At 36.6% G+C, this 72,089-nt stretch overlaps 2 protein-coding genes and 1 non-coding gene across 3 annotated transcripts; 1 reads left to right on the plus strand and 2 right to left on the minus strand.

The window, feature by feature from the left end:
* Window positions 1-2,366: 2,366 nt before the first annotated feature.
* LOC110380673 (NADPH oxidase 5) lies at window positions 2,367-46,661 on the minus strand. Its single transcript, XM_064041225.1, has 20 exons — window positions 46,182-46,661; window positions 18,148-18,242; window positions 17,791-17,902; window positions 17,462-17,559; window positions 13,606-13,726; window positions 12,959-13,109; window positions 12,239-12,449; window positions 11,610-11,836; window positions 11,025-11,213; window positions 9,857-10,050; window positions 9,316-9,452; window positions 8,789-8,973; window positions 8,338-8,458; window positions 7,515-7,666; window positions 6,747-6,867; window positions 6,385-6,599; window positions 5,909-6,042; window positions 5,039-5,248; window positions 4,539-4,739; window positions 2,367-4,204 (listed from the first exon to the last, which is right to left on the minus strand). Exons 1-20 carry the CDS (start codon window positions 46,515-46,517, stop codon window positions 4,007-4,009), a joined length of 3,408 nt encoding a protein of 1,135 aa, XP_063897295.1. The 5' UTR covers window positions 46,518-46,661; the 3' UTR covers window positions 2,367-4,006.
* On the plus strand, window positions 10,499-10,571 carry Trnaf-gaa (transfer RNA phenylalanine (anticodon GAA)). Its single transcript has one exon. It is a non-coding gene; the product is annotated as a tRNA-Phe (tRNA).
* A 14,120-nt stretch (window positions 46,662-60,781) lies between the features above and the next one.
* Window positions 60,782-68,695, minus strand: LOC110380672 (uncharacterized protein). The gene is made up of 7 exons (XM_021340734.3): window positions 68,543-68,695; window positions 66,647-66,931; window positions 65,691-65,890; window positions 64,133-64,252; window positions 62,986-63,101; window positions 61,583-61,772; window positions 60,782-61,398 (listed from the first exon to the last, which is right to left on the minus strand). The coding sequence occupies exons 2-7, from the start codon at window positions 66,924-66,926 to the stop codon at window positions 61,195-61,197; spliced, it is 1,110 nt and encodes a 369-aa protein (XP_021196409.1). The 5' UTR covers window positions 66,927-66,931; window positions 68,543-68,695; the 3' UTR covers window positions 60,782-61,194.
* Between the last annotated feature and the right edge of the window lie 3,394 nt (window positions 68,696-72,089).

Here is a 72,089-nt window from a genome sequence, read left to right on the forward strand (position 1 = left end):
ATCATTTTTTGTCTGCGACAACCGTGAATTATATTAATAAGTAATATTTTTTTAAGTATATTGCTCTCATACATTAGCGTAATTATTTTTCAGTCTGCTGTTCATTTTTTGCTATTGCTTATCATATAATTTGTTAGTTTGATCGGATCTTATTGTACTAGTAGATACATTTTACATTTATTAATATAGTTTCATTATCTTGGACGCATTTAGCCAGAGTAATGAGTTACAACATAGTAGACAAAGATGTGCAATCGATGCTGTTACCCTTAAATCTGATGCAGTATATAGCTTTCTGTCCAAAATATTGCATTAAAAACAATTTCATAAGCAAAAACAGTTTATTTTCCAATTTCATCTCATTCTGTGGATTGTTGATATTCTTATCGTCTTTTCTATACCGTAATACTTTAATAGCCCAATCTTTAGGTAATTCTTTTACTGTGTTTATGTATATAACTGCTTATTTCGATTTCGTCTACTATTGCTGTGGTTACGTTATGAACTTCATAGTTGGGATCATGCGAACCAAGAATTCAGTCAATTTCGTTCTAACTTTTCAAAATATTCACCGGTTTCTCAACAATGAGACTTATTCTAGAAACTTTACGGTCTGGAATTGGATAATCGTTATCCTCACTGTTGTTGGGCAGACAACTATTTTTGCTTATTTTAACATAAGTGTAGGTTTGTCTCACTACTTCATTTATATCAGTTTTATTATAACCGTTTTTGATTTCAACATAATATATGCTACCAGACTATTAGGCATTTTAGAAAATAAATTATTGTTATGGAGTAACAACATTTTGGATTTGCGAGAAATCGGAGAAATATACGATGAAAATTACTGTAGAAATACGTATCAAGCTTTCGTTGATATATTGAAATGTTATGATCTACACAAAGTATGTTTTCAAGAATATGTAAGTTTCTTCTTTTATTTAAATATAAATGTACCTACATAATTACGTATTGAAACTTAAATTGTATAAAACAATATTACCTACTATAGTAAACCAATTTTTCCTTGGCAGGTATGTTTTTACATAACAGAAACATTTCTACATTCTTTGATTTGCATACAAGTTTCTATCGAAATGTGCAAGATGGCCGCGAGTTCGGGGAACATAGTAAGTTGTCAGTAGTTCTTCACTTGGCGCCCTTATAGTATTCTGGCGCCGTTATATTTTTTTGGCGCCCGTCAATTTTTCCGGCGCCCTGTTATTTTTCTAGCGCCCTCACATTTTTTTAGCGGATTTATATGTTTCTGGCTCCCTTATATTTTTCTAGCGCCGTCATGTTTTTCTAGCGGCCTTATATTTTTCTGGCGCCCTAGAATTTTAAGTGTTTTTGCTGTCCTTTAAAAATGTTATTTAACTTACTTAATAATATTGTAACTTTAGTTATTTACTATTTTAACATTGCAGAGTACCATAGGTACAGCTATATTATCGACAATGTCTGTATTGCTCTGGATACTAAAGGATTTGTTCTGGCAACTATTGTTCTGCCGGCAGTGTGAAAAATTTTACTCCAGCATGGAAAATGTTCCCGATTATTGCACACTTATCTTGAAGACATCTTGCTCCGGTAAATATTAATTAACAAAATTGGCTTCTTAATATTTTTTGAACCCAGTAGGTATCAAAGTCTAGATCGGCCATTATTGGTAAAATGAATAAAGCACATTCCATTGGGAATCAAAACCAAAAATCGTTTATTCAAACTTGGCTGCAAAACAGCACTTTTTGACCGTCAGAAATTTACAAAAGACAGCCCTGTAAACGGCCTCTTCACCACTTCCAAGGTTTGCTTGCTCTGAAGAAGAAGTAGCGCAATAAATTCCCCCAGCTAAAATTCTCGGACTGCGGATAAATTAAGAAGTATCATGAAACGACTAAGTTTTCTGTTTCAAAACCGAATATCTATTAGTCGCATATTATTAGGTATGTGTCTTTAACAGTAGGGGTGATATCCTATTTTTTCACTTTGGCAGAATCTGTGAAGCGTCTCTGTAAGAACGTGCGTCGCGTACACCGCGCACGGTTCAGTAAGCTGCGAGTGTGCTCACTGTTTGACGCAGGCGCAGCGCTGCAGCTCAGTCTGATGGTGTTACTTGCTGACTATACTATAGTGTTACTACAATTCGCTTTTCTGTGAACTTTTGTTTGATACAATAAAATATTAGTATGAAAGGCTTTGCCCTTTACTGTGTAAAAATATTATCATCGTCATCCTCCTGCCCATATGTCTATTCCCTTATGAAGTTTGCAGCATGTCTTCTCCTTGCATTATGCCATAGGGAACGGGTGGAGGGGAGAACATTAACCAATGTTTACATAGCTCAAACAAAATCATGGACTTCATAATTTTATTGGAATTAACATTTAAAAAATTCAAAACAAGGACTCAAAGTGGTAACTATCGTCTATTCTTATCTAATTATATTTATGTATCCATCATATTTACTTGATATAAATCCTAAAGTACTTATTGTCTTGGAATTAAAGTGGCACGGTTGTGGTAACGGCATGTTGAACAAGCACAATAATTAAATCTAGAAAGGTCCAAAATAATTGAAAATCTTTAAATTATTAAATGAACTGGTCCCTAAAGTATGAAATTATTATGCTGTAGGTAACAATAAGTAAATAAAAGATTTGCAATTACATAAAAATATGGCATATTATTAACTAAATTCTAACTCTGACTCGTCATTGGTTGGAATGGTAACAAGAAGGTCACAGATATGAAAAGGTAAATGGTAACAAATAAAATTATCAATGAGTCAATATAAAATTATCAAAAACAGCATACACAAATAAATTAAATATTTAAAACTTAACACTAAACCTAAGAAATAGCATTACATAAATATCGTACAATTTACACTTGATAATATTGATAATACACATTACTTATGTTAGAGGCAAGAAAAATAAGAGTGTTTTATAAATGGCCGCTTTTTCCTCTAATTACTACAAACTGCATAATATACTATGTCATAATATACAATATCTTTATAAGCCTATAATAATTAAACGAGCAATTAGTTTTAAAGTACAGCTATATTATCGACGATCTTGTGTAAGCTGAAATGACGCCCCACCTACGCATTTACACCTGAAAGAACGAAAAACTATAAATGAAATGAGCCCAAAATCCGGTGGTGGGATGTGCCATTTCAGCTTAGTTGAGCTCTGTAGTATTTAAAAAGTCGTGGTGGCCTAGTGGGCAAAGAACCAACCTCTCGAGTATGAGGGCGCGGGTTCGATTCCAGGTCAGGCAGGTACCAATGCAACTTTTCTAAGTTTGTATGTACTTTCTAAGTATATCTTAGACACCAATGACTGTGTTTCGGATGGCACGTTAAACAGTAGGTCCCGGCTGTCAATGAACATCCTTGGCAGTCGTTACGGGTAGTCAGAAGCCAGTAAGTCTGACACCAGTCTAACCAAGGGGTATCGGGTTGCCCGGGTAACTGGGTTGAGGAGGTCAGATAGGCAGTCGCTTCTTGTAAAGCACTGGTACTCAGCTGAATCCGGTTAGACTGGAAGCCGACCCCAACATAGTTGGGAAAAGGCTCGGAGGATGATGAGCTCTGTAGTATTTCACGTATTACAAACCCCTTCAACGATTTTGATAAAATAGTCATTCTTTTAAATATTTTTTAATTCAACTAAATCTTTTCCCAAAATTATTTTTACACAAAACAGAATCACAATTATGACTTAACTGTTTCGTTTAGACCCGGTTCGCCGGCCATCCGTGCTTAAATTCGGCATCACATTTGTTTTTTTTTTTAATTTGAGTGGTATTTTCCCTCTTCTCCAGTACTAGAACACCTCCTTCCTGAAGCCACACACGGTCACCTTGCCCTTGTTCTGCTCTTGTAGTTGCTTGAACACTGTGTCCCTTGGTCAAACTGGGTGTTAGCAATCTAGGACCACACTCTACCTATAATCTACTATATTTTTGTGCTCTTTTTCTCTCGTCTCCGGTACTAGAACACCTCCTTCCTGAAGCCGAAGCCGAACTGGTCGCACTTGAGGCGCAGCACTCGCGCGAGCTGCGGCGGCCCGCAGTAGAACACCGTCACCTTGCCCTTGTTCTGCTCTTGTAGCTGCTTGAACACTTTGTCCCAGTTGGGGCGGCCGGCGTTCGTGCGGGTCTTTAGGCCGGTTATTAGGTCGCGTTTTTCCTGGGAATTGAAGTATATCAATGAGTAAATCTGTATAGCGTCCATTGGGAAATTCTTTTCGTACCCAGATGTCAGCCGAATGTATCATTCCAGCAGTGAACGTATTTGAGGGAACCAATCGGTTCAATAGTTTTGGAGTCTTTGCGCTAAACACACAGACAAAGAAAAACCTTAATTATGAAAGTACAGACCCGATTTCAAAAATTTATTCACTGTTGGAAAGCTACACTCTTCCCAAGCTTATACATAAGCTATATTTATCCCGTCGTGGGCAGTAGTTCCCGCGGGTGGAACTACGGAGACACAGCTAGTATTATACCTATGAAGTTCGTACCTTCTCATGCAGCAAGTCCAGCGCCAGCTGCAGCCCCACCGCCTTCATGTCGCACTTCTGCAGCGCGCTGGTGATGTACATGTGCATCGTGAGGAACCGCTCGCTGTCTCCTCGCTCCGCCTGCTCCATCTCCAACTGCGAGAGCAGAGACACGAACCACTCGAACGAACGCTGCTCGCGGTTTATCCAGAAGAAGTCCACCTGGGAAGGATAATTTAGATTAGAAACATAATCTTGCAAGATATCAAGGTACAGCAATGAACCTTTTGGAAATGACAGACACATAAGATGACAGACGTGGAGGCCTGTGGAGGCGTGGAGGAAAAATATGTCAAGTGCCTTCCAAAATAGGGGATATACACCAACAGCAATACGAAATTGTTGCGATTGACGAAGATAAATAAATAGTCCTTCTATAGAACGCTGACACTTAGCGACATCCAGTGAAATAACAGTAAGACTCTTACTGTCTAAAATCCACTACATTCCTAAGTCCTCACCTTTTTCAAGTTCATGCCATGTCTGGGCATGTCAGCAGGCCAGTCATGTCCGCACTTGGGACAGGTGTGCCGGGCAGCGCTGTGTCTCCTCGCCAGCGCCTGCAGGATGGACGCGAAGGGAGTCACGCCGATGCCGGCCGCCACCAGGGCAGCGTGCTGGGCGAGGAAGATATGGGATGATGCTGCGCCGTACGGACCGTCTAGGTAGATCTGGAAGAGATAATATTGGCTTTATGAATATAAGCAAGACTCTCGTGAACAGCCACCAAAGAAACGCGAAGAATTTGAGTCCTATATTTATATGTCGGCGTCAGGATCCGACATCGTTAAATAAAACAAAGAGGTCTTCACACAATCACTTGGTTTATTCCAATTAACACAATATTAGTCACTACAATTATTTATCACGAATTTGTGGGAGGTGTGAACTTGGCAACGGTCGGCGAACGAATGGCCCGAGTCATTTTTTTGGTATGGCATCTCGCAGTTCAGCCTAGGAGGCCGTGTACTGCTTAACCGGACTTTTAACGCCCGAGTCATGCGCGCGCGCCGCTTTATATAAGGTCCACCGTTGACAGATCGACGGTTGACACATCGACGGTGGCGCCGTCATATATTTAAATAAACGCTCTTCATCCTATTAAAAAGTAACTTTTGCTGGGCCCAACAGGATCAGAGCTATGCACTACATTACCGAATAAAATCTTCGAATACTGAAGAAAAAACTTGTGCATGGTTTCAGTAGGTACAATCATCTATAGGCCCTCTTTAATCATCAACAGCAACTTTAGATTTGCTCCATGACTTGAATTTGATTGAAATCTCATAACTGGTTGAAAATACATAGCATAAAGAAATACAGACTCTTACCTCCAAAGGTTTCCCAATAGGATAGTTGAGTTCGAAGTCGTCAGTGGCTTCGGATCCGTCGTTATCGTCAACTGACGTCGGCTGACACTCCACGTCGCGGTCCGGAGATAAGCTCTTTGATAGGCGACGACGTGCTGAGAAATATTATAAAGCTGAAGAGTCTTTGAACACGACAATCTCAGAAATCCACCATTTATAGAGGTAGACTCTAGGTTCCTTTTTATGCAGAGGTTAGTTTCCTAGGGTCGCGGTTAAAGCGCCTGTAAATCTACAATAGCAGCATCTTGTGTAAATGTTTAAAGAGATCATTGAGAAGCAGAAAAGGAGTCTCAAGTTTGAAAGTGGATTACTACCCATAGTGGGAGTAAGCTAAAAGGCCGTCGTTATGGCTGATATTTTAAGCGATAACCACTAGATCACTGTAGCACTACTTTTTTCTACTCAAATCAGTATCACCATCAAACAAAAAAGCTCACCAATTGTCAAAATACTATCATTGCTCCTCCTCCTCTCTTCAAAGCTGGGCGTCTTGAAAGCGATGATAGTCGGCTTAGTCCTCATGTATCTGAAGCTGTGCACCAAGGACTTGTTCTGCGGGATCTTGCTGGCCAGCCCGAAGGATTTGCGAGCTGATACTAATGCTTCCTCGTTCAGCTTGCTCTCTGATTCGGAGCGCATGAAGTCGCGAAGACTGGGGAGGTAGTTAAAGAGATTAAATTTATTTTGATAACTTGAATTAATGTACACAGCTAAGTAAGGCAACCTATGTATTTAGGGTACAAAAATATAGTAAACAGTGAAAAAGGGTAATCTGTATAACAAATAAAGCAATACTAACGCCATAAGCCGCTGTCGTTTCTTGACATTCTTCTGTACGTCGGGCATCGAGCGCGACTTCTCCAGCGTGCGAGGTGGAGCCAGCAGTGAGGGCGCGTATCTTATCTTTGTTGGGGATGGAGCTGAAAGAAATAGTGATAAATCTAAATTTGTGGATAATAATTATGATAATTCATTTAGAACTTTAAAAGCTCTTATGAAACTGAAAAGAAATTACATGAATTTACTCTAAAAGTTGGTTTCTGTGGAGTTTCTTTTACAGTCGTAAAAATGTTTATAATCCTCTAATACATACGGAAATCGAATAAAAAGATTATGTAGACGGAACAGACAGTAAATAACAATAAATAAAATGCAAGGACATGTATTGGGACGATGGCTACTGTTGAGGATTACGAGGTCTTGCAGGAATAAAAGAACTGTAGAAATAAACAACGGAGAAATATAATTTTGGTGCACACAGTACAATGCATGACAAGCAAGTGTCGACACACGTTGCATTAATACGCCTGCTTAAAAATTACGAACTTCATTAGGCCGTCGGAAACGTGTTGCTATGAAGCAACGGCTAGGCGCTTCAACAGCTACATGATAGGTCGTCATAAATAAACATTTGTATAAATTAATAATGTATAGCTTCAATAAACCATGTAAAGAGTTGGGAGAAAATTAATCAGTGATAATTATAATCTGAAGAAAGAAAGAAATAGGGACGCGGACGAAGTTGCTGCAAAAATCTAAAAAAGCAAATAAATAGTGTAAATCCTACCTTCATTAAGCTTAACATCGCCATTCTCATCCCCGACAAAGGCGTCGTTAGTGAAGCACTTGGGAGAGAAGTCCACTGAGCGCTTGTTGGTGCTCGCGATGGATCCCTTGCGGCTCTTCTTACTCTGACTTGATATGGAGCGAGCGAGCTTTCTGGAAATACAGAAGAATGCATTTTAAATACACGAATAGTCATAGATCAGGTGAATTTATTTGGGTTGCAAAGCGAATCAGAATATTCAATCCTAAGCCTATGTTTCCCTCATTTTTAGGGTTCCGTACCCAAAGGGTAAAACGGGACCCTATTGTTTTCGCTCCTCTGTCCGTCCGTCCGTCACCAGACTGTATCTCTTGAACCGTGATAGTTAGAGAGTTGAAAAATTTTACCAGATGATGTATTTCTGTTGCCGCTATAACAACAAATACTGAAAACTAGAATAAAATAAATATTTCGGGGGGCTCCCATACTCATTTTTGCTCGATATCTATAAATATATGTATGTATATAAAATAATAGTTTGGATGGTACGGAACCCTACGTGCGCGAGTCCGACTCGCACTTGACCGATTTTTTCAATTCAACTTTGAATTGAACCATGTTTTATGTTAGGTTCTGGGTTTAAACTCGGCTGGCAGGGTCTATGTATTAGGTATATAGCTAAAATACGTATTACATAAGCATGTTCAAGCATTCCTACGATGCAATTTCAGATATAAATGGAGAATCTTGATAACTTGAGAATAATAGAACAACGAAATTATAATACAAGAAACAGTTGAAAATAAGGATGCAAGTAAACTTATAAGGATGCAAGTAAACTTACTCATGCCCATTCTCTATAGCAGGTACTTCTCCTGCATGCAGTCTCGCCTGTTCGCGCTCGAAGTAGGAATACAGGCGGTTGGTCCACTGACCTACACCGCGAATGTGCAGCCAGAGGTAATCTGGAATGGAGAAGGACAATGGAATTGCTAATAAATAAGCCTGTGGTTTCATATTGCTATAGTCAGAAGTCAGAAAGATCGACAACCAGTCTTACCATGGGGTACCTTAATTACTACTCGTCAAAATGTACGAAGCCAAAGTCATATATAATAATATGGTATCGCCGTCGAGTCATGTGAAACTCTGGTACTCAGGTACTCAGCATACATATCTTTAGACTGAAAGACCCAACCTCACGACCGTAGTAAACAGTAACTATGTATTTAGTAATCTGTGCCGTTGCCCAACATACATATTTTATGTGGAAAAAAGCTAGGTAGATGACAAACCCTCCTGCTCAGGAGCGCTACTGATGGTGAAGGGGTGCCACTCGTACGTCGCGATGTTGGGGATGTTGACGAACACGTAGTCTCCCGCGTGGAAGTGGAACAGCGGGGGACGCTTCACCACCAGGTGCGTCACGCGGGATGGGAGTAAGATGCCTGACGATATGTAGGTCTTGCCGCGTTCCGTTCTGAGAAAAAAACAAAAATATATATATTTCTGCTAGACAAAATAATTGTCTTGTACGTGAAAGAAGAAACTGTGCCTAGAGTCTTTAACGATGAAAACGTGTACTTGTTGCTTTAAAATTAAAGGGAAAAATTCGTATCTAAGTCAGTTGCATGCACATAAGGTAAACGGTCTATGTATATCTATTTCTACATAACTTAGCTTTCATCTGAAAATCCTTAAATGGCCAACTCAAGCAGAAAATATGATAATCTTAGCAAAAGACTTGACTGAAGGTCATAAAAACAGTTGCACATAAAAAAAACTGGTGTTTAGCAGTAGTCGGTTAGACTCAAAAACTGACCTCATCCATGCGAGTCTCATAATCCTCTCGGAGAGGTAGACAGTGCCGGGCAGCACGAACCACTTCCAGAAGTTGGGCGCGTGCAGCAGCAGCAGGATCCAGAATGGCACGTATAGGAGGTGCGTCCAGTAGAATACCTGGAACATTGAATTAGGAATGTTTTATAAAGAGTAGTGATGTGCAAAAAACATCATTGGCGTCATTTGCCAAGGTAGATTGTCGTTCATTTATTTTATTGATTCTGATTAATGGGTTAGCTTGGATCATGGAAGGGGCTAGTGATGAGGGAAGGAATGAACGAACATCTTTCATCTTTTCTGGATATATAATGTAGAACTTAAATAACCGTAGTAGCAAAATGGAACCAGGCAACGCCTGTCTACCTTAGCACTCCTCCTTTATAAATAACAGTTAGGTACATTCGGGAGGACACCCTAAAATGCTACCCTTAGCTGCTACCTAGAAAGCAGCAGAATTCCAGAAAACTACTACAAGACCATGCGACTCATGATGAAGAGGAAAGGCCTTATAAATGACTAACCTCAAAGCTCCCCCCTCGTCTGATGAAAGGCTGGCTGCACACGAACATGACGAGCAGTATGACGGCTAAGGCGACGCCGGTGGGGTTGGCACAGCCCGCCACCAGCCCGAACAGACCTGGTTTCTGCGTCAGCAGCCAGTCCGACAGCGTGTAGTTGTTCTTGTTCAGGACTGGGTCGTGGATTACTATTAGACCTGGAATCAGGAACATTAAACATAATTATTTTTTTATTGATATGCATGTAATTTGACATAGCCGTTGGCACTGCAGCACTAATATTTGACCCTGGGGCAAAAACTCATACTATTTAGCTATAGATCATATTAAAAATTACATAATTTAGGTATATTTATCTTAGTCAGATGTTAATCGGTAAGTTTTATATAGCACGGGTATCATTACTAGAGGGAATTTATTATTTTACAAAACAACTTTGTTTGAGAATTCGTGGTTTTGTTTGAGTTTGAAGCTGTCGATCTATGGATAGGTAACCATCTTGGCATAACGAATTCGTCCGCGTTTTGTAGACATATATCACTTGTAAAACATACAACATAGTGGAGATAAGGCAAGGCAGATGATAATACACTCGGTCATTTTATTACAAGATAACAGACCGATAATTTCGCTGCCTCCCACACAGCCGAAATAGCTCAGTTGGGAGAGCGTTAGACTGAAGATCTAAAGGTCCCCGGTTCAATCCCGGGTTTCGGCAGAACACTCTTTTTGGATTTTTAAACTATTTTTATAACACAGTAGCGACCCGCTAACAATATTTCCATGTATGTTATTATACATATAAACCTTCCTCTTTAATCACTCTATCTATTTAAAAAAACGCATGAAAATCGGTTGCGGATATAGGGTTATAAAAAGCGACTTTGTTTTACATTGTACCTAGGGGTACCTAGTTCAAAGAATTATGTACGAAATTATTTACCCAACGAGTTACTTGTATAATTCAATCATTCAATCTCCTATGTGTAGATAGATGGATTCTTTATAAGGGGCTATTTTTACAGAGGTACTTTTTTAACAGCCTAGCCTATACAATAAACACACTTACTTTTTTTTAAGAAGACAAATCATTTAAGGCTGTGTATATAGTCTACATATTTGATTAAAAATAAATGTGTCAAACATTAGAAAAAAAACAAAGCAAACTTACTAAAGTTACACAGATGCATGAGCGTATGCACGGCGCTATACAGCACAATGAGCACTCCAGTCAGCTTGTGCAGGTAGATGTGCTGGTCTAGCGGCAGCACGGAGCTGCACCCTCGCACGCGGAGCTCCGTGATGCACTGCCGCAGCATCAGGACCAGCACCCAGGCGCACGTGAAGTTTAGGCATTGACCTGGAAGAAGAGATGATGTTAAAGGGGCAATGGATGTAAATAAGGCAAGGAATTTTTGTTAACAATCCAAAGAAAGAAAATATTTTTTTATTGGCACAGTGCAAAAGTGAATTAAAATAATAGAAAGGATAATAAAATAACAACTAATACTCATAATTACGCTGGTTTTCAGCTGCAACCCACGAATGCCATACACTCAAAATTCTGTTACCATCTTACAAATTACTACTCTACAAATTAACGTCTTTTACAAAGTAGTTAATATTTACTAAGGATATCATCCATTTTGGTCCCAAAATTAAAAGCGTCAACAACAAAAAAAAAACTATATTCTGATAGAACACATCCCCTACGTCCAAAAATAAATAAAAAAAAAAACAAAAGAATCAAACTCACCACAAGCCCTAGCGAAGATGACGAACCCATTAGCGTTCCTATACTCCACACACCTCGCGAGGAACAGCCCCACATTGACAACAGTGAAGAGTGCCAGGTACGTGAGGAACACGTAGTTGTTCCGCAGGTACGGGAGAGACAGCTGGTAGGGCTTCAGCTTGCGGAGACGCTGGTGGAAGGAGAGCGGACGAGGGTCTTGCTTCGGAGGGACCAGCCAGCGGTCTATGCTGTGGAGTGATTTTAATTGTGCTGATTTTTTTAACATTGATTTCTATGATTATGTAAAATTATGTAAAAAAGATAGGTCAGTAGATGTGAAATAAGAAATTACATAAAACATCATTGCTAGATCCTTCATGCCATGTCGTCTGCTAGCTGTTTTCTAAGGTTTTACACACTTATCATTAATTACAACGCTGCGAAACTTGACCTTTGGGCATTAGCATGACATTGACTGACACAACCCTATTGAAAATGTTTTTAGGTACCTATACCTACCTACGTAAAATTGTGTAACTTCCCATATAGATAGATGCTGCAACAATCTCTTATGGTTGCCTTACATAAATCCCCCTGGACTTGTTTTCCCATCTTCGAACCCTATTTACGCAAAAAAAAATCCTGCTTACCTTATCGACAAATTCTCCAGTAACCCCTCATGATTCTCCAGCTGCTTCTTCAGCGCCTCATAAGTGATGGCTCCTCGTTTCTCCGTGTCAGCGTCCTCGAACATGGCAGTGGTGAGGTCGAGGAGTTGGGAGTCGCTGAACTGCATGCCGTTCTCCTCCATGCAGGCGCGCATCACGTGCTGGAGTTCACGGTGCTGGATGAGGCCATCACCTGAAACATTGAAGTTTTTTTGAATTAACATTCATTTGTAAATAAATGGGGTACCTGCTGTTGCGTGTACAGTGAGAAAATGTCTAGGTTTTCTCTAAAAGTCTTGTCTTATTAATAAACCCATGTAATTTTAACATTTGTATACTAATTTTATGACTGAATACTGAACTTGTTAATATTTTGTAATTAATTTATGTGAATAAATCCATTGACTTTGAATTCCTATTGATTATGATATTATATTCATCTTTGTGAATTTAATTAGCTACATAAATGAAGTATTTAATAATTTACTTTCATTACAGTTTAACCCTGCAGTAACTGTTGTCAAATGCATTAAGCACCGGCCTCGAGTGAGAAAAATCTTGAGGACACCTGGATTTAAATCGACAATCGCCAAAGCGCAATGTGCAAACGCGGTGACAAACGCTTATTTCTTTTCTTTATCAGAAAAAGCCTTTACCCAGCAATGAGAGAACCAAAAGGCTAATGCCAAAAGTAAAACCTACCATCCAAATCATAAACCTTGAACAGGAACCGTATCTTGTCCTCCGGCGTCTGTCCTGCGAAGCGATGCACGGCGGCGATGAACTCGTGCAGCGAGATGGCGCCCGAGTCATCCTCGTCGAAGATTTGGAACACGCGCTCCGTGAAGAACGGCTGGAAACCAGAAGTAATGTTGTTTGTAACTGGTAATACGAAGGTAGTCATAAAAAATAAATAGGCCAGTGCCTTTGAAAATGGCAAAAAACAACTTTCAATTAAACTGCAGCCGCAACGTACCGTGATAAAATATATAGCCTAGTTTACTCGGGAATAGCGTAGCATTCCTTTCGGGAAAAAAATATTTTAATCGGTTCAGTAGTTTTGGAGACTTTAGGGTACAAACAGAGAAACGAATAATCCTCGTTATAAGACACACCTACTTAACCATTGTTGGTTGATGCCGATCGATAGTTATCACTGCATCACAAAGCGAGTTAATATAATATATTATAGTATGGTGAGGTTTACTAATCTCGGTCCGGCACAGATATTTAGGTCAATTGAAAAAACCGCCTAAATGAGAACTTCCCTTTCCTAAAGTCGGTTAAAAATCGGTAAATAAACTGGTACGTCAGTTACACCACAACATATAGTAGGTATGTATACTCACGTTCTTAGAGACGACAATCTTCTGGAACTGTTCCCTGGTGATCTCCTTCTCATTGCCGACCGTCTGACGGAACAACTCCTCGAGTCGGTCCACGCTGTGCTTGTCGAAGCCTACTCGCGGTCTGAAAATATAATAAATATTTAAAATAAATCATCATCATCATCTCAGCCATAGGATGTCCACTGCTGAACATAGGTCTCCCCCTTTGATCTCCACAGATACCTATTGGAGGCGACCTGCATCCAGCGTCTTTACTTAAAATACATAAACATCTTTAACCGTCAAATCCGTAGCGGACCCCGATTGGGGTCTGAACATCAATGTCACCGTAAGCTCGGTTTAGACCCCAATCGGGGTCCGCGAACGAGTCATACACTTTCCTAATTATTTACGCTCATATTTATTTTCTTTCCAATCAGACCGTATTTGTGAGTACTAAATAAAATAACTAAATAAAAAATAATTTTGACACATTCAAACCTTTCATATTTAGCATCCTTTTAGTAATATACCTTTTGAAAATCCAATCGTAATTGGGTGGATGACTAGGTCAAAAATAAATTACGTTGTCATATTCATTTAGTGAAGCATCTAAAAATAATGTCACTTCCATTTATCGTTTTGATGGAATAATTGATTAAATTTTTTTATTGATAATATAAGCTAAATAAGAATCCAGTTTGATGTGAAAAATCTGTGACGTCATAAGTTGCGCTTTCATACATATTGCAAAGAAAGTGACAGTTTTTGACAGTTAAATAAAAGTAATGAATTTGACTCGTTGGAAACTACCGTATTACCGGGAATTCTGATCGAACTCGCCATGTTTGTTTACATTTGTTGTTTTTTTTAAATTTGAAGACGCATAGACAAGATGGCGACGGTGATAGAAGTTTTGCATCGAATGATCCGATTCGTTAAAATAAAGAATCGATTTAATAATTTTATATTATTTGATATTATAATATTACTAAATTGCACTTTTGTATACTCTAATCTAAAAATAAATTAGGAAAAGTAAAATGACTTAATTTATTTTGAAAAAATGCTAGAAAATCAGTGGTAGAAAATACGTTGTAGCCGGATTTTTTTTTTTTCGGTTTTTCGGATTTCTGAAGACCGCAAATTTTGAAGACTTATTTATTTCTTCGGGTGTTTTATGTGCAGAATTCCTGTAGACCTGCCAAACTTAATCGCGGTTCGTTCCTTCCGACTTTTTAACTGAGCGGCAAAGCTATTTGACGAGAGCTGTAGTTAGGTGTAGCTATCGCAAAATTTTATGACGATTTTATTGGTTGAAAGGGCAAATAGGTAGTCAGAACTGCTACTCGCTGTTCATCGAAAGCTGGTCCAAGATGGAAGAAAGATGGCCGCCGCCGACTTGTTTTGCTTTTACAAATCAGTCAATATGGCTATCCAATAAATTGCATTGACTAGTAGAACAAGAAAGATTATTTTTGACCAACAAGCTATAAAGAAGCGCGGGGTCGCTACTCCCCGTCATCCGCCTCAGATCCTCAGAAGTCCTGCGGGATCATTAGGATCAAAAATAGCCTAGAGGAATGAAGCAATTTTTTTTTCGCCACCAAAGGACAATGAGCGTTTTGATCTACCGCTCCTCTAGCATTAAGTAATACATCAATAGAAAGCTTGTGTTATATAGAGTATTTTCTTGTACGGCGGCGATTGTCATTTGTTAGTATTTAGGGAGGTGAAATAATATGTCTAAAATCTACTGTAGCTTCTTAAGTATCTACTAACAATTAGAGGTATTTAAGTACGAAATGTTCTATTTAAAAAGGCCTTTCCAGTGATATATAATTAATTACTGGAGAAGGAATCTAAGGACTTGAACATGTTCAACATGTTCTAACATCTAAAGTACTAAGAATTGGTAAGTAGTATGTAAGTACAAAATGTAAAGCATAAAAAGACCTTTCAAATGATGTATGACTCATTACTAGAGGGGGAGTAGACCAACATTCAAACATCTCGCCCAATGTCCTTTACGCCGCGCAATGGTGGCCGAATCATTGTTGTGACTCACGCACACAAAAACCACGGTCTGCTCCGATAAAACTTTCCATGGTGAATGAACTCCGAAAGACCGTTGATGCTATCCCCGCACCCCGCGCGCCATTCCCGCGCGCCATCTGAATTTTATTCGAAATTTAAAATTCAAAGGACTTATGGGACACCCAGTATAAAAATTTAATGCTAAAAACTTTCATAAAACTTTTATATTTTTTCTTCACAACAAAATCAAATTGAACCTATAATTTAAAATTAAGAAATAAAATTGAATAAAAGTTACTATTTAAAAATATATATAAAATTGGTATTCGATTATTTATAATAAACGTCCGATTTAGGTATCGAATGCACACCGCTGATTGAAAAAAAAAAATGTACTCTATTCCAAACTCTACTTGTCTGTGACTTTGATCTTGTAAATTGTTCATTTTTATTGTGTATTTTATGTGCTGATTTTTCAGTTATGAATCATAAATAAGTGCACGAAATGTGTTGCAACGGATTGAAAATGTTATAAATATGACGTTTGTGTTGTGTTTGTGATTATTTACGAAAGTGATGCGATTATTTATTGGTAAGTTTTCACCAAATTTGAAATGCCTAACTTTCCGATAGACTTAGAAACATCGTAATTATTATCTATTTCTGATTTAATTGACCCCATTTGAACTTTGCACGGTGTTGTCAAATAAGTGAGTTCTAAAGTTATAGTTAAAATACTTCTGATCAGGCATTACAGACTCAGAATTCATGTGTTGAAAGTTAGTACAAATTTTTGACTTCCATGTCGCGATTCAAAATATCCCGCCGAATCAACGGTAAAGTCATATGTCAAAACCTTGTCGAGCAGGGCCCCGATTCTCCTAAGTTAATAATGTCAAAATCGAATCGCAATATGATCGTAATAGCAGTTTTAACCATATCGGGCATTCTGCTACTAATAAAAGACCAATCGTATTCGATTGACATTTGATTGGTGTGCGATTGGTCTGCTATTTTGATGATTTTGGTCTATACGGTAGTTTGCTGTACAATCATTTTGCAATCGTAAATCATTTGCAGACAAAATGATTAATTATTGAATGACAGAAAAGGATAAAAACTTTTATTTCAAAGAAAAAATAGCGGAATGCCACATACGCTTCAATAGTAATCGAGTCGGGATTGGATCTCAGTCGAATCGAGTCGAACGTCAATCGAAGGTAGCTTAAGTAAAATTAGGAGAATCGGGCCCCAGAGGGGTTAACAGATAATTTTTATGTAGGTACAAACTTCTTGGTCGTTTCTCATTTCTTTCTTTTTAATGTCAAATAAAACTTGCCAGGACGGGTTTCTCTTTTGTTTTTCTGTCAAAATATTCTTATCGCCTGCGACGCGATAGTAAAATTATAAAAAACTGTGAAGTGTTGTCCGCTAGTGCCCACTGCCCGTATCACCCAGACCCAAGGAAAGGCTTTACCGAAGAAAGTGCGGAGGAAGTGTCCCGCTGGCCGGCAGATCCTTCCCCGTCCTCTTCCCAGGTAAGTTTGTCTTTTTCACTCGTTTAGAAAGATTACAACAACTTCTTCAGCCAGAACTATTCACTATAAGCTGTGGATTGCCCGGGTAACTGAGTAGAGGAGGTCAGATAGACAGTCGCTCCATTATAAACTGTGGTACTCAGCTGCATCCGATAAGATTGGAAGTCGACCCCAACATACCTAGTTGATAAAAGGCTCGGCAGATGATGTTGCATCGCTAGCCAATAACTTAAGAAAACTAAACATATTCATATCTACGCCATTAAGTCTTAACTAACAATAAAGAAAGTAAAATAGAATACCTGCTACTGGTAACTGTAGACAAGAACTCCATGATTTCGTCAGCAGTCGCATACCCATCACCATCCGTGTCCACTACTTTGAATAACTTGTTCGTCACCTAAAATGTTATTTTTACAAACCACTTTATCACAATACTTCACGAATAATAACAGAGAAATATCGAGGGTGGATCATAGTAATTAATAAATTCTCAAAAATAAAGACGTGGGTAGCTTTAAAACATAGATTTTTTAAACAGCGCCATCTCGTGATGAGTTACGTAAACATATTAAGTGGACGGTCGCTAGTGGCTAAGAGGTGGCCCTGCAATCAACTTTGTAATACTTACAACTTTATTTTTCAAGATGATTTGAAATGTGTCCAATGTTATTACTCCATTGCCACATAATACATAAGCTACGCTTTCCACTTGCTCCACGAAGTCTATCTGCTTGTCATCTCTGAAAATACATTACAATATAACGGTTAATTTCTAGTGCTATTCGACGCTAGATGGCGCTGAGCACTAAACATCGTATGAAAATAATATTTATTTTTATTTAATCATTTTTTTATCTTAGATTTACAATACTGATGACTTTTTAATATGAATGGCAACTTTTTCACTATATATTAAAGATTTTTTTTTTGCTTACATAACATATTTTTTGTTGTTTTCTTTAAAAACATTTGACAATAAACTTACGTGAGCCTTTCCTTCAAGTATTCGAGCCAGTCATCTTGCACTAAGTGATTCGTTGCATCCGCGTCGAACAGTCGAAATATTCGCTCCAACAGATCCTGAAACAAATTAACAATATTTATTGTATATTAAATTATTATCCCACCCAAAACAATAATGTGAAAGACTGCCAAGTTCGATAATATGGAAATGCTTCGCCTATAAAATAAGTGAGATCTGAATAAGTACCAAGTTCCATAGTTACATATACCTCAGATCAAAATAGTTACTTTTTAATGATGCTACTTGGCAAGTTTTCACACACCTTGTTATAAACCTACTAAACGCAATGAATCAAGTATTTAATTTTCTATTAAAACTTGCCAAGTAACATCATTAAAAAGTAACTATTTTGAACTGAGGTATATGTAACTATGGAACTTGGTACTTATTCAGATCTCACTTATTTTATAGGCGAAGCATTTCCATATTATCGAACTTGGCAGTCTTTCACATTATTGTTTTGGGTGGGATTTCATTTATTTTTGTAAGGTTGATTATTGTATTTTTTTCTTATGATTAAATTAGTTAAGGAAATGTCTCATTTATACTATCTTTCAGATTTATGCTTCTTACAAAGAAATGAACTAGATTATTTATGCTTAAAGAAATGAACTAGATTAACTAAATGGACTAGATTTACCAACTGACTGACATGACATGTTATCATATATTATGTTCGTGGATCAAAGTTACACATTCGTTATTTTCGAAACTGATGCACACTTGGTCGTTTTCAGATCAGATTTTTACTTTACTTTGACTTAATACAAACCTTTGTAACGAATTTCAGATCGGTACGACCATTCGAAGATATATTATATAAATATAGATAAATTTATTTCGTTTTAGTTCCTTAGGGGTATAAATTTACACCGGGTATAAAACTCATTATAAAACTCATCATTATTTTGAAACCGACTCACACTTGGCCATTTTCAGATTTTTCCCTTTACCTTGACATAAAGACCTACCTCCATGCCAAATTTCAAGTCAATACGACCACTGGAAGTGGTCTAGGTTTTTGATGAGTGAGTCAGTCAGTCAGTCAGTCAGTGAGTGTATAGTAAAAATAGCGATTTTCTGACGTCAATATCTCAAGACCTACAATAGGTATATTAATGAAATTTTGTATTTTAGATAAGTGAGGGGGTCTCAACAGATACTAGAAATTTGGTATGCGTAAATAAAATAGATTTTGAGTTATAGGGGGGTCGAATTTGGCCCGAAATGGTTCGTGTAATATAACCCACGGCCGGTGTGTCGCTTTTTTTGCTCGAACTTGGCGGACACACTGCCGTGTGTCTAGATAGTACGTTTCCGCACTTTTTGTTTTCAGCACCGAAAAAGCTGAAGTGGAATAGGTATGATCCGAATTGAGATCCCCTTTTCTTTTTCTGGTCGGTTGTAAAATTTAATCATTTTTTGTAATCTTTACCTAGTCGCATTTAAATGAGTACACCATACCTAGACCAAATCTACCTATACATCTTATCATCATATAGTTAAAATAATCATGTAAACCATATTTTTCTTTCTTCTATTAATAAATAAAACAGGTGTCCAGTCCTTCATCATCGCGTCAACGGCTTATTCGATTTGCTTCCAATTAAGATGATTGCAATCGATTTGAATCGATTCGATGTGACGTGCCCGTGTCGAGCGCTCGATAAGTTCAGCGATCAAATTATATGAATCGAGTTGTGAGTTTAAATCATAATTAGTGTCAGTTAGTGCGTACGGCTTTCTTGCTTCGAGTTATGGAATTATTTGGGCTTTAAAGCAATTTGTATTTTCTAGGATTGTTAACATAGGAACGTTACTTGTGACATAGCAATCAGGTTGATCTTGCATTGAATTATCTAGACATTTTTGTGGATTTTATGAAGAGCATGCAATAAGAGATTTGTAGAAAGTTTCACAGATTACCAGAAAGATTACACAAATACCAAAGTATATGAGTCAGCCCGAGTTTGGAAATTGGTTACCTATTGATAAATGCCATCCCATCAGGCTATAAGAGTGAGGTAGGTACCTACTAGAGAGTGCATTTGTGTCCGCACAATAAGAAAATTGGCCGATCTCCTTAGAGAGAACAGTCACCGTGGCCGACTAGACTAGACTTCCAAGATGATAAGAACGACTAACGTGCTTTGTAACGATACCGTTTCTGTATCCCATTTGCATTGATACCAACAGTTAATCAACAGTCTTGCTGCACCAAATGCCTACCTACGTAAGCCCAACATACACACAAACTTGTCTGCCCAACCCTACATGAAATGCCGTGGGTGTAATATCAGGCATATTTAAGCCTATTAAACTATCTAATGCGACGATTATGCCGTCTCCAACAAGATAAGCTCGTCTATGGTCACGGAGCGAGGGGGCGTCACTAAGACGTCAGTTTGACAGTGAGACGGCGGTCAGAGTTGACAGTGAAGCGGTAATTAACGTCTTTAACGGTTTATTAAGTTGTTTGTTGTGTGTTTTTAAAATTGGTTATAGGTCAATGCAAAAAAAAGTATTGCAAAAAAGATGCATGCAATTTTTTTTTCAAAGTTTCATTCTGGCGTTGTGAAACTATGTAGGTGTAACTATGGTCCAAGTTATAGGAAATCATGCCAGATTGTAGGTACCTACCAGATTGTACTTAGTATCCAAAATCTAGCACATAATAATAATATAAGAATGACTGCCAATTAATCTAAAAAGAAGATTAAGCGCGGATTTTAAACTTTAACTTTTGTTTTATTGTAATTCTGATAAATCATCATTGACAGAGTGTTCTCATAATCTTGTAATAACGTTTCCACATGAGAATGAGACGATAAATAAACTAATACATATGTACACACCCAACATTTACTGCTTAGAAGTCACGACTTTGAAGTATTACAAGTTCGACACCACTTTACCTGCAGCCTTTTCTTGTAAAATTATCAAAAGCTCTTTTAGAGTAGTGGTGGCCTAGTGGGTAGAGAACCAACGGCTGTCACGTAACATCCTTGGCAGTCGTTACAGGTAATCAGAAGCCAGTAAGTCTGACAACAGTCTAAGTCTCGGGTAACTGGGTTGAGGAGGTCAGATAGGCAGTCGCTCCTTGTAAAACAAAGCTCGGGAGATGATAATGATCAAGAGCTCTTTTAGAGGAACTCGTGGCCACGAATCGATCGATCATAACATCAAAAAAAGCTTGGCGCGGTTGGTCTGTGGATAGGTGACCAATTTAACATGACGATTTCTTCCATGATTAATTTGTGTGTTCCGACTGTCATTTGAACATCTTTGACAGGCTTTACAAATAGTCAGAAGCTACAAAGTCTGAACATCAAATGAAACTAGAGAAGCGAAGTAATTTGACGAGAACTATCTATGGATACCCTTAAGCGTGGAGCGTGATGTATCAAGGCGTTATGATCACACGTCGCTTATCAGTCGACCATTAATCTCCGCCAATATATCACATGATATATCTCCCGTATGTGACCTAGTCACGAACGTGACAGAGTTAATGACGGTTTGCTTCAGAGGTTACAGGATGTTTAGTTTGATCTATAAACTTCAATGTTAGATTTCTGCGTCGGAAAATATCGGGTAGTTTCCAAAGAACTGTTGAAGGGTCTTTTGGAACCGATTTTTCTTTCGAGTTTTCGTATTAAGTCTGGAAACGCAGTAGGCAAGTGGCGTTACAATCCCACGCTTGTTAAGTAATTTTAAACTATTATAAGCTCCTGACAATTTGTACAGTTACAAGATAAAATAAATTCTCTTGTACACCTTTTGTTAATCAAGAGTGTCAAAGTTTCAAATCTGCTTTTGAAGTGGAATTTTGAAAAAACTTTCTGACCAACAATTGGAAAAGCCGGCTTAACGTGCTCTCCTACAATCCGGACCCCTTTGTAAAAGTTAATAAAGGTTATAGAGGTAGTATCTAATAATATGGGTAGTAATGGATACTTAACAATGACCAACATAACGGATCAAGGCGAGCCAACAATAGTAATTAAACTGTTTACCCTTCAACAACAGCGTGATATCGTAAATATGTGTTTACGCTAAGTTGCCCCAATTACGTGTCGTTACATTATAGAAATTGATGCTATTAACATAATCGCTTTTAGCTGTTACACTTACGAAAGCTGCCTCGGGCTTTGTGACACACGGGCTTGTAGAATACACAGCGAAGGTGGCTGTGGAGCTTTTTGATACGGAATGGTTTGAACAGCGTAACGTTATTTCTGTTAATAGGAACAGATAAAATAGTACCTAATGCAGCATTATCAATAATCGTTATTAAACTGTAAACAATAGATAGATGACATCTATAAACAATTCAGATCTTAAATACGCTATCTAAAACTGAAAGAAATTTCTCAAATTGGTCCTGTTGTTTCTCAGATTCTTGAAAACAAACTATTCCGCCATAAAAATATTAAGTAGTGTAGATAGGTGACCTAATCCGCGGTCTTATCGCCAAGAGCGATTTCTTCCAAACAACTTTTTGATCTACATCTGTTGGATCTTCTTGTATTGTTTTAGAAGGCTAACGATAACTCTCCGAGCAAGTTGTACACTCTTCCTGCTCGTATGTAGTGCCTCATGTTAGTACGTATATTGTAATTGCACAACTAGTGTTTAGGGCGTGAGAATTGAACCAGTACATCATCGACTCGCGACGTCACAACATCACGCCACACCATCACATATATCAAGTTTTGACAAATGTGTTAAAGATATGAACATACCGGTACAAATCTGCTCTGAAGATGGCTTACTAGAGACTGAAAAAGGCAATCAGTAGTTCCTTAGATGCTCGGGTGAAAACGCAGTTCTTAGATTGAAAAAAATCTGCCTACTTAGTCTTTTCCCATTTATGTTGCAGCCGGCTTCCAATCTACCCTGGTTCAGCCGAGAAACAATGTTTTATGGAAGCTATTATAAAGGTTATTGTTGCATAAATAGAGGTTAAGAAAATGTTATAAGTATGTCTAATCTGCAAGACTCATTAAATAATAAAGGCGGTTTAATTATAATAAGTGCATGAGATTATGAACTTCATTTGCTTAAGGCCAATGACACGATCTGTTGCCATTATTAGGTATGCTGCCATTATTAATAATGTCAACCACAAAGGGTCGAGTTAGTGCAATAAGTGACAAGTAGAGCAAAGAATTTTTAAAAAGGGTGCTAAAAATCTTGGTACTTGTTGAAATGAAGATGTTATACAATGTAATAATACCTATGTATATCTATCTGTACCTATGTAATTTGCTTTTTAGTAAATTTTGTTAAAGCACACTGCAAATTTTAAGTCGGCCGATAGTTTGATTGGGTTCATACCTAATAGCTTTCAAAATAAACAGTCAGTAAGCCATCGGGCCAACTCTCGGCAGTCAGTTTAGTCCGAAATATCTTCGAATAATTTACCAAAAATGGCTCTGACGTAAATAAATTAATCAACATTGCCTCAACCTTTGACAAGTAATAAGGCTAAGCAATAATTATTAATTATTATTCATATAGAAACACTACATAAGTTATAAGCACACGTCTACCGGATATGTTGATATAGTAAATGTATGTAATCTGACATTTAGTTTCCGTTGTATGTATCTTATGTATGCATGTATGTGTATATGTATCTTGTAATGGAAAGCGTAATATCCGCAGATTACTTGACTTATTTGGTGTTTTTAATGTTTATTGAATTATTATTATTACTTGAGTTAATTAGAATTTATGGTCATGGGTTATATTTATTTGGTTTCTGCAATAGTCGCATTTGAGTATATAGAGTTTCTTATTTATGAAGGAGAGGTAAAGATTGAGGTATATGGATAATATATCCTTCACAACAAAATAAGTTTATAAGAAATATAGACTTTTATCGCTTCTCCATAATACCTTCATAAACTTTCCTCTTGAAGCATTAAATAAAGCGTTAGCGAAAACCGTATGAAAATCTGTGCAGTAAGTAGATTTTTATTTTATCGACATACAGATGGACAGACTTCGTGTAATAATATAATGACGAAACCTGTAATATTCTTCAATAGACATTTCAAACTAGTGTTTTCGCTGCAAGAATTAACTACTCTTCTTTTACTAAATAGTTCACATGTTATACTTAACAACTTTATCATCAAGATCGCGTCTCAAGGCGTGAATGAGTGCCGACACTGTCGACCTCACTGCGTATCACTTGCGACACACCGTGATATACAAACAGACAGTCGTGACATAGAGATTATATTGTGTGAGTCGCGCTTAGACATGTCATATAGACCATTTATATTGTTGCCAATTGTTTTGATTGAGCTTGTGATCGGCTTTTGTTTCATGGTCCAAACGTAAGAAGTCTTCTTTTACGTTCTGATAGTTGGCAAAATATATGTCTAGCTACCCTAGGCGTTTCCTGCGCTTATACTCCTGTTCTGTAACAACATTTTTCAGCCCTAGATGAAATATAGCCTTTAGGGAAACTGTTCCCAAAATTGAATGTTCTTGGAAATGAGTTCAGTAGGTAATTCCGGAGCCTTTAGTATTAACATCCTAGAGGCTGTTATTTCGAATTTACGAAAAATTCATCTGAGTTATATTACGAACATATAACTCAAAGGAATTTGGCACAAATTACATACATTCATATCGCAAGTTCGCATCAAGCTACATATGTATAAGCTTGCATTTAGGGTGCGTCGCACATGCAAGTATAACAACTCAAAGACGCCATTAATAATGCAAATGATCAAATAAATCACTCAACCAAATTATCTATAATGCCCAATACTATAATAAATTATTCTACTTGTAACTGACAGTTTATTGAATCGAACACAATCTCCAGTGCTATATGTAACGCCCAATCGCTCAGCATGATTACACCCAGAGACAAGACAATACCTATGAAATTATTCAATCATAGACAATAAGATTTTTGAGACAGATTGCAACAGGTTTGGGACGTGAAAGGTGATTTCATTTGAGATGAGGTCTTGAATTGATACAGAGTAGTACAGTTTTGAATTGCTTCATGGAAAGAGTCTTATTTCTGCTCAAAGTGAAGTAACTTCGTTTACCAGTAATAAGCTGGTTTTGAGCTGCTCTTACTAAAGTCCTTCAAAACCCGGATTCGGTAATCGAAGAAGGAAGAGCGTTCACCGCAGTATTTTTTGGGTCCACTAGGCACTATAAAAAGTTCTAAACCTTCGACTGACACTGCCTTAGGTAGTCAAATTGTGAAGATATTCTTATGTCATTTTGGTAGTTTTGTCTATAAACTACTACCTTCTAAATGGTTTGATAGGGAAAAAATAATAGTGACGTGTTTAACAAGAACTGTTTTGGAGTTTCAAATACTGGTTGTAGATGGTGGGTAACTTACAAATCTATCGGTAGATTCACCATGACTATTTCTCAGCAATATTCCTTTCCACATCTTCACACCATCACGCATCTATGATCTACAACCGTAACTGCTAATATTTTAGTCAGTCTCCGTCCGTCCCATACGTTACTGCTGTACCCCGCACGGCAAGTGTCGCGGGTATAGAAATGTGCGCTTAACGCTTCCATCACGACCGGGCTGGAGGTAGACTGTAGCCATATGTGTTTGGGAATGTTGCTTTATATTCGTAGGGGGACCATGCAGTGGGAATTTGAAGATAACTTTGGCTTTTTCAAGAGTTCATAAAACCGAAGAAGTTTGAAGCATCTTACTACTAAAGCCAATATTAATCCAGATGTTTAGAGAACGGAACAAAGTGTTTTCTATAATCTGGTATTAAAATAATTTTCCACAAATGGGAACAAACGCAAACTCCAGAATGATGCTGCTTGTAAAAGACATAAACGAAAATCTCTATAGTACACAACGTCTACTTCTTCCACTGTAGCTTTCCAATAGAGATTGTCAGAGACTAATAAAAGCAAAAAATCATAGTGACCCCACAACATCACACTATAGATCATAGATCGATACTAGATCATTAGGGCGGCGTGATCGATACGCGGCGCGCGCTGCTCACGCGCATACATTATTCATAACTCCGCGACTTATACGACTCGTGCGCGTTGGAGAGAGACAAAAAATAATTCAATTGAGTAGTGTAACGTTGATCGACTGACGTCTGTCTGGAAATAGTGGTTCAACAAAAACTGATCGTTAAAATCGTTCGCTAATTAATAAAGAAGTTTAATGCGTTGCTATGACAACCATTGTGTTTATGAAGGTTTATTGCAATGTTTGATGCCTTAGAAGTCGCAGTAGCCAAGTCTTGTGCACAAAATGCACAAGGCTATTACACACTATGGACTAATGTTGAAGGAAATCATCCCAAGAATACATGTATCAAAGTCTAAATAAAAATGTTCCTGATTTTTTGGTTTTCTTACTGAAGATTTCTAAGATCTATATGCGAAATTGCTTTTTAGACACAGATTTCTTACGTGAACCCAATACGAGTAAAGTCATATTCTTTAAAGTTATAATCTTATTGAGAAATCAGAAAAATCTTGATGCTAAGGAATATTTACTGTGACCCTGGTACACAACAGGATCCAGAAGGAACATGCAATAGGTTTTAGTAGAAATCTTACATTATTTTCTTCCACCCAGCCGCACAATGAATGTCTCCCCCGCTCTCTTTGAAGCCTAAGTTGCATTCCAAATAAGGTGTTGTGTGTTGCTCTACGTATAACTACGAAATTATCTGAACCTATATAATCTAATATCTAAAGACAAATAGTTTCCTAGTCTCAAGTGTCAATAAAGATTTTTATAGACTCAATGTCTAGGTACAACACGACAAGAACTAGGTCATTGAGAAGCGTGTCCATTGGCTTATGTCTTAGTACTATCCACCAATAGTAAACCTATGATGTGTTGTCAGTTCTAAGGTCTTAGGTAATCGCCTACATTCTAGGTATTTGCTGACGTGATGCTAATTAGGTGTTGGCAAATTGAGTTTCATCAGATGAGTGATTTGTGTTTAGGTGATTACAGACTGGTGTTATTTTTTTTAAGCTTGTTAGCAGCTGTTTATTTTTGTAGAGCAGCTTTTTAAAAAGTAGTTTTGGAGGATTTGGCATAATCGATTTTTTCTTTTAAATCTCAGTTATCAAATATTTTGAAGTAGTTTTGGAAAATTTAGATGATGTTTTATTTAGTTTTAAACAATAAAACAAGAAGTTACCTAATAAGGGAAAATAATTGTTATCTAATTTTACGCTTCGACGCAGTCCAGGTCATCAGCTTGTTCTCCAATTAATTTCTTCTTTTGATAAGTAGATAGATACTGTTAATTGCTACCTGCATTTTTAAGCAATAAATAAGTTAGGCTAAGATCATCTGTAGGACCACTTAATTTTAGTGAACCATATAAGTACCATATCCTGTTAGTATGCTCACCCAACATCATACCTTTAACCAGCAAGTTTGAATTTATTATTTCCCTTTATTAAAGCCCGAAGCCTACTTAATCTATTTGGCTGTATAAGGCAACGAGAGCATGTTAGCTGCCAGCTCACTGCGACACACGTGTGTTTAAGCGACAGCACAGTGGTGAGCGCGTGACGTTAATTATGTGAGTGAACAAGTCCTACCTACGTATGTGGATGTTGCGGTTGATCGCATCGGGCTGGTGGCGACCGAAAACTGGAGCTAGTACGAATTCTTACTAGTAGCGAATGCCTTTGGTATGTTTGTTAAAACGGCTGAACCGGTTGAGATGAAATTTGGCATACAGTGAGGCTTTATCCCATTGCTTTATCCAAATGCAGGATGTTGTAACGCTCTCATGAAACTGGCAAAACTCGAAAGAATCTAGTATTTTTATAATTATGTTCCAAGACCTATGTAGTAACACTTAAAGACCCACATGAATTCAATAAATGGTACAAAATAGCGATGAGCACGCATCCTGCGGCAATCGGTAAATACATGAAGTGCCAATCGGTACAATTACTGACACTACAAATTATCTCTACGTGACACCAGTTCGATAATAACGGGTTATTAGTACGTATTTGCAATTTTGAAAATTCTCAGTGGTTCAATGAAACATCATCCCATGTTTTAGTTATAACTCATAGTTTAAGATTTGTTCCGGCGGAGGGTAAGCCTGGTGTTCTGTAATACAGGATCAACCTACCACAGACACCAGTCTCTATATCCAATGAAACGTGTACTATGATATTCTTGTACTTGATGATGAGAAAATAAAAATAAATGATTGATTGATTGATTGATTGATTACTTGTTATAGGTATTAGTTTTAACTAAAAGAAAAGAATATGTGAGTATGTAAGGTTTTCACATGTGTTTTTTTTAAGCTATTGCATAGCTTCTATCGCAGGCCTTGAGCGCGGGGACCAAATCCAGAAATTCCGTAACGAAAAAACCTCACGCTCCCCACTCCGACGGGCACGGAGGTGTGGCTTGAAGGCCGTGCATCGTCTAACGTCGTGTCAGTTCGGCAGTCTTCGACACGGCGCTGTGTGTCGTGCGATTAGACGTATTGTACGACTTTACGGAACTCGCCCGAATCGAGACGAGCTGCTCCGAAATCGGACGAATACAATACAGAATGCTATGCAATAGCTTTACCGCGGCAGTCCCCGAGTCCCACACGTATTTTTTTTTGTGACAGTACCTACATATCTGGTTTTTGGGAGATGATATTTTTTTTATAAATCATGCCCTAAGCCCTATTTTATTTATCAACCTGAAAGAAAAGGACCTGAATCCCTCTGAATTTGACTTGATTTTGTCAACTGCACCTTGTAAATATTTATTTTTCTTAGATAAAACACAATTCTCATATCTTCTCCACGTCTCTCGTACTTTCATTACAAACCATCAACTTGAAAGCACATCTTCTTTACCCATACATTTACATAAACACAGCACACCCCGTTACAACACACGACAGCCTCTCACGCACCGACTGCTCAACAAAAACTCTAAATAGTTGTTCCCGTGAATATCGCAATCAGATGCGTCTATATGCAGCGTGTTGTCTGCAATTAGTGCTAATACGGACAGGTGTAATAGGAGACCTGTCTATGTAAATACTGAGGAATTAACATACAGGATACACTTACGTAGAACCTACTTGTAGGAATAAAGTAGTATTCCTCTTTGAGCTGTTATTATTTCGTGTTACAGCTGGGGTGAACCAAAAGGTTCTGGGCAGCCTATGTTACTCTTTCATGGTGTTTTCGAACTTACGTGTACGATAGGTAATGGAAAATATCGCGAGGTTACTTGTACTAAGGACTAAAGTCGCCGACAATATAAACGTCAGATTTCTTAAAACAACCGCAACTGTCAATTTTTAAATTAAATAGATAGTTGTTACGAAAAGCAGACGTTTATGTCGTCGATGAAATTGGGGCCTACAAGCTTAGCGCTTTATTAAAACTTGCTCAGAGCTTTCTCGTAGTTAAAGAAATCGGTATAATTCGGTAACATTTTTACGACCATCATTATAGTTGATGAAGTAACTTCGTCTGACGTCTGTCAAATCAATTTGATCTTGACCACATGTGCGTGTCAATTAAAACTAGAAAATCTACACAGAATACATTTTTATTACATTGATTGGCCGTGTTGGGTAATACTAGACTGTACTGTTAAAAACTTTATTACTAGCTGTTCCCCGTGGTTTCACTAAATACTTTCCGCACGCAGATAAAAAGTAACATGTTTTTTCTCAGGCTCTAGAATATATGTGTTATTTTGGCGTGAAATCCAGAAAGACCGACAGATTCATTTTTGCATTAACATATCTAATAGTAAAGAATTTTTTCTGTTTTCTTTAAGTAGGTACTGTTACAGAAGCTAATAAACCTCCAACAGTCTTACTACCTACTTTACCACTCGGTAAAAAGAACTAAAGATGAATGACTCTAATATGAAACAACTTCGTTGATAGATATGATTTACGGTTAAAACGTTACCGTTATCGTATCATAAGTTAGTGTATCGGTAATTCGGTACATGTGTTCCGCAATGAAGATATTCATTAGTCCTTGTTGAGCGAGCCGGGGACGTGACGATGCTGCTAATGTCTGAGAGATACAAGATAGCTTAGGGCTGGTAAGAGAGAGGAAAATGAAGAAAATTAACAACTAGGTAATTTAGTAAAAAGGCTTCTTCTTATAAAGAGAGAAAAGAGACTAGCAAAAATGTAAAACCTAGGTGCGACATTCATTATAATTATCTGTCTAGCCTTTTCTCAACTATTTTGAGGATGGTGTCCAGACTTACCGACATCAATAGGACAGAAAACTAAAAAGGCCGGCCTAGGTAAAGATGAATAAGCTAAGTCACGCTTAACTAGAAGCTTTATATACAAGTCTGGTAAGTTACAACCCTAAAAACTTCTTAGGTTAACCTTATAAAGCTTAATCAAGTAGTGACCATTTCCTTAGGTACGAAGGTTTAGGCTTTGAAATTAGACTCAATTTTCATATCCTACAATCATAGATCATCTGCGACAGCCCTACACGACACAGACGCGCGACGCTTCGCGTTTCGCGCACACCTCGGCGACTTTTTTGCCGCACGCCTCACATTCCCCCTGTCTAACCGGAAACCATAATTAGTGCCTTTTTAGACGAGCGACAAAAAGTCGCCCGCGTTTTGTATATGGTCGCGTAATTGGCATCCATTTTAGATGAAAAAGTGGTCGGTGTGCGCGGTATGTGAGGGGGACACTTAGCCAACAGTGGGTGGCGCATTGTGCAAATGTGCATGTTCTACATGTGTTGTGGGTGTTTGTGCATTTGCATTTGTTTTTTGCTGCTGCTTAATATGATGTTTGGTCTTGTCGTAAAGGCTGCTGCTATACAGAAAGCTATATTTTGTATTTGTATGTTGGTACGGCAATAAGCTAGATCTATAGGCATTAAATCGTTCCTTACTTTATGAAAGGTCGCTCAATTCTGTCGATGAACGAAAGCTTTGCTACTAGCTAGCATGAAAAAATTATCACTTTCCCATTCTTTCAAGATGATAATCTAAAAAAATGTACACGCACAACATCAAAAAAACTTTACTTCCATACTTTCAATAATCCATCAATGTTAACAAAAAACTCGAACACAACCGGTAGCCGAATAAGATTCCGAATTGACACACAACCGCACTCCGCGGTCGAACCCATCATATCGATCCAGACAACCAATCGATCATATCGGAGCACCGAGTGATATAATTATCTCGAGCGAGTCACGAACTTATGATCGATTGCCACTCGATACTTTAATGTTTTGAACTCTAATCGATTCGATCGTTATCGAATAATTGAGTATTTATTTATTTATCTGTTGCTAAATATCGTGTGGGGAAATATTAATGATGGTTCGTAAGTTGTTTGTAGGGCTCGGAGACCTTTGCCATGGTCAAAATAATAAAGTCAATCCGACTAAATTTCGGGTAGGTGTGGCAGTCAATCTCATCTCCAAGTGGCCAGTTTTTGATTCCCTTATTAAGAGATTTATCTACTCGTTTAATAGATAGGTATGCCACCGACAAACGTAATCGAAAACGGGCTATACCTAAGCTAAGCAAGATGACTCGTTTTAACTCCAAAGAAAATATTAAATTAATTGTTTGAAGTATTTTTAGTGTACCTACGTCAAATAATCTTACGCAGCCCTGTATAAAATCCCCTTTTTATCCCAGTTTAAATCCAAACGTTTAAAATATTTATAAGATAGCCAGTTAGTGGCCATGATAACCATATCCCGCTGTGGAGCCATTAGCCGACGCAAAGATGGCCGCTAATCGATCCAGATATACCTAATCGATTACAACGAATTACTAATCGCTTCCCGCTCCAACACTAAAGGCTAGTCCTAGGTTTAATAAGGGGGAGATAATCTGTGAGTCGATAAAAAATATGGAAGAAGGTAAATGTTTGCAGACGAAGGATCTAAGAAGACATTGTACTGAAGAGCTTTTAGGTGACTTTTCATTTCCTCATAATAACTATTATTGAGTTACATACATCCAAATCAGCCTGTCCTCGTACGCTCGCGATTAACTAAAATGTATTACTAGTTGCAATTGTATGAGATTTTCAACGGTAGAAAAAGGTTTTAGTTGGTCCATCCATACTTTCGCAAAACCAGTAATTATAGAAATTGTAAAAATACTTACACACTGCTCAACAGAGTTTCTTATCTCTTTCAGTTTTCGATGTCGGTTAAGAAGCATGTATTTTTTTCCTCCCATCCTAGCCACCCGTACTTTCTAGAAGCCATGTCATTTCAAATTAATCAGCCTCCTAAAGCCCACATAGGCGACACCCACGACAAGTGATAGACAAATATTTGATCGTGTCGTCCCTCAGAACATAATGAGTGCTGTTCCACTTGGCACCGCTATTAACTAACACCAGCAGTCACAATGACAGATGGTCACCTGTTACCTTACACAGGTTACTTTGCTGACAGGTTACTGTTAAAGTATGAGATTAATCTAAGTCAAAGTCAAAGCTCTTTAATCTGTTGATGTAAAAATTACTTTGGGAAGGGGGAAAGTAGAAGAGTTTTCCCAAGTAGCCCTTAAAAAGTAAAATATAGGTCGTTAAATGGTAAATCTTAATGGTAATGGTAAATGGTAAGTCGTAAATCAATTTTTTTTTTTTAAGTTTTTTTTTACTTTTGTTTAAATTTTTTATATTCTATCTTTGTCCACGTATATACCGCACACGACAAAAATACTCATGTAACCGCAACTCGGGCTCCCAAGATACAGGCCTAGCCTAGTTTGGGGACCGCCGATCCAAGAAAGCAATGTCTGCTACTATAATATAGTTACACCTAACAAATGTACCTTACCTAATTTTAAGGCAAACAAATTGTATGTAACTGTGGATAAATAATTTTTTTATTATTATTATTTGTATGTCTCTTTCCGACCACGGGACTATAAAGTCCCGGATTTTTGGGAGGCGAACGTGGGGCCGAAGCCAACACGCCCTTTTGAGACAACTTTAATGAAATGGTGACACAAAACCGACGATTACCCCTGTATACACTATAGAAATGTACCCAAGGACAATCCCCGATTTTGTGCTAAACTATTGCTAACTATGGATAAAAACTACTTGGGCTATTGTGATGGGATGCTAATGGACTAGGAATGGGGAAACTACGGGAACTATGGCACCTGCCGATGACAATGTATGAAATACATGTTAAAATGGCAGGTGGAGACTCGCCAACTCACTTACTGGGCCCCCGGGAATCAGTCACTGAAAAGCAACAAGAGGGCAACAGGGACATGAGCGGCTGAGAAGGGTGAGGATACCTCGGCGGACTTTAAACGCAGATCACGCGCTCCCTGTGGGTCCAGCATCACCGGCCCACTCGCCACTTACCACGAGGCATCTACCCTCCGAGCAGGACTAACCTTGCTCTAGCGACTCCACTCTGACCGGCCGGTGAAGGCAAGCCAAGAGGCGGGAGACCTATCCCCCGTCATGCTTCACTCCGGCAAGCCGGAGATGGGGGATAGTAGAGCCCCGCGGGGTCGCTACTCCCCGTCATCCGCCTCAGATGCCCTGCGGGGCTTATTATTATATTATTATAATTACATGAGCTGCGTTCTTGATTTAGGAGTTTTTATTCAATAGCTTCGGTCCAAAATCACTTTGTGAATTTTGGAAACTTTTAACGTAATGTACCTCGGAGGTCACGTAAAGATAGATGAGACCTGAATGCTTCTCAGTATCAGTCATTGTTAAATCAGAGGACGTTAGGCGGATTATTGAGAAACTCTGACACTATTTACCAGGCTAGAAAGGTGACTAAATCTGAGAAATGATCTCAGAATGAATCTAAAGAAGGTTAAAATGATCTAAAAACATTTATAGAATATCTTAAGTCTTAAGTTACAAATAAAATTATCATCACTAACCGTCGATTCGAATCCATCGTCATTTTATTCTAATATCTTAATTCGTACCGAGTTGAGTGCGCACACGCACCTCGGCCCACATCATAAGTGTAAACAGCTATCTAATGTGCGCCGCATTAACATAAGCCGACGACTTTAATGTCGTAATTCGTAGGGCCAGCGCATAGGTGCCGATAGAAGGACCAATTTTTTTGCATTTAACTTGGAAGGCTTGCAAATTCCTTATGGAGGTTCAATTTCCACCCTGCGGCTGATTATTTATGTTTTCATTAAAGTCCATTGTTAACATCACCTCCAAAAGTTCGTCCGTTGCCTCAGGTTTTAAACCTGCTATTTTACTCAAATGATCATTAATATTGATATCTGCTTTTATTCGGAGATATAAATTCTATCAATTTTTTATTGCAAAAATTATTATTAAATTTCGAAATAGACCGTCTTGAACAACAAAAGAAACAAACAGTCGTGTAATAAAGTTACACTGAAATAATTTCAATACAAGCTTGACCTTCTGTGCGCGAATATGTAGTGCAGCACTCATTACTTATGTAATTACATATCGATATGTTTTCTAATTAAAACGATCTCTGCATTAATGGTCGGCAGATCTCGTCGATTGCTCTGATCTTAAGGTGTGGTTCTCATGTACGAGTAAATAGGTAATCAGTTGAGTTTTTAATCGATGTCCCGAAAAAGGAGCTGGTGCTGAATTCTGTTTTTTTTTTATCAGATAAGTAGGTGTTTAATTTTTACTTAAGATTTTAACCGTCTTACCACAAAAACTTAAACGTCTTTTTAAGGTTTGTCTAAAAAAATGTCAAATTATGACGTTAACATATGGTTCATTTCGCATCCACAATTTTTTTTGACAAGTGTAAAACAGACATTTAAGTTTTTGTAGTAAGGCCATAAATATTTTAGTTAGGTATATTGTTTTTAAAATAAATAAGACTCTAAAGTTTTTTTTTTTTTTGATATACATAAGTCATATGATGATTATTTTTATATTATATCATCAACTAATGATTTATCTTTCTTTAATTAACAATCTTTTAAGAATAAAAAGTTTTTAACCTTCTTGCCTTTATTAATCTAATTACAACCATGCATTAACGCATCAGAAACACAAACACCTACAATATAATTCTTAATTAGATTAATAAAAACGATAAGCAAGTCAGTATTAATTAACGAAACATAACGCTCCGAGACCGCACCTTAGCCGTCACATTAGTCACACATTACGAACGATTCTCGATTTAAATCGATACAGTTTATCGATCTACTTTCGATTGCATTACGATTATTTCGGGGCCGCACATTTATAATTATTATGAGCACAACACGAGGCGGTGTAAAAGTTGCTTCAATGACAGCGCGAGTGTGGGTGTTGTCATATGAATTAATTTTTAGTACTGTAAACAGTTGAAACTGCCACATACTTACTAGTAAGTAAAACAGTAACTTTCCACGTATATTTGGTCGGCATCTTATCAAAATTTTACCCATGTTTTGTCGGTAGTTAATCTCGAAACATTAAAAACGTATCTTGAGATACAAATCTACATTCACTCTTGGAGTATTTTTTTACTCGGGTTTTAATTTTATTGCTAAAATTCTTTTCGGATAACTTTTTGACAGTTAACAAATGGTATCGCTTCTTTAATTATGCTATTAAAATATTCTCACTTTAAAAACAAATAGTCCGTATGTACTAAGACCCTGTTTCAGTATTTTACATTGAAACTAATGGAAAGTTATGCTTAATTACAATACGTACTCATTTGTCAAACTGACAGTCCGAATGACACATCTATTTCATGTCGCACTTTTACACAACGCGGATTATTCGCGGCTCCAAGGCTTGTTTATATTAATGTCCATTACTTCAATACAAATTAAATTTATTAATTTAAGTAATAGTGAAGGTTGGCCGACATGCTGTTGAGTAATTTAACGAGATTACCAATAAGCTTGGAGTGATTTATCTGAGAACAGTCACGATGTTAGCGAGTGACGGATTAATTGAGATACGAGTACTAATTACTGCGGAGAACAAGTGTAGTTAAATGTGTAGTTTGCCAAAATATTTTGTACAAAATTAATCTTTTTACTTTTGTGGCAAGTATCAGGGAGATACCTATCCAAAAATAAAAAGGTGGAAAGGATTTGATTGCAAACGGCCCTATATGAGCTTGCGGAGTTTTATGAATCCATGCATATTGTATGACTTTTGAATATGGGATACTTAATTGTCCAATGTTAGACATTTGATACTTCTTACTGGCACACTTTCAAACATTAAAATCCTATTTATTGTATAACTTTTAAATAAAAGCCTCTGGTTTTACGAAAGCATGACCATTGCACGCAGCTGGAGAATAGTCAAAGAGGACTCAACTTACTTTTGTCACAATATTTGCCTTCTAATAGCCGTACCCAAGATATACATACTTAATGGTTTGATTACGATAGTACATGGGTTTTCAACACCACGATTTGATTTTCAAACAATTTTTTTAGCAAGGATGTCTAACTCTGCTACTTACATTTTTGATCCCGTTAATTGGCTGATTATGTATATAGATCATTGATCGGCAGTTAACGATCGATATAGATCACGGCTGATAAGCGCCAACTAACAACGGACAAGTTACCTTAAGTAGTGCTCGTAATAAGCTCGGCTATAAATCACTGGCCGCGGCTAACTGATATACTTGAACCAGTTTATAAGGGAGCTACTGGGTATATACTAACCCCATATACTGGGTTTAGTCACTTTGAAATGGGACTCGTGGATCAAACAGCCTTTGACGAGGAAGCAAAAGCTTCGGTACTGTCATAGGGAGAAATTGGCCAGATTCACTAAGGCTACTTTTTATCTATGTGTGCGAAGTTCCCTTAGAACGCTGGGGAAACTACGGGAAATAGATGGTATTTTTTTAATAACAGAACATTTAAATAAATCTACTTTAGGTACAATTCCAATCTTCATTAGTTTCGTTAAAATTCATGTCATTGCAAAACTTAAATGGTTATGTATGCGTGTGTAAGCGTGTATGTAATCGTCAGAATTTATTTAATAATAATGCGCATGAAGAGTTATTGGGTCTGCCTTAGTTAATAGGCTTGGTTATCCACCGGACAGACGGTAAGTGAACACTAAATTATAATTATATTACTATGAGTTGTCGACTTCCAGGGCGAGTGTGAGGTGAGTTCGAGATAGCTAAAAAATAGGTGGCCACGGATATCGGGCACAGGGTAATAGGTATCTGTGGTTATAAGGCTCCCGAAACAGAAATCTCTTCACGATTCGCGTCGTTTCAAGGAGTATTGCCTTCTGAATCATGAAACTCTTAGGCCATGCTACTTTACGCTTCTTTGCGATCAGAGGAAACAGTCATTTGTTAATATCTTACGTACCTACGTACAGTGTTGTTAATATCTTAAAAGCTCATTCAAGATAATACACTTAATCTTGCCGGGGCAACGTAGTGGGGTTTAGTTCCCATACTCATGTACCGTAGATCTTCTTTTTGATGACAACCTTTAACGAGATACTTTCAAACCAACGAACGTGACATTAGAACGAGAACCGCTAGTACCTCACAGGTCCACTCCAGTAATTTAGACTGATCTATCAGGACAGCGAGATTGGCCAACTATTCCGCTGTGTAAACACTGCGGAGTTTTATCATAAGTCTGCAGCCTGTCGGCTATATATCACCGCTCATTTACATCTGTGTTTAGGTGTAGTAAGTGTTTTATGTTAGTTAAGCCAAGTGAGAGTTGTTGAGCCTATTTTTGTATTTGGAGCTCTGAACTAAAATTCCAGGTCCTTTTTTTAAGTTTTAATGACATTTTGTTCAGGAATCAGTTAATTACGTATCTATAAATTTGTACCATTTTCTTGACTTGAAAGACGGGGTCTTGTGAATAAACGGCTGTTTTTAAAGATGATGTTTGCTGTTATACAATGCACTTTATCAGGGATTAAAGTGTGTTATGTATTAATTAAATCGATTAGTATGCATAAAAATATTTAGTTTTATCCTCCTTTCTACTAACTTACGCAAACGATACCTTTCAATACCTAAATCAAAACCACCCAATTCTTTCGCAATAATTCTAAGAAAAAAAAATCCGTTTCTCTGATTGGTCGTTACAATTTCATCTAGCTGAACTACACACAACTTGCGCTACGCTTGTGACCAATCGTATCATAAATGTGAACGCAAGGTCGACACATGTGAAGGGATAGCAATTGTCTCTAGTAATTGTCTGTATGACGTCATCAGGCACCTTCTAGGCTTTGTGAAGGCAACGTATGTAGATCGTGGGCCATGGTGGAAGGTCAGGATCTTAGGTATTAGAGCCTGTAAGTCATATGTCAAGTTTATTATGAACATTCAATGTCATACAGGCTTGTTGAGTACTTTGTGGCTGAAATATAATGAAGTTAAAGTAGTTTGATTGTTATATATCTTGGAAAATATTTTTGCCGATAAATAAATAAAATAAATAAATAAATAATAAAATTATATCTGGGTGATTTCAAAAATGTAAGTATTTAAACAGGTACAATCAATCCCCCTTTTATTTTTCTTCTCCAATCCTTCTTGTGTAAGAGGAAGCCTGTGCCCAGCAGTGGAACGATGAAAAGGACTGACGATGATGTTGGTAACACTAAGTCAGGACTTTAATTCAGATTGGTTTCGGAAAGCAGGCTTGCATGTCTTTGAATTAAATTACACAGGTATCTTATGTGTTTAAGAGTGCAGCATTTTATTGTCCTGTCCTACACTTTACAACGACAAGCTGAGGTTAAAGTATATCATGTAGGCAGTTGACCTGCCCTGTCAGCTGTCGACCTGTGATTGGTCAATTAATTACGCGCGGTCACTCCATTGGCTGCAATCTCTAGGAGGGAGCTAGCCATCACCAGTGAAGGTTGAATGACATTTATGTACAACTACAGATAAGATTTAACGTTTAGTTTTCTTGTATTCTATGGGTAATACAACTTATGTTGTCCTAAGTAGCGTGACCATGTTATCGTGTGTAAATCTAGGACATTTGCGAAGTTCCCTGTGGAAATATGTATTCCTCTTTGTCTCATTTCTCAAGTCAAAATTAAACAGATACAAAATACTCTATCGGGTTGCTTGAGTAACTGCATTGAGGAGGTCAGTTAGGCAGTCGCTCCATGTAAAATACTAGCACAAACTTAACTGTGTCCAGACTGAAAGAACCACTCAACATCATGACCAGGCTCATGATGCTATATCTGAGGGCACGGCAGTGCCCCAGCCAAGACTCGAGCAAAGCGGGCACGGCCGTACCATCTTTTCTCGAAGCGTTTCGCGGCTATTTCAGCCCCCTGTATCTTCCATGTGAACAAAGCTAGGAGTTTAGATTTTCGATTACCAAGAGTAAGTATTAGAACAAGCTCAGTCTCAAAATTACAAGACATTTGAATAAATAGTTTACGAGTTATGAGCGATCAAAGTTACACCATTTTGTCACTGACTCACTCACTGACCGATCATCAAAAGTCTAAGGTACTTCTAGCAAACTGAGAACCTTCAAATTTGGCACCAAGACAGGTTATTAGCTACATATAAAGGGAAAATTATAAAAACCTTAAAAATTAATAAAAAAATAGGAAACAAATTTATATTTGCGGTTTTTCAAGAACATTGTGTATGAATTTTGACTGCATTGATAACTTTGTTATTTATTTATGTACAAAATGTTACTATTTGTTTTATTGTTACATAGTGTGGTATATTGTTATTATGTATTAAATATGAATTAAATACATATGAATAAAAAAGCTAGGTTAAATGAAATGAATAATGATAAAATCTTTTATATAAATGCAGTGCGATAAATACTCCATGCTCGCTCATAGATGGCGTTGTCCTGGTCTAAATCGCGCTATGGTTTCGTTACATAGCTCAGTATAAGTAGTACTTAAAAAAAAAAAATAATAATTTCATGTGATAGTGCCATCTATCTCTGAAATAAACCCATTTGATTCTAAAAGATATTCGATTCGAAAATTCGACGATTTCGAAAAGTTTTTACTTTATTTTAAAAAAAATGCATTTTTCGTGCTACTTTAGGTGTACATATTTAGTTTGTAATATATTTAGTAAGTTGCATGTAAGCAAATTTAATTTGTTATATACTTAAAAAAGAAAGAGACCTACAAAAAATAAATTAGATCCCACCAAAAACATTAAATGTAAAAAAAAAGCCAAGCCTCTACGCAATTCTTCCACCGTAAAAAGTAGTGAGATCGCATAGAAGCCAAGTCCTGTTCAACTTTATTTGTAATAATAAATTAATATTTTGTGACTATATCAATAGTTTTGTTCACATTTCAATAATATTGTCTTGGCCATGAGCACAAGTTAAAAGTCGCTCCTTGTGTACCCCCGTGTAAATACCGTTGGATTGATAAATTTATATATGGACATGATTTTACGATTGGACTGATTGGAATTTGAGATCACGATAGACTAAACATGCGCCATAGTACATGTGCAGTTCATTGATGTTGGATGATTCTGACTGTCGGTCATTTAATAACAATAAACTAAAAGTATTTAATTCTTTGATATTAAACTTCATGTTTGACTTTCACCTCTTCCAGATATGCTGTATTATATATATTTATAGTTTATTGTGCTCATGGCCAAGTCAATATTCTTGGAATGTGAACAAAACTATTGATATAGTCACAAAATATTAATTTATTATTACAAATAAAGTTGAACAGGACTTGGCTTCTATGCGATCTCACTACTTTTTACGGTGGAAGAATTGCGTAGAGGCTTGGCTTTTTTTTTACATTTAATGTTTTTGGTGGGATTATATTATTGTGGAATAAGGATAAGTCCTATTTGATATGGGTAATATGGTGAATGTAGCCATGCCTATATCCAGTCGTGACAGAGTTAAACTCAGTACACATATCGCGATAAACCTGAAGGTTTCTCACTATCATACGTCTTAGGATATCGAATGTTGTATTCTACATAGATACATATATCGATATAGGTAAGCTTTGGTCTGTTTGGATACGTTTGCAAATAAAACCCCGAGACTTATTAATATGAGAATTAGATTTCGAGAACTATCTTTTATAATTTTTTTTTGCCATTTGCTATTAATATGTTTGATTGGATTTACGATAACCTTCAAAATAAAGCCAACTATCGCATCACCTATCGGCCAACAGTTTATTCTACCAACAACGTGCGTGAAATTCGGGGTTCCAAATAACCGTTAGGGGTTAGTTTAAACCAATCGAACAAAGGGGTGGCAATCCTCCCGTAAAGAGATCCTGCATTAATCACCAATCTCCCGGCTTCTTAGTTCGTGCATAGCAATAGGTCTAATCAGAAGACATCAACGAGCCAGTCTAATCTAAACATCGTAAAATTCTTCGCAATTCTTCGCTCACACGAATATGTCTTCAGGGCACATTACTCAAGCAGTCAGTTTAGCAGTAGCTGGCAGCCGACAGCAGCCGTTAGCTGATGAAGTATTGCACCTGATACCATCGACCACTTTCCAAAGCAATTACTGTGCCGACTTGTGCGTGTCCGCGGCGTTGCTTGTGTTTTAGGTTTTAATAATGAAAGGTTTTTGGGTGAGAAAGGAGGCTTGTGCCCAGCAGTGGGATGGTAAAAAGGCTGATGAAAATGGTGCAATGGCCAAGAGATCCATATTAAAGCTGGATGAAGAAAAAAATATCTAGTTCATAAATGGGCTGAAGGAAGTTTTGATTTTCTCTCTTCACTGTTTTCAGAAGTCGGTTAGCTTTTGGAAAAAGTTAAATCTAATATAAAGGCAGCTGCAATTCTTCCTTAGGTATAAGATATATTGACGATCCCTTAAAAAATTGCCTTTATTAGATTTGTTGTAAATTTTCTATTGTCGAGTGTCTGAAAAAACTTTGTATGCACAAATAAAAGTTCTCCCTTTACATAACAAACAGACAATTTATCTATATTACTACACAGACGCGGTGCGCAGGCGCGGCGGCCATTTGTCAAAATAGCCATTCATATGATAATGACGTATGCTGATCGATGACATTGCGCAAGTGAGCCAGTTCATTACGTTTTGTGTTGCAATCGTTTTTGTAGAAGGTTTGCGATAGTTGGGGATGACAGAGTGCCGCGAATTTTCATTCAATAGATTTGTTTTTACTACCTAATCATAACATTGAATCGGATTCTAACACGCTTTTATATCAGCTTCACTTGTAACTGCCTATAAGTAAATGTAAGAAAATCTTGAAATCTTAGTTTGACCCACTTCCCGGTCTTCGATTAGGTACGATGAATTTTGCACACGCTCTGAGTTCTGATGACAATGCATGACTAGCGTGTTTTTTTTAAACCATTAATTTTATTTATCTAAGGGTTCCAAACTGTTTCTATATCATATTTCCAACATTCATTCGTCCACCCGCTAGACCAAAATAAAAGGTCCGGATGAATAGAACCTTCTCCTCTTTGAGAAGTCTCTTGAACAAGGGAAGCAAAGCACACAAGTTGAACGTTATATTCTCATGAAAATACCCATAGATTGCTACACAAATGAAGTCATTTATTAAGTACATAGTAGACGGGCTACATGGTACTAAATTGGTGCAATTTATCTAATTGTTAAGTACAAACATTGTAAGCGCTGAAACCTGCAATAACTTAAACGAGCTAACATTTACTTAGTTGTGTACTTGGGAATGAGATCTTTGAGGCTATAAATTATTGAATTTAATTTAATCATTTGATGATGATGACGATTAACTATTTACCGCAGGTTCACCCGTTTTTTGAAAGTGTTAATTAACAATAAAAAAAATTAAAGGTGACTACAGTATATTTTATGATTTCCAACTTTTATCAAAAAGCGAAAGCTGAACTGTAACAAGTAGGTAATAAATATTTTTTATGTACGTTTACGTCAGATAATTATTGCGAAAAATTAATAAAACAAACTTGATTTCAAGATTGTTATGATAAAATTAACACATTTGTTATTACGTGAAAGTAATGGCGGAATATTTTGTTAATCTCAATCACACTAGCTTAGAAATTTAAACCAACTAAGCTTTGCTGTTAACAAACTTAGTGAACACTCTTAATGAGACGATGAAAGGTCGTAATTGCAATAAAAAACACTTTCATGACAGCAAATAAACAGTTTGATTACCAAACTTAATACAAGGTGTTGATTTGCATTTGTGCCATACTTCAGGAGGAGGACATAAAATACGTAAATAATCGATTGGAATTACAGTTAACGGGAAATAGTTAATATTCGCTGCTTTTTATGTCATTGTAATGTCATAGTATTTCAGAAATAATCCAATTTTATGACTGAAATTCATGAGTGATCGTTGCGAATGCTTTGTGTTTGCGTTTGTCTGAGGGCGCAGCACAGTTTTGAGGCCAGTAACACCCGCGCCGAGTTTGAAAACGGGTAGTTGGCATTGACAAATTTCCGAAAAAAAATTAAAATCAAAAATTTTCGTATCAATTTTTTTGTTGATTTGGGTTGAGAATCATTAGTATAATTACGTCCTTGACTATGGCACGGATGCAAATCAACAGCTTGTATAACACTTGTAAAAAACATAAATATATTTTATTGCGAGGATGTGGAGATTAAAATCGCATGTACATCGTGTTATAAAGAAACAAAATATAAATTTGTTTTTATTAAAAGCACAGAATTACGAAAAAAACCAGATGGGGCTATTGAAATAAAATTTTATGACGCATGTATGTAACAAGTACATTTGTGTAATGTTTGTGTGAGTGTGAGTGTGGCCACAGAAAAGCGATTATAAAGTCTATGTATTTTTTGGAAATACTTCGTTTACCCGAGTAAAAACTATGTATAAGTATCTATTACAGCCTTTTTATAGTCCCACTGCAGGGCAGAGGCCTTCTCTCTATATAAGTATCATTACCACTAAAATAAATCAAAAGTGTCTGGTACTTAACTTTGCGCGGTACATCTTAGCGACAGCTATTCCAGTTAATCCACCTGCGATATATGAATATCATTACGTAGCATTATTTTATTTACTTTTAATACACAATTTACTAAGTAAACTGTATATGCTTATGTAAGGTGAACTTGACTCGTCTCACGGAAGCCTTCGGTCAAATGTTTGATGACTTGCGGTTATTTGCTTAAAAAATGCCAACACTATGAACATAACATTATTATGTAGTAAACTATTTACTCTTTTAGTGACTCTAGCGGCAATTTAACTTAGAGCTCATGCACACTGAAAATTTTTAGTCGACCGACAGTTTTTTCGAGCTCGTAAATCATAATGTAAATTAATGGTAATGGCGCATAACGACGGTCAGGTATTTGGCCAGTATCAAGCCAACTAAAAACTTTGATTGAATTCACGATTTTCTAAAAAAAGTTTTTACAACCATCATTAGTGTGCTGATACTCTTAGTCAACTGTTCTAAGAACCTAAAGAGAAGATCAAAATAAATCAACTACATATGTAAAATCGCTGTTTTCATAGCTCAACAGTGGATCCTCGATCGTCGCTCGGAGCTTTCAAACTCGCGCACTGTAAGGTCACGCCGCGTGCGTGCAAAATCTGCACAATTTCGTACTTTAACGAGCTTTTAATTCGTGTGTAATGATCTCACGGACTTGTGGTAGACGAATCACAGAAGTTTAACTACGGCCAGGAATAACATGAAATGGTATAATATGTGTCATTTCATGACAAAAGGTACCTTATGGACTTTGGCGCTTAAGTCATTTGGAGATACAAATTTTACGATCTTGCTTAGACTAAAAAAACATAATGTTGTGAGTGCCAACAAACATAAGGTACCTTTTACCGCGAATTGACACATATACATATTTATAGATATCATGTAAATAATGTAGACAAAAGTCTAACATGTGCACTATATTTTTCCATATTTCTCCTTCTGAAGTAATTATTGACAAATCAGTCTGGAATTATTCAATTTATGGCCTTGAGAAGGTAACTTTACAGGCTACTTAATTCACTGTAGGTTCTCAAAAAGAAAAAAATAATAATTGTGACTATCCTTTTAGTTACAAAATAAAAGTAGGCCTTCTGCACGTAGCTATTGTAGTGATGTGACCTTGCGCGAAATACTTACATACGATGAACAAAATCGAAAGCTAAGGTATAATAGTGTTGGGTAAGTTTAATGGTGTTAGCTCACTTGAACTCAATACTGACCGGCTGCCTTAATTCGATTATTAGTGGCGAGAATACCCGCAGAATGACGACAAAACTGTCTGCCGACAGTTGACCCGATAGCTGTATGTATAATATAATAATATATTTTTAAGGAAATTGTGAATTCAATCAAAGTTTTCAGTCGAACTGTTACCAGCTAAATACCCGATGTTTTTAATGACGTCATTTTCAATTTCGTTCATCTTCATACTGATTTATGAGCCCAAAAAAAAACTGTCGGCCGACTAAAAGTTAGCAGTGTGTACTCTTAATTCGATTGTTAGTGGCAAAGGTTCGTCTTTTATTTCTGTAGTTGTTATTTTTTACCGATCATTGAAAGTATCGACTTGATTGAGTACAACTCTTGAGTAATCAAAAAAAAATCTTATATAATTTGGATGTTCGATGTTAGAGCGTCTGACTACTATTTTTATTTGAAATTAATTATGCTCTTTTGTTGTATTAAGTAATAGAAAAAATTGAGAATAGGAAGTTGAAGTTAGAAGCTTAAGTCATAGATGCTTGAACTTTAGAGAACACACTCTGATGTCAGTTTACTTTATATTTACGGTTGTTCCCAATATTTTATTGATAGTCGATATTTTTTTTTAAACCTTAATAGAAAATAAATATAACTGATGCTTTATCAAATAGCAAACTTAATTTTTAAAAGGTATTTATTTATCCGTCTAAAATGTAAGTACCAATACCTACTTTTTCTATGCAGGTAAACATATGGTTGTGCAAATAAATTTACTAAAAATATATATAATAAAAACTTACCTCATCCTGAAAGGTCCTATGCAAGCTTTCCTTCGTATACTTCTGGTCTCCTTGCTTCAATATAGCTGAACATTGCTTCAAAAGAGCTAGCCTCATTCGTTCCTTTGCGCATTCCACCTCCATGATAGACGGCCTGTGCCCCGTCCGTGGTACTCCGAGGCAATTGCCCTCGTATTGCCCATTCTTGACCATAAGTTGCCCGTTCTTGCCATTGTCTTCATAGTGCCCATTCTTGCCCATAAGTTGCCCGTTCTTGCCATTGTCTTCAGAATTTTTATCCAAGTCTATGGTTTCGAAGTCAGTGATAATCTCTGGCGGTTGGCCCTTGGACGCCATGTCTGTTTGTTAGTGAGTCTGTGGCATTTTTTTGTATCACATTATTATTTTATTATGTCACTGTTTTGGGTTTTTCACTTTAATGTTTTTTTGTAGGATAATTTTTTAATGGTTTGTGATGTGATTAATTGTTTGTGCTGATGAGGAAAATGAGTTATTGTAGCACTTTTGTAGTGGCAAAAGTCCTTCTATCGTACAAGTAAAAATAATAGAAATATTTTTTTAAATGTGAAGAACATAATAATTGTTTTGAATTATCTTTATTTGTGTTAACAATATACACGTATGCAGTTATGCAAGTCGTGGTCCGCATGCATCCGGCTGCATCTCCCTTCACTTTGACTCGAAAACATACTATTAAGTGTTATCTTATAGCAAACCCAATTAATACTTGTCTGCTTAATTAATTACGAGACTACCAATATTATAAAGGAAGTAATCTTTGGTTCTACTGAACCGATTAGATAATTCTTTTACCAATATAGAAAGCAGAAATTAGTTGGAAATTACATAAAATACTTTTTCAGCACTTGAATCCGAGAAAGAATCAAAAATGTTATAAAAAAGTTGTCAATTTAGTCACCCATCCAAAACCAGACCGCGACAACGGCAGCATAACTTCACATACCCGGAGGGCTTAGCCATCAAAACTAAGCCTTAATTAACATAGCCTTCATTACATGAACACCTGTTCTTCTATGTAACATTTTAATTCGCAACAATCGATTAATCTTAGCTGCGAAATCGATATAAGTGTATCGAGTGACTCGATTGTCCGATTCATTGGTACTGTCAGCGACAAAAGCTGGACAAATTAACATTTTCAAAAGTGTATGACAACGTAAAGGGTGATTATTTCTTAACAACACAAACAATTTTAATTAATTGTATTATTTTGTTTTAATTTATTTCAAATTAAACAAATAATTATTGTAACAAATACAATAACGCTAATTTATTTGTTTTTTGCAAAGTTTTTAAATAACTTTCATGTTGTTTTTTTGTTGTATAATTATAATTGAATACATGCTGTGATTTTCTATAATTAAGGAAAGACAAGAAAACTTAATATTTGTTTTTTAAAACTTGTCAATAATGTGTTTTTGTTGTTGGAAATCCAAATGGGCAACTAGAATCAAACTTATTTATATTTTTGACGTTCATTATAAGTGCTAGGCCTAAATGAAATTATGAAATTATTTAATTTTGATTTGAAACAAATAGTGAATGAATATTTAGCATCCTAAACTTCAAAATAACTAGATGAATTATCAAGGATATGGTGTTTAGTAGTTTTGAAGATTTGTTCAGTTGTTTTTGACGCTGAGTGTACAATCGTCTCGTGATTGATACATTGCGGAGCGAGTGGGTACTGTGGGCAGACGGACTAATTGAATTTATTCTGTTTGTTTTACATTTATGGTTCCGTAGATTTTATAAAATTAGGTCTGGTCAATTGGTCTGGAGATGTATGACATAATTATATAGCCTAGCTTTCTCGGAAAGTGGTTTCAGGGGCTAGACCCCCACGTGGCAGGTAGCAAGCCGATTGACCTACCTAGCATGTTCATTACAAGGCCACTAACCCGATGGAAATCAACCTATGTATTTTGTTTTGTTTTTTACCCGAAAATGGGATCAAAGTATTTATTTCCTTTATCTAAGTATAATCCTAATTATAGTGTAGACGTAGTAAAAACCGTTTAATTTTATTTAGCCATCGTACGTTGAAAATCTTTGAGGTTTTAAAACAGTAACTACTTTATCGTTAACAGTGCTACGGAACCCTAATCAAGCAAGTCGTCAGAGCAATAAATTTGAATTAATCAAGTTTGCGAATTTAGTGAAAGTTTCGCCACTCCCTACGGTTTATACATTTTTTATCATGTTCTAGATATTTTTGATATTTCCGTTTGTTAAAGTGATCTACATACCTAATGTTAGGTATACATGTTACGAAATATATTATGTGGTTTTATTCCAATATTTATTTTTATATGTTGCTCTAAGCGATATCGTCAGATTTCTCACCACAGCTTTATTTTTTAACCTGAACTGAACTCTTTACGCTACCATATCATGGTAGCCGATCTCGTATGTTATCTCTATTATAAATCTGTATAGCAATATTGACAACGACAGTTTATAATTTTAGATTCGATATAATCTATATAAATAAAAACTGTTAATTTAGGAATATAAATCTCAAATCGTTGCAGTTGTGTCATACAAAATAATTTTGAGAATATACTTACTTAATGATGTTTTATTAGAAACATTAGGTAAACATGACATTTGTGTAGGTTCCGGCCCATCTACTTATGTTACCTACATTTAAAAAAATAATGGCAAAAACAAAGAAAACCCATCAATAGCAACACAAACAAAACTTTATATTTTTTGAAATTCAAATGTCTGAACAGTCTGTCATACTGACAAAAATAATAATTAAAACATAAATTATATATCCCAGAATATAATATCGATACTTATCGATAACCTGCACCCCATCACTAGTCACCAGTTTCGCGTTATTCACGCATGCGCGCGCTTGACAGAGGCTTTGGCGCGTAATTTGTCAGCCATGTTTGTCACTCTGACAGTTGAGGAGGTAGAACTCATTAATTGATTTGCCTAAGCCTCACGCTTGCTTACTCTAATGCGATGAATAGAGAAAGTGTAAATAAGTGGTAGATTCTAGGTAGCCAAGTTTTTTGCCTCTTTTGGTTGCTAAGTTTGAAGCTTAGGCAAAGTGATAAAGTTCTACAAACAATAAACCTGGAAGCCAGAAGCTCTTACTGCTTGCCAACTTAAGATTTTATTAAGGCATCGTTCAGACCAAACGTATTGTCGGCCGCTGACTGTGAGCGCGCGTTACGCAGTTTATTGCTTTTCCATATATATTGAAATTGTCGTTCACACCGAACCGACTATACGCTGTTACGTCGTCTGTTGTAGCTGACTCTCAGTGGCCGATTATTTTACTACGCGACTATGCACGGCGGACGCGGATTGGCTACGCGGACGCAGTTGCCGAATAGCGCCGCTCCGCCGCGTACGCACCGCCGCTCCGCCGCGTCCGCACCGCCGTGCCTCTGCCCAGTGTTGCCAGTCGGCCGCTCAGCGTACGCATCTAGTGTGAACCTACACGAGCGTATTCTTTTGTTCACACATGTAGCGCATCGTACGCTATAGCCTATTGTCGGCTTGGTGAGTACGCGTACTGCAGATTGAGTCGACGTTCACACTGAGGCCGACTGTGAGTATACTCACAGTCAGCGGCGGACAATACGTTTGGTGTGAACAATCCCTTAGTCTAGTATCACATTCAAAAAATAGGTTGTGACAGAAGAGTTAACTCATCGTGACAGTTCAGAAAATTTACGAAAAAATATTATTTACACTCACAAAAACTTTAAAGCTAACTAAGTAATGTACGTAATTTGGTGCAGGGAGAAAAGGCACTAGTTATGTTTTATATTAGTACATCGGTAATTTATTTTCCTCGGTATGTGAAATGTGAAGCTGAAAGAAATTGCTGAGTAGCAGGTATTTTTTATTTTAAAATATGAAGTTGATGATCACTCACTCAAAAACAAAACCATATTGTCTAAAAAATATATCTATTTATCACTTTTAATGGCAGTTATTATGTGAAGAACCATTAAAATGTATGAATAATGAATGATATTTGTCGATAATCATTAGACTTAACTAATATTATCGAAGTTCCAGGTGCTTTATGATATCTCGTTATGCTAATTGAGTTGGTCATAAACTATGGGCTGATGGCACCGTGACCTTAACCATAGATTGGGTTCCATATACATAATGATGTTTATTATGTGAGTTAGATAAGAGCTTAAAATACAAAAACGAAAATATATGACTTCAAAAAAGGAGGTTCTCAGTTTGCCATGTATGTATGAATGTATCTCACATTTGGCTGAATAGATTTTCAGTTTATTTCTTTTAAATTGTGTAATGCACGATTGAGAACTAGAAATAATAAATTGACATCTTATTATCATTTATTTATTTTCTAACATATGATTTACATTTTTAAATATTAAATATAAAAATAAAAAACATTTAAAAATATAAAAAATAGGTTGCCACCGATATCGGGCACAGGGTCCAAGGTACCGGTGGTTAGGGTCCCAGAGACAGAAACCTCCTCACAATACGTGCCGTATCAAGGAGTACTGCCTTCTGAATCAGTCCCTTGATCCAGCCGCCTAACGAGAGCCTCCTGAGGTGTTCGTCGAGGCTCTTGGCTATTAAACCATTGGCCGTAACGACAATCGGCACAACAACAGCCGTGTCGACACTCCACATGGCGACAACCTCGTGCGCTAAGTCGAGATACTTTATTTGTTTCTCTTTCTCAGCTTTCACAAGGTTCTCGTCATGCGGAACGGCGACATCGACTATCATCGCGCGGTGCGCTAATCGATCTATCACCACAATATCAGGCTTATTGGCTACAATAGTCCTGTCAGTGATGATAGATCGATCCCAGTACAACGTGATATGGTCCTTTTCGAGAACTGGGTCGGGCGCATACCTGTAGTACGGTACCTCAAGGTCTACAAGGTTGTATTGCAGAGCAAGCTGCTGGTGGATAATCTTGGCCACTTGGTTATGTCTGTGCAAATATTCACCATTAGCCAAACGAGAACAACCAGATATAAATTGACATTATTATTTTTATAATAGGTAGTTGGCATTCATTAATCATTCAATGAAAAATCGCGCTCATTTGTTAAATAATTGATAGCATAAGTTCACGTTAAATGATCATCAACTTGAAACATGAATATACAATACTTTAAACACACTTAAACAGTACATAATCAATCAAATTTCAAAGCAATAGATTAACGTTTAGAAAAACGACGGTTAACTAAACGATGGTAAAAGCTGTCTATCTAACAGCAAATAGTGTAAAAATATATATTTTGTTATGCTAATATACCACCTTAAGCTGGCTCAAATTAGAATTAAAACTGGTTTGACAAATTGAATTGATGATTTAACTTATCTGTCTAACAATAAGGATTTAGCCGGACGTTCAAACCTTACCGTGTTGTTTGCGAAAACCGGTTAGAGTTAATAAATAAAATATTTTAATAAAATTTAAATAAATTAAAAACCTCAAAAGTTCAGAATAATTTTGATTCAACAGCCACATCTCCATACTTTTGTTTTATTTGACTGTATATTTTTATAATTAATTTCGGATTAATTGTTATAACAGTTTTTATTTGACCTATGAATTGCTCTGGAGGTGAGCAACATCAATCAATAATCGTAACTATTTATTGAATGATCAATGATGTCAGCTTTATTACCAACTAGCTTTTGCCCGCGGCTTCGCTCCCGTCAACTGACTTCTCTACTTTACCCTATTTTTTTCATCATAAGGCCCTTCTGCTGACAATAACAAACACAACAAAAAAAGAATTAGCCAAATTGGTCCAGGCGTTGTTGAGTTATGCGCTTACCAACACATTTTGCGATTCATTTTATACCTATTATAGATAGATGTAAGACACCAAGTCAAATGATGTCAGGTAGATTTGGGAAAACTAAAACTGACGCTAGTTGCGTTAACCCATGGAACAGCACATGAGGAAAGTACTAGTAGTAGTAAATATCATGTTAAAATATCCATTAAACATAGAGACTGATGTCTCATGTCGGTTTTAACCTGTATTACAGAACACAGGCTTATTTGCCTAAACAACAATCTTAAAAGCCGAAGACACTCAATTGAACTGAATTTTCAACCAGAAAAATGGACACACAATTAATATTGCTACACCACGTAATTAGTTATTACAAGTTACAATATTACCTATACTTTAAATACATGACAGGACCCAATTACCCATTAGCTCAGATCACGAAACGAACAGGACGCGTCATTACAACCCGCCTGAGGTAATTTGCAATAACTTGCACATTATTAATACTTAACTAGCTACAGCCCGCGGCGTTGTTTCTTCTGCTAGGTAGATCAAATTGGTACCTGTATGCTAAGGCTAAGTAGTTATGATTAACTGTTTAAGGAGGTTAAATTGATTTGATAATTTGTTTAGGATTAAGCAAACTGAAAGTTTTGTAAAGTTAAAAAAATGCCGTTTTACTAAAAGTCTAAGTAATAGACATCCTTAACCTTATATTTTTAAAAGTGAGTTCCTTATGTAATCAAAAAAAAAAGATTATTTGTTTTTTTTTCATTAAAGCGACCATAATTTTTAACCATAAATAATTTAAATAAAAATTTAACCAAAAACTAATTTTTGACCACTTATATGTATAAAATATTCGTATTATGTAAAATTAATAACCCTTATTAATAACTTAATATTTTAGAAGCTGGAATGCCAGTCAGTCAACCGCAAGCAGCAAGTTTGGTAAAATGTAGTTGAACTTTTTAACGCTAACTTATATCAATCACTCAGACAAAATCTGTTTCAGTTTGTGTAAAACAATTATTACATAGCCACAATAACTCATTTTCCAGAAAAAAATCCTAAATTCCAAATTACGAAAAATCGCAAACGCCACTATTTACCACTTTATCGATAAACCACTGCCCATCACTAAAAAACTAACAAACTGTCAAAATTTTTGAATTTTTATTTTCACTATCACTTTTAAGACGTGAGTGATCTAAGGTGATAGATCGTGCGCGAGCCCCGGCGTGTTCTGTCGCACTACCACGCTGCTGAGGGGGGCGCATCTAAACGAGCCTTCGTCGAAAGCTCTTAGGCCTCTGTAGTGTGATCTCTTTACATTGACAATGAATTTTGTTAGTGAATTTTGATATTAAAATGCTACAAACGTAATTGAATCTGGTTTTGTAGCTTCAATGATTTTCATACAATTTATCATAAAACATGCTGCAGAGTGTAGAATTCCCGATTTTTAGATTCTCAAAATTGTATTTCTAAAGCCTCTTTTGATATTTATCCCGCAACTAATAAATTAGCTTACCCAACTTCAAATGTGTGTTTGAACAACTAAATATAGGGTGTTCTTGTGAGCTTGATGTTTTAAGCATTGTGAAGTCCTAAGCGTTATTGTTCGACAATGTTAGCAGCTTCTGCCAAAGGTTCCTTCTCCATACTACAAACTACTGCCTCTATCTTCCTATAGATATTTCACATCAGATCTTGTGCAAAAAACATCCATTTGAATCTACATTTGAATTAGAGCTTTCGGTGTTAAACTATTGATACTGGTATAGGAGACTGACGAATATATTAAAGTTCGATAATAATACCACGCATTTAAATAAAAGCGTCCACCAATTCAGAAAACAACAAACGACCAAAGAGCTTAAAACAATGAAAATGACAAAAACAGCTACAGCAGCAATCAAGTCGTCAAAATGACGACAAGCAGTCGTACCAAGTGCTGATAATAGTGACGACAAACGTCAATAAATTGTTGACGGCTCGCCGAGACGTTGACGACTCGCTCGTCACCATGGAGAACAAAGTGACTAGCGGAGGTGCCATAACGGAAAATCGCCTAAGAGAGTAGCGCACCAAAATGCGCGTATGCGGGCAACGAGGAACGCTACTGTTACCGCTCTTATACGCCTTATTTGGCCCCGATATTTTTTTGTAGTTCTAAAAATCGTTGACAGTTATCTCAAACAACATAAATGCCTCATTAGCTTACTCGTAACTAATCGTTTTGGTTATGCCCACCATACGAATTTAACCTAGAGAAGCCGCTTGACTTACCTGCATTATGGCATCTCCGTCCGCTCATCGTTCCTTACTCCGTGCTCGGTACAAATACTTTCACTTTAGTTTAGCTCGAAGCTTCTGTTGTCTTGTGTGGGCAGCTTGTTTGAGCTTGCTGTGGTGTTACGATTTGCTAGTGCAAGCATTAGTAGACATAGTTACAACTGTTTTTTTATGGGATTAATAAAACCCCCACTTGTGCTAGCGTTGTTTGAGTCCATAGTTATAAAGACTGTAAGAGAAAATCACTTCAATGAGTCAGCATCAATTGTTATGCTCATTGGAATTCAAAACAGAGGCGTATTAATGGAGTGGTCCAAGGCGTCCATAGAGTATCTTGTCGGTTCTTCTCCACAGGATCCTTAACCACTATCTGAAGTACCTATTTACCGCAGTATAATGATGATGAAGTGATAATTTTTAATGCATTTTTCATAACCTCTTTAGGAGAAGCGACGACGTCAGTGCATCGATAAACAGTCATAAGTCAGGATATATGTTATTTCGAAGCGTTGTAACTCCACAAAAAGGGGAACAGCTATATACTTCAATTTTATTGTTTTCAATCAACCTCTTACGTAAAAGCAATCAAAGGAGAGTGTAATTAAAGCATATTTTATCTGTGGTTCGGCCCAGTTTATGAAACAAATTGTTTTTTGTCCATATTCGTTTGTTATTTATTATTATTTACTGTCGATTTCAATTCGAATGTAAGTTATTCCTTATTTCTGTTGTGTAAGTTATTTTTATCAAAAGTGAGCGTCTTTCAATTGATACCAGTTATTTTGCATCTGTTGGTGATAACGTAAAATTATTATTTTTCGATATTGCAGGTTGGACGCATATTCGAACAGATTTTTTGCCATGTGTATTTTGTTCATAATTTTACTTTTTTTATCTTTGTTTGAATATACAAGCCCATATTATATGCATCTGCCCTAGTTTACCTGTCACTGGATTTTGTTAAAAATAAAATTACCAACTAAATATTCACGAAATTACATAATTTTAACCCATCGAGAATTTAAATTAAACTGTAAAGTGCACACAAATTACAGTTAAATTAAAATAATTCCTCGTCTGAGCTGATGCGAACAGATTAACAAATTACTCGCCACGTTGACATCTCGAGATGTGACAGCAACACTAGCGATACCAACATCGGTAACATAGTGATGGGACATGTATTTATCGATATTGATAATCGATATAAACATATTTTGAAACGAGGAATTATTTTAACTGTAAGCTTAAGTCTCAGTGCTTTCTATAATTGAGATTGTATTACTTATATAGATATGCGCAAACGCTTGAGTGGTGCGCAAATAAGGTGGGGTTTTGAGTTTTAAGTCTTGTGATGTTGTGATGAATATTTTGATTTACGTTGCTTAATGTCTTCGTATGTTGTTAAGATTGTAAAATATTTGATCTTGCTAGAAACAAAATTAATTTTAGGTATACGCATCTACGTTTTATTTTTACAAAGTCCAAAAAAAGAACAAACATCGATCAAAAATCATCGAAAAAGCAGTTGTTGTATCACTAACTCTGCAGCTCAAGCGCGGCGCCATTGATCCTAATACGGTAGTGATGTGACATTATCGGTAAATCTCAATCCGCGGCCGGAAAGATTTAATTTGAATAACATCGAGATTATCTGCGGTCACGTTGACAGCTCCAGCTCAGGCAAGTTTCAATATTTAAATGCGATGTTGCTTGCAGTTAATCTACACGTAAAGTATAAGAAAAAATGCAGGCAACGTAGAAAATGGGGGAAATGAAAATGTAGGTAATCTGTTTCTTAATTATTCTGTTCTGAACTATCAGTTGTTTGTAACAGCATTCAGGGAGTAGGTACTGCCTTAATAGCCTAATTTGAAAAAAATAATAATTTGCGATTGAGATCTAAGTAGGTATTTTTCTCTTATTAAAATTTGTGACCAACTACAACCGCGAAAAGGGGTTTGAAATTCTTCGAAATTAACCGACGATAGTTAAATCGAAAAACACTAAACAGACTTTTAGAGCTACCAAAAATAATTTAGTAATTTAAAGTTTCAAAAGTTCACTGACAATCTAGACCAGTTCTATCGTTATCTAAACTAAATGCTTATAAAATACCATTTGATAGTGAAACAATGTTATCAGCTGCATTATATTGGTCTCGCTTTCAATTCGTTAGATCAGCCTCATGTATGGACCATAATAGAGTATATCTGATAGTCATGATTTGTGCGTGCTGTCAGAAATACCCATTGTATGCTAAGTCTTACAATGATACTGTAAAATAAATCAGTAGAATTGGTATTTACTTAGTAACTAAAACGCGTCAAAAAACTAAAGTTCAGACAGTACAAAGTCTATACCATGTAACTACAATTCTGTCAACCAGTCCTAACCCCTAATATACCATGATTTGAATTAGGTCACCATACTATCCGATCATACAATTTACAGCCTGTCCTATCAACACCTCAGGTATAAGCGAAAATCAAAACTAAACAAAATAAATAGTGCATTAACAAAGTCGTGCCTAGCCTAGGGACAAATCCAGGTTTATCTAGATTATCCTAATAGTGTCCATTCCTTATACGCCGAGCACGTCGTACCCCAGCGGGGGACATTCGTGCGCGTGAGTCGATCTCGCTAAACTATGTTTATTGATGCTTAGGTGTGCCGCTCAAATAGTCTCTGTGAAAAATGACTACAGAGTTCAGGTATGGCTAATGGTTTGAGAAGCGAATGTCATTTAATTTGTGGGTAAATTAGGTAAGGATTAGTATGCATCCCAAATTCCATCCCATCCCATCTTGCAATCCGCATGAAAAAGTAAGGCGCGTACGCAGACCGCTTCCAACAGATTCTTTTGGAAATCGATGGGGAATATCAACTATTGATCAACTGTACATGGCTGACGATGATGATGATGACAATTACCAATGTATGTGGAATGCTGAAGAAATATATCTTGGGCTCCTTATCACCACTGTGCCCTGAAAAAGTGTGGTTATCATATGGGTCATCTATCCCTTCTTTCTATGTAATAAAAAGAAGGGTTAGATAAAACTTTCTCTTATGTTACAATAAAAAGGCTACAAACACAACATATCATATTCTTATATTAACGTTAAAATCGAACCTAGGCTTTCCAAGCCACCCAAGCAATCCACTAGACCAACGGGCGTTCTCTAACTAAATACAATAATGTCAATCAAGGGATACCTCCTACTTGGATATGAATAACATCGCCATTAGAGCCGGTTGTACCAGGAACCCAGCGGCGCCCGTTACACATTAATTATAAATCATTAAGACTGTCCTCTGCCGGTGAATGTCGTCAGATATGTTCATAAATATTGCAAGCTAAGAGATACGTAGATGTGAGCACTGCTAAAGTTGGGTATCGGTATTGATCAGTAATTGGGTAGAAGATGCTTCTGTGAAATATGTTTAGATTGCATGTATACAAGATTCTTTTGGAAGGATATGTATAGATCTGTCGAGGCTGCGGGATGGTTCCAGCAAGTTTTATTGGGCCTGGTACACATAAGACTCTAGAGGGAGCAAAGGTGGTTTTATGTTTCTAAAAGTGAGACCCCTGATTGCTATGAGATGGGTCATCTGATGATTTTCACCTCAAACATCCGTTCAAAGGATTCATCCGTTCTCTATGGAGTTTTATGCCTTCTCTTCTCCATGAGACGCACTTTTTGGAACCGTGCAACTTGTTTGACGTTTTGAAAGAGTTGTTATACCTAGGCCTATTTGAAATAAAAAAATACTCTGACTTGGAACGGTTCTCTGGTAACAAAATATGAGGAAAACGCAAACTTTCACATTTATATCGCGAATATTAAAATCTATTATAATTGCTAATAGTCTCCCCTATAATTACGGATAATTACCCGTGTCTACAGAACACTAGATAAATGATTAATTACAAACTTGTGAGAGGTTTACACCTGACAGGATCGTGACCTATGATGTCATGTGCTTAGCGATTAGATACGGTCATTCAGTGGGTTATAAGTCTAGAATCTAAAGATTTTTGTCTAATTTTGTTACCTTTCAAATCGGTTGCAAAAAAAATGCGTAGGTAATTTTATTCACTTGCTCCGAACAAAGGATAGGAAATACAAAATATAGTCAAAAGGACTCCAAAACAGATTTAGAACCACATTTGTGCCTCTTGGCCAAATGTTATTTTCATAATATTTGCTTAACGTGTTTTCACATGAATCTGTTTAGCCATATTCCATTACAAAAGTACAAAGTGTTACAAAGAAACAGGGTATAGCAATACTAATAAGGATAGAATTTTCCAATCAAAGTTAAACACTTACACATGCACACTTTAGCACTAGCTCATAATTAAATAGCTAATTAACTATCCTATTTTTTGCAATCTAGTACAACCCAGCCTACGGCTAATTAATTAAAACGGCACCATTGCCCATTGAATCATTCTCGTCTGCTAACTATTCACACACCGCGTATGGTGATACCCTTCTTAGACTAAGCTTATAATTATCTACTTTCAATTTTAATTAAGTTTTTCACAACACCGTTTGTAATGTATACGAGGACCAAAGAGCATTGAACCAACAGGAGCAACAAACACACGTACACGACCAATTGTCAAACAAAAACATATCGTCCTGGTTTCCTAACGGTTAAAGCACCAAGCTCTCAAGTATGAGTGTACAGCTTTGATGCCAGGTCAGGGAAGAACCAATGCAATTATTAGTTATACGTAGGTACTGTTACACCAGGACCAATTATCTTGCTCAAAATGAAAAACTGATTCGATATCACGACGTTTATTGCTTGGGCTCGAGAGGTGAAGTGACACACTTCAATATAAAAAACTTATTCTATGGAACAAATCGAATACATTTGAAATGATTGCCCGGTCAGTATCAAAAATATCTAACGAATAAAACCTTACAAATGAAAGAGTTTCTAACTACGTTACAGTACTTTCTAAGCTTTTTTTTTCTCAATGTGAGAGGAGGCCTGTGCCCAGCAGTGGGACGATGAAAAGGCTGTAACAGTAACAGTAACAGTAACTTTCTAAGCACATCTTTGCCACAAGTGGCTAATTGCGGTCCAAAATATTCTTTGTGTTTTAAAGTGAAAGAAAAACATGTTGAGGAAACCTAGGGGCCTATGCTTGACGATAAAAACGCTGATGATGACGATGGTGAAGCATATAACGCTCACAAGGACCTACCTTTGTTAGAAGATGATTGCGTATCCGGTTGGTTACATTATTTTAGACGAAGACGGTGTAACGAGAGCGCGCAGCTTGCATAATTTAACAGCGACATATAAAAAGCCCAATCACAGTCGGTTCAGTAAAAACTGGGCACATATTTTAACTTTATTCGCTTAATTAATTGCAATTAGTAACAAAAGCAGCATCTTCATATTTTAATTGTAGAGTTTTAAATATTTCACATTTATCACTCCATTTTTGATTAAGGTAGCTGAAGTTTTGGGTGGTATAAATACCAAGCACGAATTTAAAATGATCTGGCAGGTATAATTACCGATTTTAAGAAAAGATTTCGAAGGAACTTCGCCGATAGCTTTGTTGAAATAAAATGCTAGCCTACCTCGTTCAGTTACCATTAATTGCATTAAATACAGTTGAAGTTATCCCAATAAAATGACCAATAAAATAACTCTAAAATCTAAAATTCCAATGGACAAAAACTGGAACTAGTTCAACATTTCGCCGACAGAGGCGCTGCTGTCACTTCTAGTTACCATCAGTCAGTTATAACCATATCATGTCCTTTTCGTATAAAATACAAATAAAATTACAATTTATTACTTAGAGAACAGAAAAGGGAATTATAGATAACATCTAGAAACGTTAAAGTTACATTAAGTTTTTATAAGAATAGTGCGGCTATTGCATGATAGATGGCGCTGATTTAAATTTTCCTGTTTTTAGTTACTGTGTTTTTTAAGTTTACTTTTGCAGTATAAACGGTAATTCTTTAACTATAAATACCAGCTATTAATTTAACCGTCATTCTGTCTGGATGTGGAGAGAAAACTTCATAAAATACATTCGTAAGTTCACTAACTCAGGATAGGTACTGACAGTTCTAATAAACCAGCCATCCCGTCTCAAATATCACTATAAACCAGAGTGCCAATACATCATATTCCTCCATTAGCTAAGTTTTATTCATAGAAACAACAGATGTTGGAATCAAACCTCTTAGCGATGTAAAAGGCAATAAAAGTAACGTACCTAATAGGTATTCTGTATAATGTAATGTGTGTGTGGTCCAAGCTGTCTTATTGATGACCTGACATTAGGTTTTTTGCTTGAAGCGTATTTGTATCTAATATTGGGTTAACCTGTTTGTCGCCATTTTAAGTTTATGTTATTACAACTTACAATATCTAGAAAATATGGTAATGTAATGAGGCAGGTAAGGAAATCAGTCAGTAGGTAAATAAAAGATTAAATAAATATGCTTTTGCTTCTGATTTTAATAAGCAGTCTTTATTTAATACTACTTTTACTTAACGTTACATATGTATATTTAATTATAACAACTATAAAAATACTGTAAACTTCTACAATAATATCCAAAATACTATTTTTATATTCATAATTATTGATTATTATAAAATATACTAAACTACTTTTATTCTTCCAGCTATTTAATTTTAACCTTATAAAATAACAATACAATTTAAATGGATACATAACAAATCATAATACTTTAAATCTCTGCCGATATATTCAAGAAAATAAAATTAAACAATCGCGTAAGATTCTCCCAAAAGCCAGCGTCACACGAGGCTTTAATAAAAAATCTCATGCAAGGCTGACGATTAGCACCAGTTATTGAGAACTTACGTGAATGCAAAGCTTAATTAATTAATTAACTCCTAGTCAAATAATCATTAGCAATTTCCTTCCAGTCAGTGGGGTCGGTCTCTTCCGTTGCCTTGGATTTGCGGATCTTCTTCAAGATCTCCCAACCCTTGGCCTTCTCGGTCGAAGTGACGTAGGTGTTGTTGGGGTCCTGTTCCAGGGTGTAGGCTCCGAGGATCAGGCTCTGGACTAGGCGGGCTGAGACCAGGGTCTGAGAAAACAAAAAAATCCATACATGACAGGTAAACAGACTACTAGTGGCATCTACTGTCTAAAATTGAAATTTATTTAACAACGCCATCTGTTAGCAAATTATAAAACTATCAGAAGACCTAGCTCTCTGACACCTACTACCGCCATCTGTTGTCGAGTAGACACAACATCAAACTTCATACCTTCAATAGCCTGTACTCTTCATCAGGCAGACGCCTGTTGACGGTGTACCCAGCGAGGACGTATCCTCCGACGCGAGGGTCTCCGGTGATGAGCATCATGTAGGTCATGGTGATGGCCAGCTCGAACACGTAGTACGAGTACTGGATGTCACCAAAATCTATGATGCCGGTGATGCGGTAGTCGGTTTTGCTGTGGAGATGAAAAATTTTAGAAACTGAAAGTAGCCGTTTGTGGCCTGAGACTTAAAGATGTGTCTTTAGCAGAGACAAATATTAATCTGTATTTTGTTAAAAAAAAGATAAATGTAATTATATATTTCATTACACAGTTATTTTTACAATAATATTATATTAGTAGTTCTCAAAAAATATATATAGCTCCAAGCTTATATTTCTTAAACCCCCAAAAATACCTCCAACCTAAAATAAATATGTAGGTACATACAGATTAGATATAAAATCATGCATAGCAATACCTACAACCAAAGAGCATTAAAGTTGAAAAAAATAACGCTGTGTGTTAATCATAATTCAGAATGTATTCCGTTCCCATTGTCCCATCAGTTCTGAAGTTGAAGGAAGCCGCATAAGTTAGATAATGATTACCACTTTTGAAGCCAAATTGTATAGGTACAAACACGTAGGTACTTGGCTCACCTCAGCAAGATTCCATTAAGAATCTGAGTGCATACCTTCAATACTGATGGGTTCAGGGGCCTAGATTAATGAATAAATCATTTTTAGTAAATAATTTCCAACGACACTCAGCGATAGAAATTAGTAGGTACCTAAAGTTAAAAATGTTGTGGGTGCTGCCATCTGTTGTCGAGTAGATGAACTAAACCAAGCAATTTTTCTAACTGGTACCTATTTTTTCTATATTGTAATATTATTATACACAATATAATGTGTCTATGTGTAAATACACCGCTATCTCGATGGTGTTTCATCATTTCAATCTCGCGATAAGATATAGCGGGATGCCTCCATTATCTTCGTAAATGTTATGAAGAGTAAACATCGACGCGATACCGCGGCGTTTGTGGAACATTTTCGTACTTATTAAAATTTGATGAAAAATAAATATATTCTTGCTTTGACGGGAAATCACGTACTTAATGAGACTATAACTTTGGCAAAACAATGGCTTTTAATTGATTAGACCATCAAACATTACGACGAACGACACCAGATCCATCAAACTTAGGTTACCTAAGTAAATAGCATTTATTATAAATAAATAAATTGATTTATATTAGTAGGTACTTTATAAATTGCCGCTATTATTACTATTCTTTATTTTTCATACAGTATTATTATTATAATATACTTAGATAAAATTTTCACTTAATACAGTATTAGATAAACACTGTGTTATGAATATTATAAAGTAGATATGTTACCTGCCACCCGGCTTGAGTCCCACAAGGATGTTCATCTCGTTGACATCTCCGTGGATGACGCCCTTCTCCAGCTCATCCAGCCGGGGCACCACCGCGTATTTGAACTCCTCAATTACCTGTAATACAATCATCACGTCATTGAACCTACTTACTTATTACCTTATGTCTAAATTACCCATTACCTTCGCTTTATACATAGGTAAACTTATCTGAGTAAACCCCCCCAGGAATATAGTCTTGTTTTATTCGTCAAGTTAGTACCTACCTATTATTTGCAATTATGACATATTGTCAGAAATATTATATGAGGTAATCTTTTATTAGACAACAGTCATTAGTTAATGTCAGTAGTTAGTCATGTATTAAAATCTATGTTTATTAGGCTCAAGAGGATTCTGTTACAGCCTTTATATCGTCCCACTGCTGGGCACAGGCCTCCTCTCACAGGGAGAAGAGGATTCATAGTCGTCTAATGATAAATAATATGGTACACCTTAACAAAAAGCTTATTTTAAGCTGTCAATCAGTAGGTACACTTTTGATTTTTATATTATCGAAAGAGATAAAAATTACCAAATGGATGTGCTAATACCATTAGCCGACCTTGATAACAGATAAACAACATTTAATAGATGTTATTACCAGCTATAACTAATAGCCGGTACAATGACAATAGGTTGACTGCCTGCATGTAATGCTAGCTAACTTTTATGTAATACCTATTACATGCTTCATACATGTTTCCTTAATAGATCTCGCATTGCCGGGTAAACTTGACACACACATGATCCCTTTTATGATATAATTAGAGGCTATTAATAAAATTACAACAATGGCTTTGAAACCAGATCGAGGTTTTAACCCGAGGAAGAAAGTCATTGTTACTATTGGGTTATGGTCAAAGTGATCATTAGATAATTATGCACCCACTAAATATAGGCTTGAGCTTCATGCTCAAGTAACCCTGATTTATATAAAAAAATCTTACCAAGTAGTGTAGTACTAATCAATGGCGATTACTGGATTGTGGAAGTTGCTGTAGGTATATAACACAGGGATACTCGGATTACATATATTGGAAGTTAACCCAACGGTTCGGAAAAGCCTAGCCAGATTATAAATGGTGTATACAGTTGTTATAACTCACCTCCTCAGCCAGGTCGAGTTTCTCGGCATCCTTGATGACATACTTGAACTTGTCCAGGTCGGGCACCTTCGTCAGCATCCACATGTGCTCGCGGGACACCAGACCCGAGTGGTTGAAGTTCTAAACAGAAGACAAACTTATAACTACAAGATATAATGCACTCTTAGTTTAGTCCTAGAATTATCGGCCACCGCAGCTGTTCTCATAAAAGGAGATGATAGAAGATATACTGGTCTTATGATTATTGGCTTGTGGTAACAGAATGCAAAGTACTTGGTGCTTGTAGCTGCTATTGAGCCTATAATAAGGCATACTGACGTTATTTCAGACCATATTTTATTTTGATAAAATCAACATTCAATTCATTCAATCTTTTAAAGTCCAACTGGGTACCGTAAAATCGGACGTATGTTATTTTTAAACCTGATAGGCATATGTAGTTACGCTATAGCAACGTTGTGTATAATGTAATAACCGAGAGCATGTAGAATCATTACACGACAATCAGTCATCGAGAATACAATACTAACTGAAACCTTGGGCTGTCTAACTGTGACTGTGGACTACTAGTAGCATTGTGTAGGCAATTGTTCATCAAACATGCGTGTTACTGGTAGATCTATCTCGATATACCTACTTTAAATAATACTTTACGTTGACTCGCTATTTTTTATACAAAAATACCGAGGGAAAGACAAACTAATTACCTTAAAGACGATACGAATAAGAATATTGTACCGACTACAAATAACTTGAAAACAGAGCAAACAAGAAGAACACGAATGAAAATAATAGAAAATTCTATACAGACTCGCACCCCAGTATAATGACTATAGTTGCTATGTCAACAAAGTTGAAATCAGTAACAAAATCAATTTGGAATGTCAAGAGACTTCTCGTTGATCTTAAACTGTACTCAATCGTTCACTCCCAGACAGTTTATCCAATCGATCTTCCGAGATAAGATATAGAACTCAAAATAAATCCTAATCAGCTAGCAGACAGTACCTCATGACCTTGCTGTGACAAAGGATGAGAAAAAATGCATCGCGAGATAACAGCAGCCAATGACCTGATGATGATGATTCTTACTTATCAAACAGACAAATGTCGCAAAATATTCCATATCATCTTTTTTATTGCATTGAAATTGATCAGTTTATTTTCAGTTATCTGACGGATGCATCTGTTGCAAAGTTTATAATTAACTGCGACCACAACAACAAAACAATTGACAGGACTCGACATGATAGGGTCCTGTTGACTGTTTAACAAATTGCCAAAACGTTATTGTACTATCAGACCACAAATCTGTCTCACTTTCGCGGAGCTCAAAGAATAATACATTTCCTAACGCTCGCGCAAAACAGCGAAATGATTCCGTCAGTTCCGTAACATAAAACTTTTAGAATCCTTCAGATTTTACACCTATGTGCGAGGTATGTAGCATTAGTTTGATAGCACAGAAGATATAGGACCCTTGACATTTTAGAACTGGGTAGGTGCCCTTACGATTGCTACGCTCTTGCCATATGGTAAGCCCGCCACTATCTCTCACCTGCAACTTATTATCCAAATTAGCAACGAACTCGCCGAGCTGGTAGAACAGGGCCTCAGAGTGGGGCACGCCCTTCAGCAGGTCTCCTGGCACGTACTCCAACAGTCGCACGGCGTGGCGCTTGCCTCCGATCGTCTCGATGGAGTGCAGGTGCCCGTATACGTTGCGGATCGGTTTGGGGCAAGTGATGTTGCGGGTGCCTGAGGTTTAGGAGAGATTGTGAGTTTATATTTGGGAAGAGGTAAGCTAAGAATTGGCAATGCCCTCGAGGGCTGAGTATAATTTCAAGACTTTAAAAAAATAGTCTATGAAGCTTGTTTAATATTACGCAGTGTATGATAGATAGATTGAAGTATCACATCACTTGGTATCAATCTTTAGTTTAGGGGTCAGTCTGTGTCAGACTTTGCGGGATAAAGCTGGTAGAATGATGATGATGTCCTCCTAGCCGATTATCGGCTACAGCGGCTGTTCTCATGTAAGGAGATTAGCCAACTACGCAGGACATATTATAGTGCACGAGCATTTGCGCAGACACAGGTGCACTCACTATTCCTTAACTCTCATAGCCCGATGGGACGGTAATACGACACGACCGGAGAGAGATCAGGCGCAGGACCGACATTTACGTGCTCTCCGATGCACGGGTGTATCAATCACCAGCTTCCAGGCTCCGGGCTGCTTTGTGAAAGTCTTCTAAAACCCACAAAGCGATTTCGGCCCGACTCGGGAATCGAACCCGAGACCTCGTGCTCAGCAGCCGCACTTGCGACAGCTAGACCAACGAGGCAGTTAAAGTTAAGGCAGCTGGTAGAATAATAAAGTAATAAAAGGTCAATTATTTAGATCTTTCGTCTCGCAGAGCGCATTATATACGAGGCTACCAAAAAAGACAGATCAAATACAATTGTTACTCAGTTTAAATCACTCTTCACCTAAAAACAAAAGCTACTCACCCAAGAAATTCATAATCTCATTCTGAGCCTCAACAACACCCACATCCTGAGAGTCCATGGAGTTCATGATCTTCAGCACATACCCGTGTTCACTATGAGAAGTGATCAGCGGGTTCTTCACATTAGGGTCTTCGACAATCTTGTAGTTCTTATCGTCATACCCGTTGAGTTCTGTCAGTTCTAAGACTGAGATGCCGTAGAGACGTTCTACTAGAAGCTTGACACCTTCGTGGTCTATTATGGGGCGGATCACCGCGCCTGGTTCGAGGGTGTTTGCCATTTTTTCTGGAAGAAAGAAGAGGGTTTAACCTCTTGAATGAGAAGAGACTGCGCTTCAAGCGATGAAAACTTATGAAGTGTATTTTCGAGAAAAATATAACTGTAGCTGAATAACCTGATCTTTAGTAGTAAGGATGAGTGTATACTATGTAGTTACATAGGTGCTTAAGTTTGTTTACTTGTTTATTCACAAAATTCGTGAGCGAATTATCGCGAATGCAAAACTTTGAGGTACTCTACAAGGAGATCCTACTAAAGGCGCTAGTTCGGGCATAAATAAGGAGACCAGAAGACCAGACACCTTTAAGAAATAAGGATCATCATCATCATCATTTTTCAATACCTACATAAACAAATATTACAATCGACACTGCATATTGCAGCTCATAATATTACTACGATTCATTACACATGAGCACAGGTTAACGACTGAGTTCTAGGCTACACACACATACACATATGTAGACACAGTGTCTGTGTGTTAGGTCTGCATTGTTATAAGATGAATGATGCTGAAGGATTGCCGCCTCGTAAACTGATTTCAATGAAATTCAGTTAAATTCACAGCATAAGTATTTATTATTGAAATCATTTAGTTGTCCTTCTCGGAGGTTTTGTTTGTTGACTGTTTACGGTAACTAAGCAACAAATTCCTACAAGTATTGCCATGTTATCCGTAGTAGTTAACTTACTTTGCATTTACATAAGTGTGTTTGTTACGTTTGCATCCTAATAACTACTGAATCGATACACCTTTTAAACGACGCTTGGAATTCCTTAATACTTTCAGGAACCTTACAGTTAGCCACGGTCGGAAAAAATCATATCCTTCAATGCACTAGCAAATAGCTAATATTGTTATCAATGTTTTTATAAACAAACAAAGCATTAATATTAACTTAACGAGTCATAAGAAACATAGTAACATAGACGTCGTGTAATATTGGTTGAGCTATAAATATGAGCGCGACGGTGGCGCCCCTAGCGGTCGCGTGCCTCAACTAACGTCACATGATGCCGGTACTACGTTTAGGAAAAGTTTGGTTTTCTGATTATTTAATAGAAATATAGTTATTTATTTATTAGCTTTTGAGCGCTAAGTCGGGGAAATATTTTAATTTAAAAACGCAATAAATGGCACAGGTTAACTTTGGCTTACAATGCGAAAAAATTGGCCTGAAAAAGTTTAGTTTTCAGCGAATTGAATACCTAACAGTTGCATCTTTTATATTGTTTTAGTAAAACAGTTTCTTTAACATTATAATAAAACGTGTTTCATTCGTTTGTGTTTTATGAAGACGAGTAGGTGAACTTTGTAAAGACTTTCAGAAATTATGGAAATAAGGATCGCTTCAATTTTCCACTGAAATTAATAAACAATAAATGTTTGTTCCATCCATAAAAAGACCACTTAGACAGAAATGGGATAATATTATAGGTATGCACTAAGAGTTAACTAAATTATTTTATTATATGTATAACAATTTCCTTCTAATTAGGGTTCAATTGAACATTACCAAATTATTCAATTTAAAGATTGATTAAAGAAAACACAAGCATAAGCTCAAATAAAATATATGACTACTTTTTATATACAAACAATGTTTTTTAACTCACCTTAAAAAAAAGAAAATGTAAATAATATTCCTTGGTTCCTTCCTCACAGTTCACTAGTGGTCAGCAGCGACAACTGTCAACAACTGGTACAAGATGAGCAGACAATGTACCACTAGTTATACTGATAACGAGATCTGTCCACATTACGTGTCGGAGATGCTATTGCTATCGTGATAGACATTAGCTCGTTTTTTTAGGAGGAGGGAACGCGAAAACTTGTTTAAATAAAAATTTAACAAATTTTCATGGAAATTATTTAGTGAAAAAAGTAGCTTATATCGGATTTAAGGTCTTTTAATCAGGTAGGTATAGCGCGACGTTATTAATAACATCCTGAAATCCCTAATCATAACTACAAATTTAATCTTTATTTCTTACCAAAGCTTAATTATTTATGTAAGCCATGTGACAATATTATGATTTAAGGGGTTTACGTCCCTTTCCCTCTGTATGGTCGGTAAAAACTATATCGGAAATCAGGCGAAAATACTAAAGAAACAGATATCAATCTACAGTTACAACTGGCAAGTACTTAAATAATTCCTCAGCATTTTTTCAACTCATAGCATCTGATCTCTATCGTCTATCAGCATACTTAATCTTGGCATCTTGCTCGCTATCTACAGTTCACGACTTCACGTATTCAGTCCCACGAGACCACTATAATATTGTATTTATTTAGGCATATGTACAGGTATTGTTTATTTTAATATTATATTTATAGATTATGTACAAACCCAGGTGAATTTGTTTCTATGATGAAACATAATGATGACATCGAAATTTAGTTTTTCACCCAATTTGGGAAAGACAATATTTATAGATGCCAAAGACAGGTACATAAATGATATCATAATTAATACTCATCGTTATGCACTGTTTTTCAGGAAGAAACTGAAAATATGCAAAAAATCAGTTAGGTTACATCAAAATAGGTTGCATTATTAATAAACATTACAAAAGTGGTTAAATATTATTATATTAAGGAGCAACACATTTTGTACCTGCTGCTTTATAGGTAAACTAAAGAGCTTCATAAGTGCTAGTTTCGAAACTATAAATGTAAACTCCAGATTATATTATGTTACTTTTATAAATAGTTTCTTACGACACCAATATGTAGGTAACACCCAAGCCCTACAGGCTTATTAGGTCCTTCCGGACGAATTAGCTCAGAGGTCAGTGTCAAGGTTCGTAACTGATTATTTGATGAATAGCAATAAGCCCTTCCTTCTAACACGGGGCCCATGTGTTAAGGGACTTGTAAACAAATTGTTCAGTTGTCCTGTTAAGGTTACCATCCGTTTTATACACCTACTTACGAGTCGTAGCACGTATGTCCACAGGTGTGATTTAATTTATGGAATAAGTTTGCCTTTGCCATAATTTAAAGTTAATTATTATCAGATCTATAGACAAATTGATTAATGAAAACTATTGTTATGGGTTTTGTTGCGTTGGGTCTTCTAAATTTACTTTTCACTAGTTAAATCAAACGGTTGTTAGGTACCTAATTTCAAATCTAGGTTGCGTGTGAAAATTCCGATAGTTACGACTTTTTCACCATTTGAAAATGATGAAAATTCTGCTTTTTATACATGTGCTATGCAAAATAAACATCTTTCTTACATCATTACTTTAAACCAATACGGGTTTAACTCATATGTGATGTAGTTACTTGCTTGGGGCCGATCATCTCAAACAGTTAAGTAGCAGTCAATTGAGAGAAATGGGTTAAACGACTATAAGGGGACCGACATTGGATCCTTATTTCATGAGTTAGTTATGGAAGGTACCTATATGTGTACATATTTGTAGGTGGTGTCATTGATAGGTACTCGATTTGCCAGTAGTCCGAAGGTACTTTACTTATTTATTTTTAACTAGCCGTTTTCCCGCGGTTTCACCCGCGTCCCGTGGGAGCTACTGCCCGCACCAGAATAAAATATAGCCTATGTTACTCGCAAATAATATAGCTTTCTAATGGTGAAAGAATATTTAAAATCGGTCTAGTAGTTTTTGAGTTTATCCATTACAACCAAACAAACAAAGTTTTCCTCTTTATAATGTTAGTATAGATGAGGTTCCTGCATTGCAAACCAAAGTTCACACTCGCTATAGGTACTTATTCTATTTTGTTTAAGAGTTTTCAAATCCAGACATTTCTTTGGCCTCGTATAACAATTCCACAACAATATCTTATATTTGGAAAAATACTTAAACATACATAGCGATTAGGTAAGTTTGGCTTGATCACAAATATAATTTGATGAACAGATCACGACACAAATTGTTCGTGACAATGCCCCTGTTAGCACGTCCACAGGCGCAGACTGATTGAGAACATACTTAAAATGTTGCTACAAGAATTATAGTTCGGTTCACTGTAGATATTGTTTATTTTAAATTCATATGTATTATAAAATAGATTTTGCTCCTATCCTCCTCGACCTATCTCTGACAACTGCAAACCACCTAAGTCTTTTGCCAATTTCATATCAAATTGTTCAACCGCTGTAGCTTGAAAACATAACAATCAAGTCGTTAAATAGTTAGAAGAGACAAGTAGTAAGAAGACAGCTATATTCATTCATCAAGTAATTAAAAATAAAATACAGTTAATGACCCAATTAATTTGTCAAGAAAACACGAGCTATACTTTGATATGCCAAGTGAGGCTTCTAGATTTTCGTCTCCTTTTTTGTTATTTACCTATGATTTATCTAACTTCCCGATATTTTCCGACATTCAGTTGTTATTGTTTATTGTTTTCGCAGTTTATCGGTATTTTCTCGTGATCAGTCATGATAGTGGACCGAGAGGAGATCTGTTATCTGCCAAACGTCTAGGGGGTGAATGACACGCGGACAGTGATTTATTTGATATGAAGAAATATCTAGGTTCTAGACAATATCGTGAACTTGTATTGGTAGTTTATATAAAAGTATTTTTATTGTATTTAAAGAAATGCATCTAATGCTCATCATAATTAGATGTAGCAAATAACAAACAAAATCAGTTAGGTACTATAATGTGAACAGAGAGTAGGTGTAAATTTACTATAAAAAAGATAGGCCACGGCTTAGTTTTAGGGTAATTTATTAATCAAGTATGCTATGTACTGAAATGACTCGTGAAATCTATTTTCTACGATATTTCAGAATTGCTTCTAGCGCCATCTATAAAACTATGGTGGTACTGATTAAAAGCTGCCCGCATAGTTTCAGTCTGGTATTGCTACTCCCCAATAGGTGGCGCTGCACAAGCAAGAATTGGTAAACTACTCAACAGTAGATGGCAGTAGCTGTATTTTGAATACAATAAACAAGAAACTTATTCAGTGAATATGTTCAACTTTGATTAACTAATTTTAAATATTTTTTTTCCTCACAACTTCAAAGTCTTTCTTTAAACGGGTTAATAAACAGCAATTCATCCTTCAAAAAGTTTTTTCCATTTTTTTTTGTGCCACTTCAGATACTTTTTGCAGGTCAAAACTTTAAATCAAAAAATGAAATTTGATGTACCTACATACAGATAGCTTCAA

Source organism: Helicoverpa armigera, chromosome 24 (genome assembly GCF_030705265.1).
Source record: "Helicoverpa armigera isolate CAAS_96S chromosome 24, ASM3070526v1, whole genome shotgun sequence".
Lineage (NCBI taxonomy): Eukaryota > Metazoa > Arthropoda > Insecta > Lepidoptera > Noctuidae > Helicoverpa > Helicoverpa armigera.

Bases quoted from the DNA above. Each gene is read 5' to 3' on its own strand.
- LOC110380673 (XM_064041225.1), bottom strand. From the start codon at position 46,517: ATGGCGTCCAAGGGCCAACCGCCAGAGATTATCACTGACTTCGAAACC. The intron at 13,727-17,461 runs GTATTCTATTTT...TTATATTTTCAG, and splicing joins TCTACAGTTACCAGTAGCAG to ACCGCGAGTAGGCTTCGACA. The intron at 6,868-7,514 runs GTAGGATTTACA...TATTTCTTTCAG, and splicing joins CGATGTTAAGCTTAATGAAG to CTCCATCCCCAACAAAGATA.
- LOC110380672 (XM_021340734.3), bottom strand. From the start codon at position 66,926: ATGGCAAACACCCTCGAACCAGGCGCGGTGATCCGCCCCATAATAGAC. The intron at 64,253-65,690 runs GTGAGAGATAGT...TCTTCTGTTTAG, and splicing joins ATTTGGATAATAAGTTGCAG to AACTTCAACCACTCGGGTCT. The intron at 63,102-64,132 runs GTGAGTTATAAC...ATTGTATTACAG, and splicing joins AACTCGACCTGGCTGAGGAG to GTAATTGAGGAGTTCAAATA.